Source organism: Lolium perenne, chromosome 3 (assembly GCF_019359855.2).
Source record: "Lolium perenne isolate Kyuss_39 chromosome 3, Kyuss_2.0, whole genome shotgun sequence".
Taxonomy (NCBI): Eukaryota; Viridiplantae; Streptophyta; class Magnoliopsida; order Poales; family Poaceae; genus Lolium; species Lolium perenne.
The window spans coordinates 275,969,725-276,041,250 of NC_067246.2; the positions used below are offsets into that span (position 1 = coordinate 275,969,725).

General features: G+C 44.8%; 4 protein-coding genes across 5 annotated transcripts; 1 reads left to right on the plus strand and 3 right to left on the minus strand.

The window, feature by feature from the left end:
• Positions 1 to 10,661: 10,661 nt before the first annotated feature.
• On the minus strand, positions 10,662 to 13,065 carry LOC127344455 (ras-related protein Rab2BV). Its single transcript, XM_051370736.2, has 2 exons — positions 12,750 to 13,065; positions 10,662 to 11,447 (listed from the first exon to the last, which is right to left on the minus strand). The coding sequence occupies exons 1-2, from the start codon at positions 12,912 to 12,914 to the stop codon at positions 10,965 to 10,967; spliced, it is 648 nt and encodes a 215-aa protein (XP_051226696.1). The 5' UTR covers positions 12,915 to 13,065; the 3' UTR covers positions 10,662 to 10,964.
• A 27,893-nt stretch (positions 13,066 to 40,958) lies between these two features.
• Positions 40,959 to 44,445, plus strand: LOC127344453 (uncharacterized). Of its 2 annotated transcripts, none has more exons than XM_051370733.2 (6): positions 40,959 to 41,260; positions 41,626 to 41,704; positions 42,471 to 42,646; positions 42,761 to 42,815; positions 42,898 to 42,947; positions 44,030 to 44,445. In XM_051370733.2, the coding sequence occupies exons 1-5, from the start codon at positions 41,114 to 41,116 to the stop codon at positions 42,912 to 42,914; spliced, it is 474 nt and encodes a 157-aa protein (XP_051226693.1). In that variant the 5' UTR covers positions 40,959 to 41,113; the 3' UTR covers positions 42,915 to 42,947; positions 44,030 to 44,445. The 2 variants fall into 2 exon arrangements, with proteins under 2 accessions (XP_051226693.1, XP_051226694.1); XM_051370734.2 differs by having other exon boundaries at positions 40,960 to 41,260; positions 41,626 to 41,701.
• Positions 44,446 to 44,453: 8 nt separating this feature from the next.
• Positions 44,454 to 45,141, minus strand: LOC127344454 (uncharacterized). Its single transcript, XM_051370735.2, has 2 exons — positions 44,740 to 45,141; positions 44,454 to 44,637 (listed from the first exon to the last, which is right to left on the minus strand). Exons 1-2 carry the CDS (start codon positions 45,071 to 45,073, stop codon positions 44,621 to 44,623), a joined length of 351 nt encoding a protein of 116 aa, XP_051226695.1. The 5' UTR covers positions 45,074 to 45,141; the 3' UTR covers positions 44,454 to 44,620.
• A 542-nt stretch (positions 45,142 to 45,683) lies between these two features.
• Positions 45,684 to 49,737, minus strand: LOC127344452 (rop guanine nucleotide exchange factor 7). The gene is made up of 7 exons (XM_051370731.2): positions 49,202 to 49,737; positions 48,982 to 49,098; positions 48,742 to 48,896; positions 47,249 to 47,323; positions 46,878 to 47,168; positions 46,437 to 46,796; positions 45,684 to 46,351 (listed from the first exon to the last, which is right to left on the minus strand). Exons 1-7 carry the CDS (start codon positions 49,413 to 49,415, stop codon positions 45,923 to 45,925), a joined length of 1,641 nt encoding a protein of 546 aa, XP_051226691.1. The 5' UTR covers positions 49,416 to 49,737; the 3' UTR covers positions 45,684 to 45,922.
• Positions 49,738 to 71,526: the final 21,789 nt, after the last annotated feature.

Genomic DNA, 71,526 nt, shown 5'->3' on the forward strand with positions numbered 1-71,526 from the left:
ATATGTACGCAACTTTCATTCAATTTGAGCATTTTCATTTGAGCAAGTATGGTGCCTCAATAAAATTCGTCTTTACGGACTGTTCTGTTTTGACAGATTCTGCCTTTTATTTCGCATTGCTTATTTTGCTATGTGGGATGAATTTCTTTGTTCCATTAACTTCCAGTAGCTTTAGGCAATGTCCAGAAGTGTTAAGAATGATTGTGTCACCTCTGAACATGTGAGTTTTTGATTAAGCACTAACCCTCTAATGAGTTTGTTTCGAGTTTGGTGTGAAGGAAGTTTTCAAGGGTCAAGAGAGGAGGATGATATACTATGATCAAGAAGAGTGAAAGGTCTAAGCTTGGGGATGCCTCGGTGGTTCATCCCTGCATATTTCAAGAAGACTCAAGCATCTAAGCTTGGGGATGCCCAAGGCATCCCCTTCTTCATCGACAAGATTATCAGGTTCCTCCCCTGAAACTATATTTTTATTCGGTCACATCTTATGTACTTTGCTTGGAGCGTCTGTATGTTTTTGTTTTTGTTTTTGTTTGAATAAATGCTTGTGTGGGAGAGAGACACGCTCCGCTGGTTCATATGAACACATGTGTTCTTAGCTTTTAATGTTCACGGCGAAGGTTGAAACTGCTTCGTTAATTGTTATATGGTTGGAAACGGAAAATGCTACATGTAGTAATTGGTAAAATGTCTTGGATAATGTGATACTTGGCAATTGTTGTGCTCATGTTTAAGCTCTTGCATCATATACTTTGCACCTATTAATGAAGAAATACATAGAGCTTGCTAAAATTTGGTTTGCATAATTGGTCTCTCTAAGGTCTAGATAATTTCTAGTATTGAGTTTGAACAACAAGGAAGAAGGTGTAGAGTCTTATAATGTTTACAATATGTATTTTAGGTGAGTTTTGCTGCACCAGTTCATCCTTGTGTTTGTTTCAAATGGCCTTGCTAGCCTAAGCCTTGTATCGAGAGGGAATACTTCTCATGCATCCAAAATCCTTGAGCCAACCACTATGCCACTTGTGTCCACCATACCAACCTACTACATGGTATTTCTCCGCCATTCCAAAGTAAATTGCTTGAGTGCTACCTTTAAATTTCTATCCTCTACCTTTGCAATATATAGCTCATGCGACAAATAGCCTAAAAACTATTGTGGTATTGAATATGTACTTATGCACTTTATCTCTTATTAAGTTGCTTGTTGTGCGATAACCATGTTCCTGGGGACGCCATCAACTACTCTTTGTTGAATATCATGTGAGTTGCTATGCATGTCCGTCTTGTCTGAAGTAAGGGAGATTTACCACTAAAATGGTTAGAGCATGCATAATGTTAGAGAAGAACATTGGGCCGCTAACTAAAGCCATGATCCATGGTGGAAGTTTCAGTTTTGGACAAATATCCTCAATCTCATATGAGAAAATTAATTGTTGCTACATGCTTATGCATAAAAGAGGAGTCCATTATCTGTTGTCTATGTTGTCCCGGTATGGATGTCTAAGTTGAGAATAATCAATAGCGAGAAATCCGATGCGAGCTTTCTCCTTAGACCTTTGTACAGGCGGCATAGAGGTACCCCTTTGTGACACTTGGTTAAAACATGTGCATTGCGATGATAATCCAGGTAATCCGAGCTAATTAGGACAAGGTGCGGGCACTATTAGTATACTATGCATGAGGCTTGCAACTTGTAGGATATAATTTACATAACACATATGCTTTATTACTACCGTTGACAAAATTGTTTCTTGTTTTCAAAATCAAAGCTCTAGCACAAATATAGCAATCAATGCTTCCCTCTGTGAAGGGCCTTTCTTTTACTTTTATGTTGAGTCAGTTCACCTATCTCTCTCCACCTCAAGAAGCAGACACTTGTGTGAACTGTGCATTGATTCCTACATACTTGCATATTGCACTTGTTATATTACTCTATGTTGACAATATCCATGAGATATACATGTTACAAGTTGAAAGCAACCGCTGAAACTTAATCTTCCTTTGTGTTGTTTCAATGCCTCTACTTTGATTTATTGCTTTATGAGCTAACTCTTATGCAAGACTTATTGATGCTTGTCTTGAAGTACTATTCATGAAAAGTCTTTGCTTTATGATTCATTTGTTTACTCATGTCATTTACCATTGTTTTGATCGCTGCATTCATTACATATGCTTACAATAGTATGATCAAGGTTATGATGGCATGTCACTCCAGAAATTATCTTTGTTATCGTTTACCTGCTCGGGACGAGCAGGAACTAAGCTTGGGGATGCTGATACGTCTCCGACGTATCGATAATTTCTTATGTTCCATGCCACATTATTGATGATATCTACATGTTTTATGCACACTTTATGTCATTTTTATGCGTTTTCCGGAACTAACCTATTGACGAGATGCCGAAGGGCCAGTTGCTGTTTTCTGCTGTTTTTGGTTTGAGAAATCCTAGTAAGGAAATATTCTCGGAATCGGACGAAATCAACGCCCAACATCTTAGAATCCCCGGAAGCATCCAGAACACCCGAGAGTCGCCAGAGTGGACCCACAGGGGGCCCAGGAGGTAGGCCGGCGCGGCCCAGGCCCTGGCCGCGCCGCCTTATGGTGTCGTCGCCTCGTTGACCTTCTGACGCCGCCTCTTCGCCTATTTAAGCCCCCTCGACCTAAAACCTCGACACGGAAAAGCCACGGTACGAGAAACCTTCCAGAGCCGCCGCCATCGCGAAGCCAAGATCTGGGGGACAGGAGTCTCTGTTCCGGCACGCCGCCGGGACGGGGAAGTGCCCCCGGAAGGCTTCTCCATCGACACCACCGCCATCTTCATCAACGCTGTTGTCTCCCATGAGGAGGGAGTAGTTCTCCATCGAGGCTAGGGGCTGTACCGGTAGCTATGTGGTTAATCTCTCTCCTATGTACTTCAATACAATGATCTCATGAGCTGCCTTACATGATTGAGATTCATATGAGTTTTGTATCACAATTCATCTATGTGCTACTCTAGTGATGTTATTAAAGTAGTTTATTCCTCCTGCACGGTGTAATGGTGACAGTGTGTGCATCGTGTTAGTACTTGGCGTAGGCTATGATTGTGATCTCTTGTAGATTATGAAGTTAACTATTGCTATGATGGTATTGATGTGATCTATGCCTCCTTTCGTAGTGTGAAGGTGACAGTGTGCATGCTATGTTAGTACTTGGTTTGGTTATGTTGATCTGTCATGCACTCTAAGGTTATTTAAATATGAATATCGAATATTGTGGAGCTTGTTAAATCCGGCATTGAGGGTTCTTGTAATCCTACACAGTTAGTGGTGTTCATCATCCAACAAGAGAGTGTAGAGTCTAGCATCTATCTATTTATTCTGTTATGTGATCAATGTTGAGAGTGTCCACTAGTGAAAGTATAATCCCTAGGCCTTGTTTCCAATACTGCTATCGCTGCTTGTTTACTGTTCTACTGCATCTGTACTGTCCGTAATATTACCACCATCAACCACACGCCAGTCCTGGATAGCAAAGCACTTTTCTGGTGCCGTTGCTACTGCTCATACTTATTCATACCACCTGTATTTCACTATCTCTTCGCCGAACTAGTGCACCTATTAGGTGTGTTGGGGACACAAGAGACTTCTTGCTTTGTGGTTGCAGGGTTGCATGAGAGGGATATCTTTGACCTCTTCCTCCCTGAGTTCGATAAACCTTGGGTGATCCACTTGAGGGAAACTTGCTGCTGTTCTACAAACCTCTGCTCTTGGAGGCCCAACACTGTCTACAAGAATAGAAGCACCCGTAGACATCAGAGCCCAACTTGCCAAGCTTTGGTGAGGCTCTTGGTTATCCTCGCTCTCCATGGGAGAACTCCAACGATTGGCGGTCGCATGATAGTTCCTTTGCCACGACTAAGGATGTGTTGTCTCCTCTGTACATCAAGGGATGGGGCGTACCGGGCAAGAGTGCGGATCTTCTTCCCACTTGGGTTATCATGCTTCACGTTTACCGTGAGACTGTTGGACCCAAGGGTGGAAACTTTGATGAGCTTCACACCTATGAAGTAGATCTCATGTACAACTCTCTCCTCAAGCAAGGCACCGGTGAGAAGCTCTATGTGATGGACTACATTTATAATGAGATGTGGTCATGTGTGATGGAGAAGAAGCTTCCCATCTTTGCCCCCTACATCATGAAGCTCATTGAAGACACATGGCGTACTATTCGTGGTACACCTCTCATGCACTCCATTCCACTCAATCTCACATCACATGAAGTGAAGACGCTCAGGATCAAGACTCACTCCGTTCCCATTGAGGATGCCTCTCCCGTCGTGGAAAAGAACCCAAGTTGGGTCTCAAAATTTGCCCGGTGCATTCAAAAAGTATTTTCCGTCAATGCCGCCATCAACAAGCGCCAATATCAATAGTATTGCGAAGCGAAGAAGTCTCGTGTGTGTGAGAAGAGCATCATAAGGGCGCTCAACTTCGCGGTTCCCCCTCCCGGCACCGAGGAGAACATCACTACGGAGGAAGAATGGCTATCTCGCCATGGCATTCCTCTTCCGGATGATGGTCTTGAGATCCAATCCCCTCCTCGTACTCCCGTCTTTCCTGGTGCCTCCTCAGGATTTCTTCCCGATTGGGCGAACGCTGACCCTTGGGACGCGTAGTTGCTCATGTCCCTTGTTTGGTGCCTTGATGCCAAAGGGGGAGAGTGGGGTCTATTAGGGTGATCACCGTTGGGTATTTGCATGGGGGCAGCCAGACACACCGGTTTCCCCACCTCCCACCCACGCCCGAGCCGATTGCCACCCCTCTAGATTGCCATCGCCACCATCATCGTCGCGCCCCTACTTGCAATAGACACCGCCGCCTCTGCAGAACCTCCGTCCATCGACACGGCCGCCACCCCCTTGACCAGCAGCTGCTGTTTGGACCGAAACAGAGTTTGCCGCCACCGCCGCACAACCGCCCCGCCCGCAAGGCGTTCATCGAATTGCCGCAATGAACATGGACGACGAGATGATGGTGCAACTGTTCACGGAGGAGCAGAACGTTGAGGCTGTCCGGCGGCAACAACGGCAGCTAATTCCGACGACCTTCCTCCATGTTCGCCAGCATTTGTTCGCCGTGCCTCGACGCAGCGGCTCAAATCCAGGCAAGAGGAGGAACATCAATCGGCATCGTTAAGCCAACACAATGCTGCTTGACACCGACTACTTCGCCGATGATGCGACTCATTTGCCGAAGGAATTTCGGCGCCGGTTTAGGATTGTTCATGAAGATTGTCAACGGCGTCAGGGAGTACAACGACTACTTCATGATCAAGCAAGATTGCACAGGTTTGTTGGCTCAGAAGTGCACAGCTGCAATGCGTTGTCTTGCATACGGAGCTCTCCAGATACAGCCAATTACTACCTATGGATGATGGAGTCAACATGTTCGCAGACTCTCGACAGGTTTTGCCGAGCCGTCATAGCGGTGTTTGGTAAATACTACTTGAGAGCACCCAGGGCAGATGATACATCTCGGATCCTGGAAAATAATGCAGCGCGAGGGTTTCCTCGGATGCTCGGAAGCATTGACTGTATGCATTGGGGCTGGAAGAATTGTCGTTTATCTTGGCATAGAATGTACAAGGGGCATACTGGTGAGTGTAGTGTCATTGTAGAGGCGTTGGCAGACCATGACCTATGGATTTGGCATGATTTTTTTTGGCATGGCAAGAACAAACAATGATATCAACGTGCTGCAGCGCTCTCCGGTGTTTTCCAGGCTAACTGAGGGACAAGCTCCTGCCGTGAACTTCGAGGTAAACGGACACGCATACAACAAGGGGTACTATCTAGCTCATGGTATCTACCCGACATATGCTACATTTGTGAAGACAGTCTCGTCTCTAGCTTCGGAGATGGACGCTTATTTTTTAACATGCCAGGAAGCAGCCCGCAAGGATGTTGGGGGTGTTTCAGCAGTGTTTCGCCGTTGTCAGGTACCCTGCTCTCACTTGGTCCACGTCTCAGATGTGGGAGGTGATGAACGCCTGTGTGATCTTGCACAACATGATCATTGAGAGCGAGCGCGACGAACCTTTGCATGATGATCAACCATTTGGTTATCAAGGGCCTTGATAAGGGGTTGCCCGATCTTCTCAGTAAGCACGGTGGTGGTGATGAACACACGATGAATACAGCGGAGATAACACGATGAGGAGGTGGAGATAACTTGTATGACGCCGACGAAGTCTCTCGATTGATTCCTGTCGCCAATGCAACAACTCTCAACCCTGCAAGATATTCGCAACCCCACACACTGCACACGTAGCCGCCGACCACGAAGCGGTAAATTGCAACCTTCTAATTCTCAATGGAACAACAGATCACACAAAACTTTCAGTAGCAAAACACCAGATCGATGCGAATTGGTGTATATATTCGATAGAGTTGCAAAGCAATCAAAGATGAACTAGGGTTTATCTTAAATGTTGTCTAAAGCTATTATGGGGGCGTCCTGGGCACTTACATAGGGGTTCAGGACGACCAGAAGTCGATAAAATACAATAGTAACCGACCCAGATCAGGATCTGGTCGAGACTGACTTGGACACGGCCGGCCTGGGGGCCGGTCGACCTGGCCAGGGACCGGGCTGTGACCAGGCCAAGGGGCGGGGCTCTCAGTATACCCGTCCGGATGGCACCGGTCCAGGAGCCGGCGGGCACCGGGCTCACCCGGCGTGGGAGCCGGTGTGACCGGGCCGGCCTGCGTGGCGGCCCGTCACGCCGGGCGTAGCGCTGGCCTGGACTTCGTCTTCCTCCTTCGTGCATGCCTCCCTCTCCTCCCTCGCGCGTCTATGAGGTGTGTTCATGTCCAGCACCATGTCCAGTTGTTCTTCTCCTCCTCGTGCGATGCTTCCTTTATCCTCGTACCTGATCATACACAAGTCAAAGGATTAAGGTAGTATAAAATTCTCATCAATCAAAGCATCGTTTAAGAACAAGTTCACCCGTTGTTTTAGTAGCTTCGCACGAGCTCTTGTCATAGGTCCAAGTCTGACTTTATTGGACTTGAGCTTCACAACAACATCTTCTTCATCTTGCAATGACGGAGGTAGTGGTTCGGTAGGGATGTCCTCATCAGGCCTCTTGCTGAGGTAGAGCATGTACCCCAAGAATTTGGCGCTTTCATTCACATGCATCTGGAAATCCGAGATGTAGGTGTTCATGCACAACTTCAGGTGGATCTAGCTGCGCATTTGTGGGCGAGGAGAGGAGCTGCCAACAATGCATGATTTAATTTCTATTTATTTGATTGTATGAATAATTTAATTTCCATTTATTTGATTGTATGAATAATTTAATTTCCATTTATTTGATTGTATGAATAATTTAATTTCTATTGATTGTATGAATAATTAAAATACAGTATGAATAAAATGTGATTGATATATTGTTTCAAAATATTGTAAAAAGGAAAAAAAATTGGAATCACCGTATCGGTGTTACCGATGTGGGAACAACATCCCTAAATAGAGGATATAGTGCTAGAGTTAGTACAGACGTCGTGCCGGCGTCTATTTTGGAGAGCGCCCGTTGAGATGCTCTGAGGCCACTCATTTCCGAACATGGAGTATGTAGCAAACCACTGTGTGTGACGTTACACCGGCGACCGGCCATGCGTGCGTGCATGCACATTACACGCTGTCGGCGGACTGATGCGCATTTAAACTTTGGCTTCTGCCTGTGCCAACGCCATGCATGATGCACGCATGAACGGAGCCAAGCTGCTGCATGCATAGTATGCGTATGCCGCGACACGGCGCCCGAGAACTGGAGTCTCGTTTCAGTGAAGGCACGACAGCATCCATCCATCTGCATGCATGGGTGATAGATGCATCCACTGGTCGTCTCTTGACCTCGTCCAACATACAGAGGGCGACGCTGTAGCGGCATCAGCGGATGGCATGGCCCTGACTGGGCTGACTCGGCGCATTTCGGTCGTCTCACTAGCGCACCGTCATGGGCTCACATACCGCGCGCCACTACGTGCATGCATGTGACGGACGATTCACACGTTGCACACAAACGAACAGTGCGCGTGGGAACCATACGTCCATACCGGCGTGAGCACACGACAACTACCACAGCTAGCTACTACTCACTCCCTTTCAAAACATATCTCAAGAATCATCAAATTTCGCATACGTTGTAGTGTAGTGTGTAGATACATTTAAATGTACACAAATTCGTGACACAATTTAGATAGGTATTGACATTAATTTTAAAACCGAGGAAGTATATAATAGTGTTCGATGTTTCAGTGTAGTCCCTCCGTTCCGATCTACTTGCCTTCAGTTGGAACCATTGCTTGTCCATTTGTTTGTCTCCCTCGCGGTCAGTTAGAACGAACAATGCTTAGAACTTTTTCTCCGTTTCTCTCAGTTTCTAATACTACAATACAACACAGTAGCATTTTTCTCATCCATTAATTAATAAGAAAGTATCCAGTAGCCTTTTTTCCATTTATCATCCCAGCGGTATATATGACATGTCCGGACCGAAAATGCATTTTGTCTACCTATCAAGAATCAACAGTTCATGACCCCTTGTTATTCGCGCTAGGCCTCTCGTCATATTGTCTTGCTTTGTATTTAGCGTACGGCGTACGCTATGTTGTTGATGTACTTGTGCAAGAACTATAACAAAATCTTGTACTCGCTCGGAGTAGAACTTTTTATGGAAAATTTTGAATTTATGGACAATGTTTCTGAAATAAATACTATTACTATTTCATTTAAATCGGAATAGATTCCAAAGATATCGCCATATCAACATGGAACAAGCAAAATATGCAATGAGAGCAAAGCACAAATCACCAGGGCTGCTAAAAACGAGCTAGAAAAATCAAGTTGATGTGTGGATAATTACCGGCTAGTGTGGCCATTATTGGGCGCCGGGCCGGCATGGGCGCTGCGTCCCTTTTCTCTCGCAATTTGGTCGCTGACAGGATGGATCAGGCCGTGTGCTACGACGATGCATGCTATTATGCTCTCAGGTAGGGTTTGGTGTGTGATAAAACTGGACATGCGTGCTACCTTTTAACCTGTACCAAGCTAAGCATTTTTTGACGCTCTGGCATTTGGTGCAAAGGATATAGTGACTGACGTGGCATCTGGATCATGAAGGGCCGCCCAATAATAGGCGAGCGTCCTGCTGCTTCCTAGTGTCGGAGCGACGCAGCTATGATGCGACTGTTGCAGAAATGAGAGTACCCACGCTACTTGTAAAACGTGAAGCTGTTTCAGACCCAAATAAAAGAAACGGTTTTGTTAATTCTGAGTAAACTGAGATTCAGTTTAGAACTCAGTAAATCTGCATCCGTTGAATCGCGCTAAGATTCACACAACTTGTCTTCTACCTTGCACATCGAGCGGGAGGAGGGAGGGGCAGGGGAGCATCCGCCGAGCCGGAACCGGTGACAGCGCGTCTGGCCACGACGAAGACGGCGAGGATGGGTCTTAGGGTTCAGGGTGCAAGTGCAGGGTGTCGACGCCGGAGAAGAAGGGGGCGGGGTTTAGAGGGATGGCTGGAGTGGCAGTGGACCGGTGAAGGAGGAGCTTTGACGTTGCGGCGCAACATCGCTCTTGCTGCAGACAAACGGGTTGGCGGTTCAGCTAGCGGTGGTGGCGAGGGCATACACCGGAGACGAGGAAGACGATGGCGTCAGTCTACTCGGCTCTAAGATAATGTCCCTAGACACACCTAAAAGAAATGTAAGAAAGTGAACTGGACATATTGATAGCATTTGTATGTTTAGGGTGATCCTGTCAACAAATGATGAGAAGTGCTAAATGAGAGAAGTGTAGAAATGGCCCAATCCACTCTTCTAGCCCTAGTTTTTTTTAAGGGGAACTAGGGATTTAATTCATCAGTAATGTTCATAGGAAGTAATATATGGCCGATCTAAAAGCCACACATGGTGGCCTATAGGAAGAGTACTAGCTGCTTTTACCAGTTTATGCGGATCCCATACATCATGGTTGAATACAACCGACTGCAGTGCTAAACTTCTCTGCTCTATTTTCCGAAGAACCATCACATACCGGCCTGGCACCCTATTCTTCAAGTTTTGGATAACCTCCAAGCAATCAAAGGAAATCTGAATTTTCTGAACGTGGAGGTCAAGCGCTAGAGAGATGGCCTCATTGCATGCGAAAGCTTCCAGACTTGCAGCAACTGTGAGCCCCTCATAAACAACAGCAGATGCTCCCATGTATATTCCTCTACCATCTTCTAGCCCTAGTTACTACGTGGTGCTGGCGTGCTGCTCCTCTTAGCAAACAAACAAGTAATTAACTGAGGTTGGGCCACTAACGGAAGGCAACTCCAAAACCAACAATGCCCGGCCCGTCAGCCTATCCGGTCCAAAGGCCCATTGTGAAACAAATAATGAACTATTCCTTGTTTTGATCGATGATAAGTCGAGAATTTCTCAAGCACCCAGCCAAAAGTGGGCTGTGCGTTCGCCATAGCTTCTAATCCCAACTTGCATGGAAATCGTTTGATCATCAGCTAAATTTTGCACCCTTTCAAGGCAAAAAAAAAGTAATAAGGCGTAGAAAATTCCCAGACACGTCATCAGTGCGTGCCATTGTAACGAAATTCAACATCATACTAATATCATGAACAATTATTATTGTCGTTAAGAGGAAATAATCATTGTTACAACATGTTCGATTTCTGAGTGTACAAGTGAAATCGATGATAGTTAAAAGTAAGATACAGAATGAGAATGATTTGATGGAGGCAGGTTATAGAGTATGGTAAAAGGTTTTCTTCCGATAGGAATTACCAGTCATGGGCATCAGGATGAGAAAGAAGAATATCTGAAACCAAGCTACAGCCTAATATGTCATGGTCCAGGTGGTCTCTGCAGAAACAAACGTTTCCAAAGATCACTTCCAGCCGAACGAACTCTTCAACTGGAACAGCAAGAACCTTTCGTGTTGGCGGATGGTTCAGCAACGTTAATAGTAGTTCCTTGCATCGAACGCCCATTCGCAGCCGACTCCTGAGCAGCAAGTGCTTTTTTGCTGACAATCTGGTGAATTTCACTCAATACAGTGTGGAATGCCTTCTCAACATTGATTGCCTCCATCGCAGATGTCTCAAGGAATGAAAGGCCTTCTTTCTCAGAAAATTCTTTGCTGTCTTCCTCAGGGACTGATCTTAAGTGGTTCAAGTCTGACTTATTCCCGACCATCATGACAACTATGTTGGCATCTGCATGATCCCGGAGTTCGCGGAGCCACCTTTGAACATTATCAAAGGTCTGCCTCTTTGTTATGTCAAAGACTAGGAGAGCTCCAACAGCACCCCTGTAATAAGCACTAGTAATTGCACGGTATCTCTCCTGACCCGCTGTGTCCCATATCTGCGCCTTCACAGTTTTCCCTTCTATCTGTATCAAAACAAATTAAACTTTTGCTGAGCTGCACTAGATACATATGGCTTTTATCGCAGTATAGGGCACCAACAGGAAATGAGTACTATTCTAATACTAAGATCTACATTAACCCTTCTGAATGTTTGTTTACATTGCAATAATGTCAGTATGCAAACAAGTGTTCCCAGGATATCATCAGAGCACATATCAAGGGAAGGATACAAATGTACTAAATCTCCAGTTATTACTATATCCTGATTGAAAAGTTACAGGAAGCAAGTGAATTCTCTTACTACTTTTTTTTCTTTTTTGCTAAAGTTCATTTATTAAAACAGATGACAATATGTACTACTGCTTATAAAAACATGGGGATGTACTTGACAAGTACTTATGATATTTGCTCAAATAGAAGTATAGGGATAACACCTTAGATCACCTGAGATAATGAGCTACACACAGTTATTCAGTAAATCAACCAAGGAGAAGAGACAGAGAAATGTCATTTCCACCGTCGTGGCAAATTGCACATGATTTGTAATGCTGGTCAAATGGTGGTGCTCAGTACCGTAATACTATTCAAAAGAAGGTACCTGTTCTACCAATGAATGTTAGTTTACCCAGCACTACTTCTTGATGCAAGGCTTGTGAATCAAACAGCTCCCGGGCCAAGACTCTGCTCTAGCGTACGGTGAAACGTCAATCGATGTTTCGTCTACCGATGTTATTACATATTATTCCCTTCAAGCGCAATGCAAACATGATAATGATAAGGCAATAAGCAAGTACTAATGGTACAGTTACCTTTAATTTCTGAACAATAACGCAATGACAAGATTATCTACTAGTATCTTCTTAAAGAGAAAACTGAAATCATGCCACCCCAACGGGTAAATTTCATTTTTATCAAAACGCAAAAAAGGCGTTAAGAAAGCATATATTTGGAATTTCACGGCATCATCATGTCGCGTCAGTGTCATGCAACAAAAAAAAATGCACCGCATAGATTGTCCATGCCACCGGAAAAGCATTGACCTATGCTAGGTGTCCTGCGGCCTTTACCACACAATCATTTACTCATTCACCTAGATCTCCCGTGCTACCCACAAGAGTAGAAGACCGTGACAACATTGTACTGCAAATTCAACCAAATGCCCTGTTCAGCAGGCCAACCCGCAAATCCTCCCGTGCTAGGTTGAACGACGCCACGGACGGCATTTTCAATTCGGATTGTAGCCGTGCCTCGTACGTGGGCGGAACCAACTACGAAACAGCGACGATATATGGAGGTGAGATCGCGGGGTGGGGGAGGGGTCTGACCTGCAGGGTCCGTGTGGCGAACTCGACGCCGATGGTGGACTTGGACTCGAGGCAGAACTCGTTGCGGGTGAAGCGGGAGAGGATGTTGGACTTGCCGACGCCGGAGTCGCCGATGAGCACGATCTTGAAGAGGTAGTCGTACTCGTTGTCCACCCGGTGCGCCATCGCCGCCTCCCCTTCCCCCTCACCCGATCACCGGGCCAATGAGCCGATCAGCAGGACCGGGAGAAATCTGTCCTCCTCCTCCTCCTGACGAGGATGCGACGCGGACGAACGGGAGGGAGGGAGATCGCCTGGCGGTGGGAGGTGGGGGCAGAGATCCGAGAAAGGAACCGCCAGGAAACTGGTGGAAGGAAAGGAAAGGAATGGGGGGATCTCGCGCTGAGCTGGCCCCGGCTTTGGCGAGCGGATTGTCATTGCTATCTCGAGGCCAGCCGATCGACGGCTGGCGTTTCTTTTCTTTTTCGTTGCCGCCCGTGCTGTCAGATCCGACGAGATCTTGGGAATGGGAATGTGTGCCGTACTGCCGTGTGCGTGGTCGGTGGACACGCGAGGCTTCGGCTTGGAGGCTCGTGGGCTTGGATGCGCGAGCGGAGCTCAATCAGCCGTGTGGCCTGCTCTCTCATCCGGGCTTCAGTCGGCCTGTCCAGGTCGGCCCGGTAGAGATCATAATGTGTTGCATTTGGACCGGCCAAGCCGGAACTAGTATGAAAAAATGGGCTAAACATCCCTAGTTTTGATTTTTTTTTTGCAAAATTAACATCCACCATGGTTTAGTATATAGTAGTAAAAAATGGTAACAATTGCTGAGAGCTAGGTTGTTGAACCATTGTATTTTTTTTTTGCATGGTATAGAAATAGAGCTATAGATGAAACATGAAATATTACTTACTGAGAAAACAATGAGGTTTGAGAAAGAAAAGATCAAAATACTTGTGTTTCTTGATGAAAGATAAATATCTCGATCTGTAGCAACATACTGGATATTTAGCCAAAAGACAACCAAAAAAGTCCTTGAGCCACACCCTAGGCAAACCGGGCCATGGCCTTGGGCGTGTAGATACTTTTTTGCCCAAGTGTTAGAGAATGAGTTGTGTTTAGTATGTGATTTAGTCTAATTAAAAATATTAATACCTACTTTGCCTGGGGGTTGATTGGATCATGTGGCGGAGCCTAGGCCGGCTACCCCGATCGAGCAACTCCTCGCATTACGGTTTGGATTCTCCTCTGAAGTGGTAGCATATATGGAAGATCTATTTTCTATGGCCAAATAACACAGAGGTTGGAGTAAGCAAGACACGTGAATTGGATGCGTAGCGCATGATACAAAATAACTACCAAGATGGATATATGGAGCAAAGAGAGTAGTGTGGTTGTTGACTTCACAGAAGAAAATGAGAGGAAGATATCGAGACATAGTTGATAACTGCATGTGTCTTTCACCTCACATATTTATGATGTAGAATCTTGATTGTTATTCCATAATAGCACACTAGTATTAAGCCAGTGATAATCAAAAAATCACTAGCGAGTTGAGGACAGAGCACTTGACACCAAATATACACTAGAATTTTCTATTTACTTTCACCTAAAATAATCAACCGTATATATGTATTGAAACTTTCCACACAAAAGTACTCTCACCCTACTATGATATTTAATGATATTATATTATATATATCAACTTTTTTACAAATGTAAAATAGTAAATCCATATGAGTTACACAAAAATTCTATGGGTGAGCAATGTTGACGTTCTGATTTTCTTAGATGTAGGGGGTCCGACTCAAAGGATTTTCTTTAGTGTTCCAGATCCAATGATAAAAAAATAATTCAAAGATAAAACACGCTACTCAGTGTGTGTATTTGCATCCCATAATATTATAATTTCCCGACATGAGTCTATTTTTTTGATGGAATGAAACAAATGTGTGTATTAAAATCAAAACAAAACCCTATTAATAATACTATAACAAAAAATATAATAATGAAAAAATAAACAACTATTGGTGTAAGATGGAACATCAAAAAAGAATTAGAAAGTATAATGGTATATCGATGAAAAAATATGTATAAATAATATTTGATATTCACCTATTTAAGTACTAGAAAAAATAGTTACAATTGATGATTGTTTACTAATACTATCGATCAAAAAAAGAAAACAACACATAATCATTAGATCAAAGAAACCAGAACTAATGGAGTCACACGTCAAACTACGTCTAGATGAATGAAGCGATAATTCACACATCTAGAGTACCCAAATCTTGGAGAGGGGTGATAAACTGATTTACTTTTATATAGGGTATAATATTTGGGCAACATAGTGAATGACTAGTGTAGTCTTAGCCCTAGGTGTGTGTGGCTCATATCCGCTACTCAAAAAAAATTCTACATTAGGAAATAGTTATTTCTAGTTTTTGCTACTTATTAACTAAAGAGCTAACCATATTTTTACAAGTAGGAGATTTTTTCCTAAACATTTTTTTAAGTGAAGAAAGTAACTGTTTTATCTAAAAAAATTGTGAGGTTTTTATCTTCAGTGTGGCAAAGGTTCCATGTCAGAAAAAAAGTCATGACGATCCTACTACTCGATATTTTTAAAAAGATTTGTTTTGAGGAATTTTTTGTTTTTTTACTATGGTAGACTTTGTTTCAAAATTGCAATGTTTAGAAGACTAATTGAATGCCCATACATTGTTACGGTCTTTTCAAATTTAGTGGACATGTAAACATAATACTTATAAAAATAAGTATAATAATTTAATTGTAAACATAATTCATATGAAAAATCATATAATAACAAATTCAGTGGGCATTACATGTGCCAGGGAAGTTGCCTGTGACTGCAAGCCACAGCTGCTTCCTGCGGTTGGAATAGGTGAAGAAATAGTGTCAAGCATGTTAAAATAGCCAGAACTGGTGCCGAGAAAATGAAAATTGATTAATTGCCTCCTTATCAAAGGCCTACTGTCATCCACCTAAGAAGCAGTGACTACTCTAGTTGGTGTAGTCCTATGCTATCCTCCACCTGAGAAACAGTGACTACTCTAGTTGGTGTAGTCCTTCAACCAGAAAAGCTGCCTCTTCTTGGTCCTCCAGCCCACGCGCTCGCCTCGTGCTAGAACTCAGCACCGCTGACACATGGTTGTCACTGCCTGACAAGGAGCCCATCAGAGCACGCCGGGGAAGGAAACCTTGCAGCCTCCACTCCCTTGCTGGATTGCAAACACACCAATGTACCATTCAATTGAAGAGGTAGGATCTAACCCCAAATACTTATTAACAGATAGCAAACCGAAGATATTCAACACCAATCTAAACATGTACCTGATACTGAGCTCCTGAAGGTTGTTAAGGCATTGGAGTAATGACCAAGGATCCCTGCAAACAACATATTTGAGAGGAGCATGCAGTAATACATACATTTAAATTCTTCTATTTGTACAGCGAATGAATCCAAAACATCTTATCAGGATTATGCAATTAAAATCAAGGAAACAAAGAAAAGAAAAGGAGACGTAACAGAAGTCCAGAGCTTAATGCAGCTAAACTTCCGATACTGCCATGTCTCAACTGCACACATCAGTGATCATTTCCACAATACCCTCACCCTGAGTCAGTTCTGAATATTCGAGTCTATCTTTAGCCCCATGTGTTATCTTTTGTGCCACTGCTAGGCACCAGCCCACTCCTTGTACTGCCCACACAGCTGAGAATTCCCAAGAGCAAGAATTCCCTGCTATCATCCGAACCTATCAAAGCAATTTAGCAATATTGGCAGAAAAGAGGTTTAGCTCCAACGGATTTCAGGAAATACAATGACAAATTTTCATGATAAAGTGCCTTAGAAACTATGATGTGGAGGTGGAGAAGAGGAAAAAAAACAGCAATGCACGAAACCCTGAGAATAGTTCAAAATTAACATCAGTCTTGTACAACTTAATGCCACCATGGATGGATGGCATTAGATACCCCACAATTAAGACAAAAAGCTAAAGTTCGCACAATCCCTGCGTTAAATATCAACTGAAAACCAAGACTACTTCCAACAACGGAATCCAAGTGAGGAAGTTGACATGGACATAAGACAAGTAGACGCTACAAACTGAATACACAATACATTGTCCGCATTTACGATATTAGAGACTTCTTTCTGAATATGGTCACCATGTTTAGAGATGACTTGTGATTCAATGATACATATAAATATCATTCAGAAGTCGTTTAACACCACATACCTGCTCTAGAATGATGCTTCTGGATTCAACATCATCAAATTTATCGATGGAACCCAGAATTTACCTTCTATATATGTCATGTAAACTAAAAGAGGAATTCAGGGAAGATAACAATTGCAAGAGGCTTGCATTCAGGTTCTTGATCACCTCTCTCTTACTTAATATGTAGGTTCTTCAGGAAAGATAACAACGCACGAAATTTGGACAAAATTGAGCTCTCAACAGACGGTTACGTCGTGTTTTCCTGTATCCCCGTCACTCCTCCCCAAAGATCAGCTCCTCTCTTCCCAAAATCTTCTAGTACATAGAATGGACACTGTCTATCTCTATTCTTTTATATGGCCTTGCACCAGAGTCTTGTAGTACTATTCATCTTGACCATGGAATCTAGGGGATAGCAGCTGATATTTTTTGATTTTACGCTAGCCTGTTGCTGCTTTACTACTTACTATATGCTTGACATTTTCATAGCAATGGCACCTCTCTATGAAATTCGGTTCTAGTCTGCAAGCAAACATGCTAGTAATTTGTGGTTCCCTGATTCTGTACTTCCCATCCAGAACGCCAACCAACAACGACACAACCACAGATTCATAAGTCCTAAATTCCAATCACAGCACAAAGCAGAGCAGTTCAGATAGGGCCACGCCGCATAGCTGCAGTATGTACTTGCGGTAGTAACGCAACAAGCAGAACGACGGTAGTATAGAAGGAGCTCGTAGAGGCATACCTGGTGCTCCACCGCCTCCATACCTGCTCCGGCTTCGGGATGTGGGATCGCCAGTTTGGCCGGTCATGCTCGGATGGCGGACACGGAAGATCTAGTTCTCCTCCCTTGTTCATTGTTTCAGCGGCAGGGTGCAAAATCCAGGAAGCGACGATGAAGATAGGACGGTCGATGCTCGGAGGGGTAGAAGCATCGGCAGGCAGGCTGCACGAAGAAGATGACTGTAAGGATTGTTCATGTGTGAGGGCGAAAAATCAGGAAGGCGGGGAATTAGCGGCATAGTCCGAGCACTCGGCCTCGTCTCCTCGTTCGCAACTGCAGCAGCACAGAGATATGCTCGGAAGGGGATGCAAGGAGTTCGCGGAGGCACCGTGAGGTGGATCGTCGGTAGCTCGGGGGCGGCGGTGGGTATGCGGCGGCGGGTCATTTCAAGGCAGGAAACCCTAAGCGTAAGGTGAGAGAGGGGAAAAGAAAGAAAACGTTTCGCTAATCCGGTGTGGTGGCAATTTCGTTGTTATAGCTCTTGCAATTTCGATGTTGATATTTGACCGTGGATACTTGGACGTAAGGTGTGGATGTCTTGAATATTTAATGTTAAAGTGACACACCATCCTCAACTGCGATATAATAGTAAAGAATAGTGATATCATTAGAAAATCAGACGTTTCATTTCCGCTTAGAAGAATGTAAAGAAGTTACCACTAATAGATATGTGAGAGAGTTAAACTATGATATCCAGGATATGTTATGCATACATTATTTTATACTCAAAGCCTATTATTTCACCTTGCGTGAAAAGTTGACAATCAAATAAATATATGTGTACAAGATACAAAATTAAAATAAAGTACGTGGTGTAGGGTCTGCATCTAATATTGGTTGGGTTGCTTAATTTTGAACATTTTCCTCGCATTATTTTTCCTTTGGTTATTTTTTCTCGATGTTCTTTCCCTTTGGTCCCTCTTTCACAGGTTTTCCCTTTTAGTTCCTTTTTCTTTGCCTCCTTGGTCATTTTTACTTGTGGTTTTTTTTATTATGTATTTGTTTTTGCGGTCTCATTTAAACTTTGTGCAGTCCAAATACATTATGGTGTTTTCTACGTTATTTCTAGTGGTGTGCTTTCGTACATCTAAGGCAACACACTGTTGAGACACTTAGAAAGCTCAACCCTTGTTGGTTGTTCTCTCTGTAATTCCTTCATACAATGCTTTCAAATATATTTATGCAACGCAATATGGTAATTGTTAAGTGGTCACACCTCACCGTCGTGTCATCTATGTAAGGTTTTCCTAAATCTCAGTTTAATGATATTTTTTATGTCCGAGTCACCCAAAAAAAGTGTAACCACGGTTTAGATAGTTGCACTCTTCTGAAACGAGTTGCACTTTTCACTTTTCTGAAATGAGTCAATCGAAATATGGTTGATTTTTAACATCATATATTATATTGTACTAGTATCTATGACATAATTTGTGCCAGGATTTTCGTGCAACTGTAGATTTGATCATGTAAAACTTGTCAACAATCGAGAAATAAATTCAAGCAACCGCCAGCGAAGGCATGTCGAACAGAGAGCTCGCTCGCTGCTTCCCGAACCCGATTTAAGCACATGCATCAGTCCTGAGAGCCACTAGCACCTTTCCACGAAATCACTCCAGCCGCCCGTGCGCCTGGCCGGAGCAAGACGAGACGTCTCCTACAATCTTCATTCCCACCTCGTTCGCCAACAAGCTCGGCGTTGAATTCGTTTCTTATCTGCAACAAAGCGGCAGCAAGTTGTTGTGTCGACCATGGACGCGACGTCACTTCCCGATCCACAACTAATTCCCCAGCTAGCTCGCTCTTGATCCTCTCTTCCGGGTGCGCTCGGCGCTTTCCCGGAGCATGCTAATCTGATCTCCGCCCTTTTCGCCGCGCGACCCCCCACCGGAGAGCGACGGGCTCAGGTTCCGCCCTCCCGCCCGCAGGCCGCAGCGGCATCCGCACTCGGCGTCGTCACCGGCGCCCGCCCGCCCGTGCCGTCGCCGTCCGTGGCGAACAGGATAGAAAGCGCGCGGGCGGCGGCGGCCCTACCAGGAGTATCTTGCCGCATCGCTGACACGTCGGCGTGCACCCGCCCGCCACCGCGGCCGATACTTGTTCACCCGTAAAGATGCGAGGCCGAAATTATTGGCTGCTAAAAGCGCGACGGTGTGGTAAGGGGAAATGATCACGATCGGGAGCGAATCGGTCGTGTGGATAGACGCGCGGTGGCTGCCGGTTTCACGTCGATCCTTCGTCCATGGCCCCGCTGCCCCAAGCGCGCGCCATTGCGAGCTTGAGGCACTGCCTACGTCTGACGACCGTTCTTGGTTTTGGTTGGAGCTTTGACCTTGACAGGCTGAAATCAGCGCGCCGGAATCATGGGCTAAACGGGATAAGGATGAACCTCGGGGCGGGTGCGTGCGTGCATCATGCTCTGAAGAATTTTCGCTGATGTTCTCTGCGCTCTTCGAAAGCGGCATCTTCTTCCTTTCAGGATCACACAACTGATCCACTTCAGATAATAATAATATCGTAATCCAGTCTCCGGTCGCCGCCGCTGCTAGGGCGGCGCCGACGTGTCATGCTCATGTGGCGCCGGGATTAGACAAGACGCCTGTCACTCCTTGGAAGCACTCATAGTTGGTTGGCTCAGTAGTCAGTAGCTTGGTTAGCTCGGTCTGGGTAGAGTCGAGCTGGTGATAATCACCGCTCTGAACTCTGAAGCCGCCAATAGGGGCACGACAGGCAACAAGCAAGAACAGTTCGGCCAACTTCTCTGAACATCCCAAAATCCAATTCAGTCCAGCCGCGTGCCGTATAGGCGAATTTAGGCCGGCCTCCACACGACACGGACCACACGTACACAGTCATACTCCAGTCATTGCAGATAAAATGCTACTCCTCCTAGAACCATAGATGCGCCATGCCGTGCGTGCGCTGGCTTGCCGTGCGTAGACCGTGCGACGTATGCCACGCTGACGGCCTTGTGTTTGTGTCGTCGCAGACTCCAACTCTTGGGTTGATGAAACATGGCAAGTTGCCTGCAGTATCCTCCTAGCTTCCTCCTATATCTTTTCTGAAGAAGAACTGGATCCTTCTACCTACATCATCGCTTAGCTCGAACAGCTAGCTCCGGCGACACTTGTTGACTTGTCCAGAGGAAAGCTGTTGGAATCACGGAAAGATGGAGGTTGAGTCACTGGATATTCGGTCGGTATGGCAATGGCGAGCTGGGGGGCCTGGGTTGGAGAACGGGGGAAAGAAGAGGCGCCGATAAGGCCGGGCATCGACGTCGCTGGAGCAGGGAATGGAATCGTCCTCGTCGGAGCTGAGGTCAAAGGGCGCAATGGACAAGGGCTTTGGTATATGCTCTGCCCCCATCCATGGATTCTGCTCCAATTGTAAAGTCAAAGTGGTGTGAGCACATGGGCGTGATGCATCATGCAAATGAGAATCTCCCTATCTGGTAGTTCCCGCACTGAGACATGATCCTCTTTGCGATGAAGTTGAGGAATGTTGTCTACCGCTCGACGGGGCGAAACATTAGGATACATTTCTAAACAAAATGTACACGGTCAAAGTGTCAAACTATAGTAAAACCCTACCATGCACTCTTCCTTCCCGGCGTCTTTAGACTTTGCATGTACTAGGTTTGGCCATCAATTTTATCCATAATACTAGTTCTATCTATAAAAAGCTGTCACCAGTTTGTCTAAATTTAAATGTATCTAGACATTCTTCAATGTATAGATACATCTTAATTTAAATAAATCTCCGATATTTTTATGGACGGTGGATGTACTATATAAGAATTATATGTCATAAAAATAGACCATTACAAATGTTATCTGGTAGTGCATAACCCACATGTTATTAGTCAAATCAATGGTCAAAATTAAATCTCATAATACTTGTGTGCCGTGTAAATGTGGACGCAGGTAGTACACACACTGGGAAGCCAGAAGAAACCCAACAAAACATTATGTAACACCTAGGAAACCTGGCACGTATCTTTAGTTAACAAAGGATGGTGGACACATGCACTAGCATACATGGTAGAAAAACTAATCTCCAATGAACTTGTGTTGCTTCCATGTATAGATGTTCTAGAATCTATTTAAAGATGTTGCATCTCTAAATCGAATAGGGTCTCGTGGATTGGAAATGCAAACATTAAAAATAAGTGCGATCAAAATGGGATCGAATCTCGTTCTTTCGAAAGAGAATGTGTACAACCAGGTTTTAGATTATATGATTGCTTTGCTAATTTGCACCGGTTCAATGCCCCTTTCTCTCACGATAGAACATGCCACCTAGGAAAAATGCTAACATGGAAGCTAAGTTAATTAACAAAGACGGTCCTGACCTTTGAAGATCGAGTGGGGCCTTCTCTTTACCAATACAAAAATTGATAATGACTTGTTTGATTTAAAGTAAAATGTAGGAAAACTAAAACATTGTGATTCATATAATTGGTCCTTGAAGCATTGTCTCATTCGTAGGATGAGGAAAAAGAAAAGCACCAACAAAATCCTTTGAATGTCATTTGAAGGGGAAAACATATAGCAATTAATTAACATATATTAAGACTTTCTTTGTTTACTAAGCGTAGGATCGAGGCAAAGCATGATGCATGTATCATTGATGGGACCCATCTAATTAGCTATGGAGCATTGTTACTCGAACCCATGTGTTTTTACCATATTGATGTGATTCAAAAACCTCATATGATTTTTCCATGTGTTTTAAAATCTGCTATTTTGAATGCGCATCACTATTTAAAATCTGCTATTTTGAATGTGCCTCACTATGGAGGTTGTAATTTGTAAAGGAGTTCTTCAAGTCTGGGATTATGCCGGAGGGCATAAATGATACTATCATAGTTCTTATTCCAAATAAATAAAAATCATATGTGCTTAAAAGATTGCAGACCCATTAGTCTGTGTAGTGTTATATATAAAATTGTTTCTAAATGCTTGGTAAATAGACTTAGACCTATTCTACAAGACATCATAGCTCCGAACTAGAGTGCCTTCATCCCTGGTCACTTAATTACTGACAATGCGTTATTAGCTTTTGAATGCATTCATGCTCTACAGAAAAGCAATGATGGGAAAAGTAAATTCTGCGGGTACAAATTAGATCTGACCAAGGCCTACGACATGGTAGACTTGAATTACTTGGAAGAAATTCTAAAAAAAACTGGGTTTTGTAGAGTGGATTTCTTAGGTTATGCCTTGTGTGAGAACTGTCACTTACTATGTCAGGTTCAATGGAAATGTCTTGGAGAAGTTTATGCTGACGCGAGGTCTTCGGCAAGGTAATCCATCATCACCATACCTCTCCTTCTTGTGGGCGATGATTTATCAAGGTTGTTACAAGATGAAATCGACAAGGGGCAAATTAAAGATCTGAAGGTGTGCAGACGTAGTCCAGGTATATCACATCTTTTATTTGCAGATGGTAATCTTTTGTTCTTTGAGGCAAGTGCAGATCAAGCAAATAAAGCAACTAGCCAGCGCCTTAGCCCTGGTAAGTGATCTCTGCTACTAGGGAACAAGTGTACATAAAATCAAGGTCAAGTAGTGGCATCCATTTTGGACATCCAAATAGTAGGATTTGAAGAGAAATATCTTGGTCTACCCGTCCTTGAAAGACGTATGAAAGATGTCATATTTCAGCCAGTAAAGGAGAAGATCAAAAAGAGTGTCTCTGACAGATGTCTTGATCAAATCTGTAATACAAGCCATTACTACCTATGCTATGAGTGTGTTTAACTTCTCAGACGGATTGTATGAAGATCTGATGAAGTTAACCAGAGACTTCTGGTGGGATGAAGAGAAGGATGGAAGAAGAATGCATTGGATAAGCTAGGATAAAGTAACAAGAAGAAAAGGACAGGGGGGGAATGGGATTTAGAGACTTACACCTTGAAAGTATAGAGATGGTAAACCTAGAGGGGGGGGGGTGAATAGGTTTCTACAGATTTTAATTCTTTCTTTGCAATATTAGGCTTTGCGGAATATAAAGATGAGCCTAATGCAAACTAGGTGAAGCAACCTATATGAGGATACAACTAACTCGAGCACGAAGGCTCTCACAGCGATTAAATCACAAGTAAGGAGTTCGGTTAGAGATAACCGATAGCACGCGGAGACGAGGATGTATTCCCGTGTTCCCTTGCTTTGCAACAAGGTACGTCACGTTTGGAGGAGTGGAGGTCCCACGAAGGATTCCCCGCGCCACGAAGGCTCACCCTATTCTCCGGAGCCTATCCCACGAAGGAATAGCTCACTCACTTGTGGTAGACTTTGAGGTAGCCTCCAAACCTTCACAATCTTGCCCGGAGCAAATCCACAGCCCGGATGCTTCCGGACTCCTTTTGCCTACCTAGGGTTTCCAAGGAACCCTAGGAAGCAAGCTTCTCAATGAATACAAGGGGGAATGAGATTTGGCTTGGTAGAACGGTAGATCGGGTCCTCCTCTAATGATTCCCCGGAAGGATTTGAGTTTGAGTGGAGGAGGAGGGAGATCTGAGGCTTTTGGTGTTTCTAGCAATGGAGTATGAGAGAGAGAGCTCAAGAACAGTTTGTAGTGTAGTGCCTAACTGTTCAGAGGTAGGAGAAGACCTATTTATAGTGTTCTTCTAAATACGGCCGTTGGTCACTTGCCACATCAGCAGATTCTTCGAGGAACCCGGTCAACCGGATGTTGCGCCGGACAGGCGGTCCACAGCTCGGCCGACCGGCCACGTATCGGCCGGCCGGTTTCCAACCGAGCTGGGACCGGGACTTGACCGGGCAGGCTTCGGCTTACCGGATGTGGCCCGGATGTCACAAAAGAAACCGGTTGCTGACCGGCCGCTCGGTCAGCGCCTGGCCGACCGGGCCGTGGACCGGAGCAGCCGGTCCGAAACCGGGCTGGTGACCGGACGCGTGCCGGATGGCTTCATTTCTTTACTGGATGTCGCCCGGATGGCACCGGTCCAGGGTCCGGTTGGCGACCGGGCTGCCCGGTGCCAGGGCCGGTCCGACCGGATCCGTGGACCGGCCTCGGCTCGTAAAAACTAGCTGATTTTTCGTCGAATTGGGGGTCTCACGTTGCCTTTTGTTCCATTGCTACACCATCATACCTCTTTGGCTAATACCTGAAAGTCATCTTGTAGGCATGTATTAGTCCAAATACTCTAGCACGGTGTCATAGATACCAAAATAATGGATAAGGGTGAAATACCCTTACAATCTCCCCCTTTTTGGTATACGATGACAAACCGAGCTAGAGTAACACATAGATATTATGATAAGCTCTAAACCTTGATTCCATAGAAGATATTACGACAGCTCCCCCATAATGTGTGCACTTGGAGAGTTTGCGTTTGAATGCAAAGTGCACCATTTGTGGAATATGAGAAGCTCCCCCAATATCTTTAGGAAACAAGCATGGTATGGACAAGTATATCAACATATATAAGCATAAAGCATGATTATCCTAACATAGAGTAGCACACATAATAGTCGTCCATACATATTACATGAATCATTCAAAGTAGCAAATGGTTCTTGAGAAATCAAAGCAAATACGCACAAGCCATATAAAATCCAAATAAAGCAACTCCCATGGCTTGTGACAACGAAAGAACCCCGTAATTCTAGACTCTACTCTCTTCTCCCCCTTTGGCATCGGAACACCAAAAAGGCGAAGAAAAGAGGAGAGATGCTAGCGTCCCATCAATAGAAGTGGGGCACCGCGGATGGAGAGTCGCCATCACCATCCCCATCGTCATCCTCGTCATCATCATCCTCATCATCATCCTCTTCATCATCATCCTCATTACCGTCATCATCCTCTTCATCATCATCATCAGCAGGAGGTGCATGAGCAAATCTACCACCAAAGTACAGAGAAGGATCAAAGTTCTGGAACATCTCATCAGTGAGAGGAGGCATCTCCCAGTCTTGTGCATGGACAGGCTCCAACTCAGGGCCAGGAGGAGGGATAGGCACATTCCTAGCAGCCATGAACTCATTTTGGCGCCTCCTTGTCTCTTGGTTCAAAGCGAGACTTTGATGTGCAACATCATGTGTAGTTTTGCACATCTCGCCATAAGCGAGAGAAGAACCGTGCGACACCCCGCGGGGGGCGACGAGAGGAGCTGGAGCTAGCATGGTCATGGCGTGCCTTGGACCGGCGCTCAGAAGGCATCATTTCCGGAACATCCGGGTTATCACCTTGGGCAGGGATTTTGAAGGCTTCCATCCTGACCCGCTCACCTAAAACATTGAGAGGTGCGGGCACAACCTTGTTGATGAGCAGCTGAACGTACTGGGCAAGGTTAGGAGTCAACCTCTCGCGAACACAGCGCCGTAACTCGCAGTAGATGAGATCACAGCCATCAATAGGTTGCCGGTGCTCCGGGAGACAATAGTACATCAAGTTCAGATGGTATGCACGGCATTCACTTGTATCGCCGGACTTGCTGATGAGAGTCTCACGGAAGAGCTTGGCAAGCAAGAGGTAGGAGTAGTACATCCCGGATATGGTGGGAGGTCCAGGTGTGGGCTCCGGCGGATAGCAACCAGCAATGTCCCCACGGTTGAACTTCTGCTGAGAATATATCTTGAAGCCAGAAGTACGCCCGCCACCAAACCCCAAGGCTTCACAGAAATCAAGATAGTTGCAAGTGTATTGCTGTTTGCCCGTCATCCAAGTCATAGTCCGAGCTGCATCATCATGGAAAAAGACTGTGCAGTGGAACTGTCTCACCAAGGTTGGACAATAGCACCCATCAGTAGGTGTCAAGCACATAAGATCATACAACCCCATCCGCCTCAAGGTCGCAACCACAAAGCGGAACTTGGTGGCTTCATACATTCCAATGACATCCTTGATGGCCTTGGGCATAACAATGGTGCCTTCTTCATGTACTCGCGGGAGTCATAGAATTCTTCCCACATGACTTGCTGTGTGTTGGTCCAGAAGAATTGATCTCCACCTGTGTAAGTGGGTTCCGCAAAGCGATAGGGGTTGGACTCTCTGAGTCTTCTCCATGCCCCAATATGCACACTGCCAACATGGAAATCTGGCAGTACCTCATCACCATCCTGTGCTGCCTCTTTATCTTTCCTCTTATTGGCAGATTTCTTGATTCGGCCTCCAGTTGAGCTGCCACCCCTAGTCAGAGGATCACGACTAGTAGAGCGCCGGGGTGGAACCCCGGAGCTCCTCCCTCTCTTGGCAACATGGCCAGGGTTCGCTTCAGTCCATTCATCACCTGTGAATCAGCATAATAGGGAGAGGATAGCAAGGAGGTAAGTGTACATGTCATCAGCATATGTGAGGAAGCCAAAAGCATAGCCTAGGTTCAAGTGTCTCGACGAGATCATGCGAAAAAGCTGAGCGAGCCGGCGCAGGAGCCGGTCCGACCGGACGACAGACCGGACGAGCCGGTTGGCCATCCGGTTTGACCGGGCTGTGCGCCGGACCAGCCGGTCGAGAGGCCGGTCGACCGGGCTGTGGACCGGGTCATGCTGAGTTGTAACGTTTGCCCAGAAATTCGACATAAAATCATGCAAAACTCACAAACTTGAACATAGATTATACCAGGAGAGTGAACAATGTGCATAGGAGGGGTGTGACACACTAGGTGGCATGAGGACTTACTAACCCTAACCCTAACCCTAATTTTTCTCAACTTTCCTCAAAAATGAGCAATGTGGGAGGGAAAGCAAGAGGGAGAGGGATAGGGAGAAAGATTTACCCGAAGACATTGTCCTCTTGGCCCAAGTGAGCAAGAGGAACTCGTGAAGAAGGCTTGAGGACCAAATCCTCACGATCTCCCAAACTAGCTTGAGAGGGACCAAATGCTTTGGTGAAGATGCTTGCGAGATCCCGATCTATGTTTGTGTGAAGTTTGGGGAGAATCTAGTGGTGGGAAGTGCCTAGGATGTGGTGGAGATGGTGGAGGCGGCGGCCATGGAGGTTGGAGAGGTGGGGGATAATGAGGAAGAAGATCCCCAAGGGGTATCCTCTTCAAATCATAACAGCCCGCACGGCCGGTCGGGCACCCGGTCAACCGGGCTGCTGGATCGGACGACCCGGCGCACAAAGCCGGTCCGACCGGGCCGTTGACCGGCCGTAGATGCTTTTCCCAAAAATGTGTCATTTTGCCTCGTTTTGCCCCTATTCTTTGTGTAAATGTGTGTGAGTGCTCATATGATGACATGTACATATAGATAGATAGATAATGATGAGATGAGCATAGACATGGGATTGGAAAACACAAAGTTCTCTAGGCATACCCATTGGAGTGAAAATGCAAACAAGATACAAATAGCTACAATGGGCATGATTCGAAGTATATCAAGAATCATAAGAGCATTTTGAAATAGTTTTTGCAATAAGATCATTTGGCCTTATATAGTCAAATTAAGTTGTAATGAAGGCTCAATGAGGGGCGGGGGATTACTCCCCCTATGTGAAAGCGCAAATGTCATGAGACCTCGAAGAGACATGCTTGGGTCCATATAATGACATTGGGTCTATTTATGTTGCACACATAGGTATGCATCATACCAAGACATGGTAAGATGACTATCCCCATATGTGCTATGCCTCTAAGCTAGATAGCAAGATAAATGCAAGAATATAGTGCAAGAAGTTAATCAATCCAAGTTTTTAGGATCAAGAATACCAAGTTCTCCTCTTAAGTTAACAAAGCGGGCTTCATCCAAAGGCTTAGTGAAAATATCCGCCAATTGGTAGGTTGTTCCCACATGAGTGAGATCAATATCCTTATTGGCAACATGATCACGTAGGAAGTGATGGCGAATGTCAATATGTTTGGTGCGACAATGTTGAACCGGGTTGTTGGCGATCTTTATTGCACTTTCATTGTCACAAAGAAGAGGCACCGTACCAAGAGACACACCATAGTCTTTCAAGGTTTGCTTCATCCATAACAATTGAGTGCAACAAGATGCCGCGGATATGTATTCGGCTTCGGCGGTGGATAGGGCGGTGGAGTTTTGTTTCTTGGATGACCAACTCACCAATGACCGGCCAATAAATTGGCAAGCCCGGAGGTAGACTTCCGATCAACCTTATCACCGGCCCAATCGGAATCCGAATAGCCAATGAGTTCAAAGGTTGACCCCTTTGGATACCATAGCCCGAGAGTAGGAGTGAGAACAAGGTATCTTAGTATCCGTTTGACCGCCACTAAATGGCTCTCCTTGGGAGCGGATTGAAAACGAGCACACATCCCTACACTTAGCATGATATCCGGCCTAGAGGCACAAAGGTAGAGCAAGGATCCTATCATGGAGCGGTATACCTTTATGTCCACATCCTTCTCACCGTCACATGAACCAAGTTGCCCCTTTACGGGCATGGGTGTCTTCATTGGACTTGCATTGGTCATGTTGAATTTCTTGAGCATGTCCTTCACATACTTTTCTTGAGAGATGAAGGTGCCTTTTGCAAGTTGCCTCACTTGGAAGCCTAGAAAGAACTTCAACTCTCCCATCATGGACATCTCAAATTTCCTAGTCATCAATAGCTCAAAAGCTTTGTTATGATTGGGGTTAGTTCCACCAAAAATAATATCATCAACATATATTTGACATATAAAGAGGCCACCCCCTTTAACCCGCTTGGTGAAAAGGGTGGAATCGACCGTACCCATGCAAAACCCATCATGTAGTAAGAAATCCCTAAGGAACTCATACCAAGCACGTGGAGCTTGCTTGAGACCGTAGAGTGCCTTATGGAGTAAATACACGTGGTTGGGTCGGCATGGGTCTTCGAAACCCGGGGGTTGAGCCACATATGCGGTTTCTTTTAGGGGACCATTCAAAAATGCACTTTTCACATCCATTTGATATAATTTGAAATTGTGGAAAGATGCAAATGCAAGCAAAAGACGAATAGCTTCAAGACGGGCTACCGGCGCAAAGGTATCCTCAAAATCCATACCTTCTATTTGGGCAAACCCTTGCGCCACTAACCTTGCTTTGTTTCGTATAACAATGCCATTCTCATCTTGCTTGTTCTTGAATACCCATTTGGTCCCAATGACATTGATGCGATGATCCTTGGGTCTCTCAACTAGAGACCATACTTCATTACGAGTGAAACACTCCAATTCTTCTTGCATGGCAATTACCCAATCCGGATCAACCAAGGCTTCATGTACCTTAAGTGGTTCAAAACTAGACACAAAAGCATGATGTTGACAATAAGTGATAAGTAATGCATGGTGTCTACGAGTTACCACTCCTCTTGAGATGCTACCAAGGACTTGATCCACTTTCATGTCACTTGCCCTTGTAGCGGCCTTGATCTTCCGAATGGTTCCTTCATGATCAATGAATTCATCTCTTGCAAGTACTTGATCATGAGGGACCACTTGAGCTTGATCATGAGTAGAGGATGTTTCTTGATCGTCATCATGATCTTGCTCCATGGAATGAGGATCTTCTTCTTGTTCTTCGGATTGAGACTCATCTTGAGTGGAGGATGGTTCTTGAGTTGCACTTGATGGTTCGGCTTGAGTTGAGCTAGGCTCTACTTGTGGCGTGCTTGAGACATCTACTCCATCATCTTGATCATCGTTATGAACCTCCATGGGCCGGATGTGTCCAATGCCCATATGCTTGATGGCACTAGATGGATCAACATCATTACCCGCAACACATGGAACAACTTGCTCCACTTGGGAGCCATTATCCTCCAAGAACACCACGTCACAAGATACTTCAATAGTCCCGAGGACCGGTTGTAGTATCTATAGGCGTGAGAGTTCTCCGCATATCCAACAAATATACCCTCTATGGTTCTAGTTTCAAATTTACCGAGCTTTCCTTTGTTGTTCTTAACAAGGCATTTGCATCCAAAGACACGAATATACATGACATTAGGCTTGTTACCGGTAAGGAGCTCGTATGGGGTTTTGTTGTGGAGGGGACGGAGGAAGAGCCGGTTGGAGTAGTGGACGGCCGTAGAGATGGCTTCTCCCCAAAAGTTGTGGGGTGAGTTGAATTCACTCAACATGGTTCTTGCCATCTCAATGATAGTCCGGTTCTTCCTTTCAACAACACCATTTTGTTGAGGGGTGTATGGCGCCGAAAACTCATGCTTGATGCCCTCATCATCCACAAACTCTTGCATAGTGTAGTTCTTGAACTCGGTGCCATTGTCGGTCCTAATTGCCTTGATCTCGGATTCATACATACGTTGAGCTTTCTTGGCGAAGGTGATGAACTCTCTATGGGTCTCGTCCTTAGACTTAAGGAGAAAGACCCAAGAGTATCTTGAGTAATCATCAACAATGACAAGTCCATACTTGCTTCCACCAAGAGTATCATAGTGTGATGGCCCAAAAAGGTCCAAATGAAGGAGCTCCAAAGGCCTAGATGTGGTAACAATACTCTTGATGGGATGCTTCTTCTTGAGTTGCTTTCCGGCTACACATGCACTACAAACACGATCTTTCTCAAAAGAAACACCGGTTAGTCCCACAATATGTTCACCCTTTAGGAGTTGTTTAAGATTCCTCATGTTAACATGACCAAGGCGGCGATGCCACAACCATCCTTCGTCATGCTTGGCCGCCATTAGACATGTGGAGAAGGAGGGGCTCTCTTTCGAGAGGTCAACCACATAAAGGTTGTTCTCCACAAATCCAACAAGGACCAATTTGAGATTGTCACTCCTAAAGACTTGCACATAATATTTAGTGAAATATGAATTGTAACCGGCATCGGCAAGATGATATATAGAAAGTAAGTTATAGCCAAGGTGTTCAACAAGCATAACCGTCTCAAGGCACAAGTCCTTAGAGATTGCTACCTTGCCATATCCAAGTACCTTTCCCTTTGAGTTGTCACCAAAGGTAATGCTTGACTTCTTGTGGATATCTTCAATGAATTGATCAAGCACACCTTTTCCTCCGGTCATATGATTGGTGCATCCACTATCAAACACCCATTTTGGACCACCGGAGGAATACCCCTACAAGATCAAGTAGAGGATTTAGGAACCCATCGATTAATGGGTTCCTTTGCAATGGCAACAATATCTTTTGGTACCCAAATTGAGTACTCTCTATAAGCATAGCCATTAGGAGGGCCAACATAGTTAGCATAGACATCACCATAATAATCAACAAATAATGCATAGTGATCGTTTGGCCCCGTGGGCACCACTAGTGGCTTTGCCCTTTGAGGCTTTGCCATTGTTAGTGACCTTCTTGTTCTTATCTTGAGCGGGTTTCTCCTTCTTGTAGTTGTTCTTCTTGTGAGACTTGGGAGTATATCCAAGTCCATACTTTTGATTGTTTGACCTTTGCTTACTCAAGAGGTCATCCAATCCCATCTTGTTCTTGGCGGTGGTGAACTTTGCAAGTTCCTTTGTTAGCCTAACATTTTCCTCAAGAATAGATGCTTGCTCACAAGAAGATTCATTAGGATGATAGTCAAGACCATATTTGGTCACCAAGGATTCAAGATATGCATTGGTCTCAACATGCAAAGAAAGTTCCTCTTGTAAACGAACATGTTCCTCAACAAGTTTAGCATGCTCACTAGTAAAGGAAATGGAGGAACAAGCAAGCTTTTCAACATCAATGGGATCCTTCATTGATCCAAGAGCCTTTTTGTAGGATTCTTGAAGTAGATCATGATTCTCTCCAAGTTTCTTGAGCTCATCCTTGACAAGCTTGTTAGCTCTTTCAAGGTGGTCAAGATCCCTAGTGAGAGAAGCATGAGCAACTTCAAGTTCCTCCTTTGAAGCATTGAGCTCTTGGGTCAATAATTGAGCCCTATCAATAGTTTCTAGGTCCTTAACTTTATCAAGTTCATAAGTTTCAATTTGTTGCTTAAGGCCTTGAGATATGCACCTTTCGGTTTTTAGCTCTTGTCTTAGGAGATTGAATCTCCGTTCCTTCTCATTCAATTGATATTCTAATTCCTCAATGGACTCATCCTTTTCTTTGAGTGAGTCCATCAAGAAATCAAACTTGACAAGAGCTTCACCACGAAGGGTGCATCTAACATCATAGAGTTCCTTAAGCATAGTTAATTCTTCTTGATCTTCGTTTTCATCGTCAAGAACACTAGATAGGGAAGGTGGAGGTTCCATTACCTTGGTTTCCCTTGCCATAAGACAAGAGCCAATGATTGGAGAGGAGGGAGAGTCATCGGAGTCATCATCTTGAGTTGTTCTTGCCATGAAGGAAGAGCCAACATCATTCTCCGTGGAGTAATCTTTGGAGTAGTCATATGTGAAGAGTGACCCGGGCTTAGAGTATGCTAAACCGGCCACTCCGCCTCCTTCTCCTCATCTTCCTCTTCTTCATCGGACAAGTACTCGGCCCCAACAAAAGCTCTTCCCTTGTTCTTCTTGTACCGATCGTTGATTGGGTTCGGCTTCAATCTTGGTTTGACCCCTTTGATGAACTTTGGCTTGTCTACCCTTTTCTCATAAGGGCACTCATTTGCAAAGTGGTTATCTTCATCACAATTGTAGCAAGTTCTCTTCTTCTTCTTGTCATTGAGGAGCATTGGGAACTTTGCCTTGTACTTCTTGGCAAAGAAAGCAAAGTCGGTAGCAATGTCACTAGTTGAAGTCATCTCTTCATCTTCTTCAATCTCATAGTCTTCTTTGCTTTCATGGTCGGCTCTAGCTTTGAGAGCAAGGTTGTGTGACGCTTCATGGTTGTGTGAGGCTTCATCAACACGGTTCATTGCCTTGAGCCTCTTCCCGGCTTTGGCCATGCTTTCATTGGCGGCCACATAGGAGACAAGATCATCGGAGTTGAGATCGGCACTCTTGGTCATGATTTGCAAGTTGAGTCCAAGGTTGGTGTCTTCTTGTTTGACGGCAATCATAGCAATGACCTTGGATTTTATGAAGGCTTCGTTCATCTCAAATCCGTCATTGTACTTCTCAACACCAAGTCCCTTGACCCTTACTTTCAGAGCACCAAGCCTAGCATAGGCATCAAATATGGATTCTCCATCTCGAATCATGAATTGGTAGGCCTCTTGCTTTGCGGTCTCATAGAGAGCTGATTGGATCAAATCGGTTCCCTCTTGTAGTACTACGATCCGATCCCACAACTCTTTAGCGGAGACAATGTCATCGACTTGATCAAGAAGCTTGCGGTTGATGCCACTTCTAATCTTGTCACGTGCGGATGCATTGAGTTGACGGTTGTAGAACTCGGTGGAGGTCAACCGAGTGGGATCTTGTGGCTCCGGATATCCATGAACAATGAGCTCCCATAGCTCCACACCTGCACTGCGAATATGAGATTCCATAGCAGATTTCCAATGTGGAAAGTGAGTTCCATCGTAATGGGGAACGGTCCCACTATGGTTTATATGAGGCATGGGTGAAGTGTTTCTAGGATAGTTATAGTTAACATCATGGTAGGACTCCTTAGAGACCGAAGCCCCACTAGAAGTTCCACCCGCAGCTAGGTTCTTAAGCATGGCAGTCATTTACGCCATTTGGTTTTGTAGCTCATCCTCCTTTTTCTTCTTCTCGGCCTCATATGCCAAGAATCTAGATTTCATCTCTTTAACCGAAAGGTTAGAGTCTTCATCTAGACCCTCGAAGAGTTTATCCATCTCACTCTTAAGGCGGTGAAGCCCTTAATAAGAGTCCGTGCTACGATACCAATTGAAAGTATAGAGATGGTAAACCTAGAGGGGGTGAATAGGTTTCTCTGATTTTAATTCTTTCTTTGCAATATTAGGCTTTGCGGAATATAAAGATGAGCCTAATGCAAACTAGGTGAAGCAACCTATATGAGGATACAACTAACTCGAGCACGAAGGCTCTCACAGTGATTAAATCACAAGTAAGGAGTTCGGTTAGAGATAACCGATAGCACGCGGAGACGAGGATGTATTCCCGTGTTCCCTTGCTTTGCAACAAGGTACGTCACGTTTGGAGGAGTGGAGGTCCCACGAAGGATTCCCCGCGCCACGAAGGCTCACCCTATTCTCCGGAGCCTATCCCACGAAGGAATAGCTCACTCACTTGTGGTAGACTTTGAGGTAGCCTCCAAACCTTCACAATCTTGCCCGGAGCAAATCCACAGCCCGGATGCTTCCGGACTCCTTTTGCCTACCTAGGGTTTCCAAGGAACCCTAGGAAGCAAGCTTCTCAATGAATACAAGGGGGAATGAGATTTGGCTTGGTAGAACGGTAGATCGGGTCCTCCTCTAATGATTCCCCGGAAGGATTTGAGTTTGAGTGGAGGAGGAGGGAGATCTGAGGCTTTTGGTGTTTCTAGCAATGGAGTATGAGAGAGAGAGCTCAAGAACAGTTTGTAGTGTAGTGCCTAACTGTTCAGAGGTAGGAGAAGACCTATTTATAGTGTTCTTCTAAATACGGCCGTTGGTCACTTGCCACATCAGCAGATTCTTCGAGGAACCCGGTCAACCGGATTTTGCGCCGGACAGGCCGGTCCACAGCCCGGTCAGACCGGGCCACAGACCGGGCCGGCCGGTTTCCAACCGGAGCTGGGACCGGGACTTGACCGGGCAGGCTTCTGGGCTTACTGGATGTGGCCCGGATGTCACAGGCGCAGAAACCGGTTGCTGACCGGGCCGCTGGTCAGCGCCCGGTCGAGCCGGCCGTGGACCGGAGCAGCCGGTCCGAAACCGGGCTGGTGACCGGACGCGTGCCGGATGGCTTCATTTCTTTACTGGATGTCGCCCGGATGGCACCGGTCCAGGGTCCGGTTGGCGACCGGGCTGCCCGGTGCCAGGGCCGGTCCGACCGGATCTGTGACCGGCCTGGCTCAGAAAAACTAGCTGATTTTTCGTCGAATTGGGGGGGTCTCCCGTTGCCTTTTGTTCCATTGCTACACCATCATACCTCTTTGGCTAATACCTGAAAGTCATCTTGTAGGCATGTATTAGTCCAAATACTCTAGCACGGTGTCATAGATACCAAAATAATGGATAAGGGTGAAATACCCTTACACACCTCTTTAACCAGGCTGTCCTAGCTAGGCAGGCTTGGCGCCTAATTGCTTACCCAGATAGCCTTTGCGCTAGGGTATTAAAAGCGAAATATTATCCAAATGGAGAATTAACTGATACCACCTTCATTAGGAATGCTTCTCCATGTTGGCAAGGAATTACTCACGGCTTGGACCTGTTGAAGAAGGGCATGGTCTGGCGTATAGAAAATGAAAAGAAAGTAAGAATCTGGAGAGATAATTAGATTCCGAGGGGAGATATGAAAGTTAGTGCAAATTTATCAAACTCCAAACTCAGAAAAGTGGATAAAATAATCAACCATGAGGATAGAACATGGAAGGAGAATTTGATCAGGGATATCTTTATGGACCATGATGCTGAAGAAATTTTGAAGATCCGACTGCCAAGGAATGATGAGGAGGATTTCATTGCATGGACTGCTGAAAAACATGGAATGTTTAGTGTGAAGAGTGCGTACAATCTGGCACTTGATCTCAAGTTATATAATCCTCCAAATTCTAGTGGAAACAATAGTGGAGATAGGGAACTTTGGAATACTATTTGGAAGGCAAATGTTTCCCCAAAGGTGAAGATTTTCACGTGGAAGCTTGCAACAAATAGTTTAGCAGTGCAAGTTAATAGAAGTAAAAGAATCCCAAATATGCTCCCTATTTGTACCATTTGCGGTATGGAAGAGGAAACATTGTACCATGCAACTATGAAGTGCGCCCACGCAATGGAAATTAGACAAGGTCTAGCCAATAGCTGGAAGTTACCTTGTGAGAATGATCTTTGGTGTACATGAGATGATTGGGTTCTGGTCCTTCATGACAAACTGAATAAAGACATGAGGGACAAACTCATGTTTATCTGGTGGAGGGCTTGGCATCATAGAAATAATATGATCTTCAGTGATGGTAAGATTTCTATATATTACAATTCGATTAGTTTCTTACAGAACTATCTAGCTACATTGCAGAATTTGAAGAAGGGGGATATAGTGGTGGATAGAAAGGGTAAAATAAAAATAGATATTCCACCAAGCTTGAATGTGATTTCTCCAAATTAAACGTGGAGAAACAGAAAGGTAAAACCTGGGAGAAGCCTCCTGATGGGTGGAAAAGTGTAATGTTGATGCCAGTTTCCTGGTGGACAATAAGAAGGGCAGCTGGGGGCGATCATTCAAAATCATCTTGGAGATACTATTCTGTCCGCTTGGGGAGTTATACAAAATTGCCAAAGTGCTGGAATGGAAGAAGCTATTGCGTGCCTGGAAGGTTTTAAACTGGGTGCTGCTAATAGCGCTTTGAACCTAGTTATTGAAACTGATTGTGTTGTTGTTATTGAGGCTTTCGAGGATGACATCAGGGTCAGGTATGAGCTATGTTTCATTTCAAAGGACTTCAAAAGGATGAAACCTACATATCTACAATTTATCCTATCCAAAGTTAGCAGATCTTGTAATAATGTAGCTCATGGTTTATGTCAATTTAGCCATAGTGTGTTGTGTGATGGGGTTTTACAAGGTGTGGTGCGGACTTGCGTGTCGAAAGCGACCTTGAAAGTTTGTAACCAAACCTTTGTTATCTGATTAATACACAACACATTTTCAAAAAAAAAAATCCAGGTGTTTTTCCTATTCTTATATTTTTAAGTGATGTGAATCAAATAAGCCCTGAGGTTTTTACATAAAATTATAAGACACATATGCATTTTCAGAATTTGAACGAACCACAATGCCCTCACTTAGTCGACTAACAAATAAAGATGAAGATAGCATATGTTAATCTTGATATGTATATTATCACGAGGCATGAGCTATATTTAGTTCTTTACCTCACAAGCTATATTATCACGAGGCATGAGCTATAATCATGTCCATTTATCTATCTATTAATCCAAATGATAATCTATTGAAGCTTGTTTTAGAGGAGCCTAAAACACACAAGGATCATACAATCTTTCTTTGTTTATTTATATATAATTATATATGCTTCAAGCCTTCAATTCATGTGTCTATTCATATTATGTTTTCGAGTAATTAGACCGAGTATGTGCATCTCATAGGCTGTGGTGGAAGCTAGATATGCAAATACATCTACAATTCACATAGTATTTTACCTAGTTTAATAGTCGGGACTAATCATCCACTCCCAGGGCATGTTTACGTGGGTGCATTAGTGCTATCCAAGAAAAAAGTATACATACCAATCTATTACCGATTCAGTATACTTTATTGTCTTGATGTGCATCAACAAACCCTATTATATGGAAGCCTGCCAAACCTAGGTGATTTCTTTGAGTTTGGTAGTTGAAGCTCGTGGTAAAATAATTAAATAAACATATGCAATATTTTTACTTGAAAATGCATTATGGAATAATATGGTATGACAAAAAGAAAAACGGATTTTGCCTTTCAAGGACATTCTGAAGACCAAATAGGCTTGATGTATAATATGATAAATGTCAAAATTGTAGGTAGATGAAATTGATCATCAATTTATTTGTACAGTTTTTTATGACTTACAAGAAACATGTTAAAATGAATTCATAAAAATCTGGTAAGACCACTATTTGTTTCCAGTATGGTATAGATCACACACCTTTCATGTGCATGCTCAAGGTTAGACTAGAAGTAAAAAAAAACTTGAAAAAAAATCAACATACATCTCAAATCTTAAGTGCGTAGAATCTCTTATGTTCCCTCGTGTTTGGTTGCATGTATAAGCTTCGGACCATGAGTTATATGAAGAAGCCAAAAATGGTGTTGGGAAACACTCAAAATAGTTTTTTTTTTCTAGGGCGAGGCCTCAATCAACACAAACAAGCAAGATTTCGGTCTTACATGTGTCATTGGATGCATCTCCATCTTCGCACTAATGCACACAATGTCCAAACCTGATTATATCTCTCCTAGGACTCAGTTAGTTAATTTTTTTCTTATGCAAGCAATTAAGAAGTAGGACCTTTATGAAGATCGCATGTAGTTCGCATATCTCGAGAGTAGCACGCTCGCTTGGGGCTGGTTGCCGAACTGATGCATACAACCAATAATGTCCTAAAGGTACTCCTTATGCACATTTATCACTGTTGTCGTTATCTATGCATCAAATGCAAGTGCTATGTATTTCAACATTTCTCTTACCAACCAAATGGAATCCAAAGAAGACCCTCCTTAGCCTCTGCTACACATAAAGCCCCAAAAGTCTTCCCCTCACACTACAATCGATACCAATTTTATTGGTGTGGCGTCTTTGTCATTTGACTTATTACACCCATCGCCACAAACAGTGGTTCCTCATTATTCTTTACATGCTTTAACCTCCGCATTTTCATCGTTTGCGCATTTACACTTTATTATGTTGGTTCAGAGCGTCAGAGGTAAAATTGCAAATAGCAAGGCATATATTTTCTTACAAGTTATAAGTGACCTCATGCATGGAAAGTACAACATGCGTCTTTGATTCAAGGTCTCACGGAAAACTGAAGGATGGGATCATCATGGGTCGTTCGGGTTCAGATGACATACCTATAAGTTTTAGTGGATTATATTCGTAGAAAAATTTGCCATGCAGCTTCTTGGGTTTATACAATTGTATACCATTGGAACTTCCCCCATTATATATATCCATGCAATTCTAAGGAATAAATTGTATTTGGCTCTACCTTGTTTTAATTTTTTCTTAATTTCAATGATGAGGTGGCATACACTTAACCTTTTAGAGCACAACAGATTCTGGTATGACCCAACTGGCAATATATATTGGAAAACAGTTTATCGTCAATTACTATAAAACATCGATATTGGCATTCAACATATCAATGAAAATTTTGAGCTTTGGGCCATGCTTTAAAAGGTGCAGCTTGATGACGACAAGCCGGATTGCATCACCTAGAACGGTTTGGCATCTGAGGAGTACTCAGTTTGCTCACTTAGAAAGTTTGTTTCCCACAGTCTTGAAGCCGAGGGTTTTGTACCAACTGGGCCCTTCCCAAAAGTTTTTTGCATGGCCCATTTTCCAGGACAGTGTTTGTACAGTGGATAGCCCGCAATAGAGAAGTTGACCAAATTATGGTCTTCGCCAATTTTTTGAAAGGGTCGGAAACTATGGCACACATCATGTCCAAGTGTCGATATTCTTTGAGAGTCTGGAACAACATTTTGGCTTGGCTCGGGCTTGGGCTTGGGCTTGGGATTGATCCCTCCCATAGATCCGCCTGAACAAACTTCGACAAGGCCAAAAAAGCAGTGGCTCTCTATTGGGACGTCGTTGGCGTGCGGAGGAAAGACACGTCATCGCTCCTCATGCTTATCTCTTGGGAACTTTGGAACGAGCTAAACACAAAGGCTTCTCGAAAATACCCACTCCATTGCGTCCCGCATAATTAGCAAGATCAAATCTGAAGCAATTAACTAGGGCTTGTCCGACGCTAAACACTTGCCGTGAGAGTAAAACCTTACGTGTTTTATGTTTATCCTCTTTGGCTTCCTTGTCGTGAGCTCTTCTTAATTCATGAGACAAGGCACAAAATTTGTTTCCGTTCCAGAAAAAAATAAATATGGGCATGACAACCAACTATTGAGTTTCGCTATTCCTTTTGTACGAAGCAAAATGCCTTTAAAATTTCTTCATATGTGAGTGTTTTTTTGTGCGTGTTGAATCATGCATATGGGTCTGTTTTTCCTAATTTAAATCCCTCCATTGCATTTCATATGAACCATCCATTATTTACCCAAAACCTATAGAAAGATCCGTTCGTTCTTCGTGGGATGCAATAGGGGGTCTTAAAAAAAATGGATCCATCAAAAACCACGAAAGCCGTCCTGTTCATTTGTTTTGAACTAGACTAGATGTTGGTCCTTGTAGGATCGTACTGCGTGTCAGTGACACGCATCCTCCTGTCAGCAGCTCCCCATTCTCCCGAGCCCGGTGGGCAACGTGACCGACTGACCGCCGACGTGGGATCCGTGGTGTAGCCGTGGATCAGCATCACATCCTTCACTATCAAGTCTCGTCGCCGTTCTCCCGCCAGCCGCACCTACCCATCTTCGCTACCGCTACTGCCCGACGTCAACAGTTCCGCCTGGACGGCGAGTCGGCGACGGCGCGACGCGTTCACTGCGAGGGCATCCACCGTTTTTCCACATAAGCCCCTGGAGATCTACGTAATAGCCGCACCCGGTCCCCGGCCCCGACGCCTTTAAATGCGGGCACGCATGGAGGGCCGGAGCAGAGCGCCACGAGTCGAGTAGTTGAGCAGTAGCCTGCGCTTCCCTAGGCTCCCCGTCTCTCCTCTCCGCCGCCTGCAACCGCTTCCCGTGCCCTAGCCCGCAGCAGCTCTCCTCCTCCTTTCCATCCGTCCATCCCCAAAATGGAGCCCAAGAAGTCCTCCGCGCAGAGCCTCCCCCAGCCCCGCGCGGCCACCAAGAAGTCGCCTCCCCGCGCCGCCGCCGATGCCGCCGCCGGAGCCGGAGTCGAGTCCCCGTTGAGCAGCCTGTTCCAGCCGACGTCCCACGGGGTACACGTTTTCCCCATGCCCTTTTCCCTGTTCGTCGTTATGCATCTGCAGTTCGACGTGATCCTTTTTTTTGCTTAGCGTTGGGGTCAATTTCGAGGCTGTAGTTGACAGTTCTGAACAGGCTAGATCAGATTCTCCCTTTTATTCACGCGATAATTTAGTTCCTTATTATGCGCCTTCCTTTTTATTAAGTGAATATGCGAGAATTTGCTAGATTTCAGTCTACACATACGCCTTCCTTTCCCAGAATTTTCAAGTAGATTTCGATTATTTTATTTAGGAGATTCTTATTATTGTCACGTTGGTATATCTATTAATAATTCGGAACTAATTTATTCGTGTTCCATTTTTTTTTGTCTATCAAGGTAAACGGCAAAGAGCAGGACCTGTACGCCATCCTTTTCAAAGGCCAGAACGGGAGTGCTCAGGCTAGCATCACAGGTAGTTGTACAACTTCCACGTCTCGTCTTTCCTTTATGCCGCTCTGACGCTATACTGTGAAACTGAAAGGGAATACTACGTCACGCCTCTTTATGGCCGAAATATTGTTTTGACGAAACAATATGCTATTAATTATTGCCGAGGAGGATCTAAAAAAATATATCCAGTAACAGCTACCAACATAGAAACATTTAATCAGCTTTAATTAATCAGCAGATTACCTACCTTTTTTACTTTTCAGAAATAAAAGAGAATTAATTATGATTTTAGATATTTTTTCATAGTATGGACCCTTCATCTTTGGCTGCCATTTGCATAGACTGGCCATCTTCATCCAACCTGAAATTTCCGTTTCCACTAATCATTGGTTGCTTTTTCATTAAGTAATACTCTATCATATTGGTGATTATCTTACTTCGCTTGGATCACTTGGGAATGCCACAACAGCAAAATAACTAACAGGTTGATTTTTTTACCACCAACATAGAAATATTTAATCAGCTTTAATTAATCAGCAGATTACCTACCTTTTTTACTTTTCAGAAATAAAAGAGAAATAATTCCAGGTCTAGAAAAAAAATTGAAGTTTTGGAGCCTTCATATTTGGCTGCCATTTGCATAGACTGGCTATCTTCATCCAACCTGAAATTTCCGTTTCCACTAATAATTCATTGATTTTTTCAATTTAGTAAATATCATATGTTGATTATCTTACTTGGCTTGGATCACTTCGAGAGAAAAATAACTGACAGATTGATTTGCATACCAGATGGTAAACCCCAGTGGAGTCCTGCTAAAAGTCGAATGCCATACACCAAGGAAAACAAACAATCGCACACATATGACTCGGTTGGTACGTCATCTTGCTTTGGTTCTTCTGTGCACTATGGTGGCCGGGACTATTATGGCAGCTTTGCACCTAAGCAATCCTCGGAATACAATGATGTAAGAAATTGCTAAACCAAAAGCATAATTCATAAGTACTTTAAATTTCCTTTTTTAATCGACACTTACTGCTATGCGCTACCAGTATTTTGAACACTTCTTTATTCATTTCAGTACAAGTCAGCTAACAAGGATCCAGTCACAGATTCTCACGGCGACTGGTGGCAAGGTACTATAGTGATATCCTATATTTCGATATATGCATGACCTAAATTTTATGGTTAAATGATATCTATTTGTTTTTGTTTCAGGATCATTTAACTACTAAGCAAGCTTGGTGTCCTCTCCCTTCTCGAACAAGGTAAACGGGAGGATCTTACTATTGGTTACAGTCCTGTTATTTACTTACATGTAATATATTACATTTTGTTGCCTTTGATTTGCTTTCTGGACTCCCAAATAAATATAAACAACTGATAGTTCATAGATACCCACTTGTGCTCACTTGGCCTCTGTAGGCTACCAGTTATCTTGTTCACTTAGCGGACATATTCTCCCATCATTTTTTGTTTCACTAGTCAGAATAGTTCTAGTAAATCACAAATTACTCTAAATATGGGATGAGAAGTAGTTACTACTAATATCTGAAATTATGAGCCTAACTATCCTTTTCCTATAAAAGTCTATTTCCTACCTCTTCCTTTTCTACTTACAATATAATTTTACTGAAAACTAAGTCTAATTATTCATCGCTGTGTCAGTGTCAACTGTCAAGGCTTTGACGTTGATGCCTAATTTGGTTTCTAAGTAACTAGCTGTGAGATTGATGTACGAGGATGTAATTGTGGTGGACATAACAAAAATCAGTGGGCGAAAACTTTAGTTAACTACCTACTTTTTACGTCCCCATCCCTATGTTAAGGATGAACAGTAAGTTACTCGTTTTAAATGCACTCCGACGGCCTAGAATCTTACCCAGTGAATTCACTTTAGATGAGAAAGTAACAGCAAAAGTGTGCTCACCTATTGTGCAGATGTCCCATTAAGTTGAATCACTTGCTATGCTATTACTTTGTCTTTGAGAAACATAATTACTCCAGAAGAGGATAAGGCTCAGGCTCCACTTATGCTGCTGTGTTAGTATCAATTAAATTATTCTACTCCGTATAAAATTGTTTTATTGTAAAGGGAGTTACATATCGAATTTCTATTTTCAATAAAGAAGCCTGTCAGTCCTAAGTTTTAACTACTTCCTAAGAGTACCAATCATGATAACTTATCCGGAACCAAGTTATCAGATGGTTCGATCTTCTTCTTTTTTTATCTAGAAAGTTATCAGATGTATCCTGTAGCTAAAGCTGCCGTATGTCTTCTGTCTCCTGGTAATTATTACCTGTGATTTTCTCATGGTACTTAATTATTTTATTCGTTTACTGTTGGCAGGAAATCGAATGGGAGATGTTGAAGCTGTTTTCCTTGATAGTATCGCTTACCTTACATAGTGGCGTCACATTCGCTCAACCTGTGGTGGCAGTATTTGGATGCATCATCACTCCTGGGCAGATGCAGTGTGTGCCTTTACCTTTTTTCTTCCATAGTATGTTGTGCTTTAGCTTTGGAAAAAAATGTAATGAACTTACAAATACCTCAAGAGTTAGGTCTCAGCCTGCATAAAGAGTCCCTACTCCATTCTGCCAAATATAGGCAGTCTGGTCTCTGACTCTACATATGAATCATGTTTGTCTTGTACTGTAGGATCCTCTCTCCAGACCAAAAGTGCTGGAGAAGCAGAGATCATTTACAATGTACCAGAACTGTACTCCTGGAATTTCATAGAAGTTTGGAAAGTGTTCTTCTCATGCATGAATTTCAGAAAGCTGCTTTATTCCAACAGAGGAAGTAGTAGTACAAAACGTATTGTTATTCAGAAAAGATAAAAGAAAAGGTTTGACGTGACAAAGATCACAGCAGCTTCATATATGTTGGAAAGTTCCAAGAGTTTGACAGCCCTTCCTGTTCCAAAATATCTGCTCCTCATGGCAGGGTGTATGCTGCACAGGAAAAACAGAGGAAATGTTGATATGTTGGACAGTTCTAACTTCTAAGTAGAAACATTGGACACTGAACAGAGAGAGAGAGAGAGAGAGACTTACGGCCGCATTTGTATCCCTTAGGGCGGTTGGCGATGGCGCAGCGCTTGGGGATGGTCATGGCGATGGCGGGCTTAACGCCGGCCTGGCGCGCGGTGTTGGACAGCATGACGGCGCAGAGGCACTTGGGGTTGCGGCCGATGGCGCGTATCTGGGTGCAGCAGCTGGGCGGCACCGCGGCGCGCGGGTTCTGCGTGGCCGCCGCGCAGGGGGCGAGCTTGAGCGCCATCTTGTCCACGGCCACGCGGCCGCACTCCCCGGCGCCGCTCGCCGTCCCCAGCCCGGCCACCAGAAGCATCGCGAGGAAGAAGAGGCACCTCACCGCCTTGGGTTCCATTTCGTTGCCGCTAGCTTCTCTCTGCAACGCACAGCACCACACACTCTAGCTTCTGTCTGCAATGCACTTCACTCTGATGATGATCGTCTCGGCGTCTCGTAAGGGGTTTATATACAGCTCTCCGGCGTGGAGTGTGGATGGAGGCCATTGATGGCTGTTTGAAAGATTTCGCCCGGTACATGGTGTGGAAGGACGCGAGTGGAGGATGCACTGCCGTTCCGTTCCCTTCTCTTTCGGCCGCGCGCATGGCGCACACTGAGCTCTCCGTAATTCCATTTAGAGCATTACCTACTGCACTCCACTAAGCTGATGATATGCTTCTTGCAGTGTCTTGAGATGAGCCACGTATGGCATTGCGATGGAAAGATCCGGCTCCTTTGTCGGCTCACAATCATTACCGGTATGTCGGTGGTAGAAAGTAGAAACCCTCTGCCTGGCCGCAGTTCTTGAAAACGCGAGAACAGAGCCACACTGCCTTTTCTGATATTCAGGTACTTGAAACATTTCGATACGAAAAAAGGTATATTCGAAACAGCAGTAGAAAGTGCAGGTTTTTTTAATACTTTTAACAGGAAACCGTACTGACCCAACTGATGCAACTAACTCCTGATTTAGCAAGCTAACCGAACTCTCAGCTGTAATTTATTTGATCACCAGGTCTGCAAAGTGCAAACAGCAACACACATACTTCTTTTTTTCTCACTTTTCTCGCAAAAAGAAGAAGCGGTACATAGCTTAGCACTAATAGTTCAAAATACAGTGAGAACGTGAGCACACACATACACGACATAGCTATTCACAGGGTACAGTAGTCATGGGCAACTTTACGGGCAGCCTACAAACCTAGCTTTACAGATCAGTAGTCGTTGAGACATCGATCATCGTACTACGGTTCACGATTATCATCCCCTTGACCTCTGGGCCAAGATGATCTGTCAAGGCTCTCTTTGCTGCAGCAGGCCTGTTGCTGCCGTGAGATCGTCTGCCGGCAGCAAGCGAGGTCCTGTCCTTCTTAGACGGGCTCGATAGTTGCCCTGGCGAGAAGCTAGGAGTGGCGTACGCTGTCACGAATGGTGTGCCCGAGGCAGGCACTTGTTGGTAGGGTGGAACCACGGCCTTGCTGCAAGCAATCTTGAGATCTGCATCACCTGTTGACAAATGCTCCGAGTGTCTGTTCAGCTCATCGATGTTAAGCAGATCATCAATGCGCGCAACAATGTTGGAAGCCAGACTCTCCAGAACCCTTGAGTAGCTCTCCAGGATTGATTTGCCCACATCCTGAAAATTGTTCAGAAAGGAATAAAGTCGAGTTACAGTTAAAAACCTGTAAATGTGTAGAGAGTAAAGGGCGGGTTGCACAAACCTTGTTGTACTGAATTTTGCTCATGTCCAGGCTTGTCTGCGTCAGAGCAGGAAACCTCTGCTTCAGACATATCAGCAGGCCCTCTGCTCGCTCGGCGAGCAGCTCCCTTTTCTCCGTGTCTATCATCATGTCCTTCACCATGCCCCAAGATGATCTCGCGCTGACGGTACGGCCTAAGCTATTCACCGGTTTTGCAGTAACCCTCCGGCGCCACACGTAGACTGATGCCTCGACGCGGCTGGCAATTTCCAGTGCTTGGTACTCCGTCGAAAGGTCCAGGCTGTCGAGAAGGCACTCCGGGGAGAAGTGATCGGATGTTATGTAGCGGTATATGACGTCGCCCAAAGTTGCTCTTCCATTCTACCATCCAAAATTATAGAAGCAAGCTGAGATCAAGAGACATTGCTGAATGTTACACACTGAGGCTAGATTGTGGTATACCTTTGGCAGGGTATCGAGGTACGATTCAGGGACATCCATCTCGGCTAAAGCATTGCTGTTGATCGCCATGGCAGCCTTCAGGATTTGACTTGCGCAGTCGCGCTTGTGCTGCAATTGCGTCCTCGTCTTGACACGGAGGCCCCCGGGTGGCACACGAGGCACCGGTAGCCACCATTTGTCATCACGGCGGTGGAAAGCTGCTCGAAACGAGGCGGAGCCATCGCAGTCCGGCGCGCAAATCCCTTGGTCGACATACCAGAATTCAGGGTCTCTGAAGCTGTCCAGGATTTCCTGTCAAACTTACTGTTATGAGAAGTTGCTGATTTTTTTTAGACTACCTGTGCAGTGAATTTAGAGTTGCGAAAACTCACAAGGAGCATATGGTCTAGCTTCCGAAGTGCTGGCAAATTGATGTACAGATCGGACCGTGGCCTGCTTGTCATGATCTGAAATGTAGCATCCAGAAACTTGCAAGTCAGTTACTGAGAGGTGAAGACTGGACTTTCTCAGTGAGTCGAACAAATTATGCCAGTTGTTAATACGTAGTATGTTTCATGATAATTGAGTAAAGCACAGCTCGACTTCGATGTAATGTGCATCAAGCCAGCAGGCAATTACTGTTTCATGGGTCTTCCTAATATACTGATCCACTCTGTCAAAGAGCAAATGCATAGGTACTACTCCTAGTAGGATATCGGGCTAGTTTTTTCAATCAGCTCATTACATGGGCTCACGTACTGTACTAACTAGAACGATGCAATCATTCAGCAGACACACAATATGTACTGGCTAGCGATTTGGTTTGGTTTCAGTAACTAGTACTAGCATCATTCATCAGGATTTATTTCTTCAAAATATTCACACATGTTAATAGTATGTGATTATCTGTTGTTTATTTGCCTAACTACCGCTACAGAGTTGCAGGCAGCTCTGTATGTGTACTACTTGCAAGGATTTGGGTTTCGATGAGAAAAAGATCTTGAAGGGGGCCGGGATTACCCGTAACCCTGGTTACCGGTGATTACCAGTCAAATACCAAACAAAATTTTGAATTTCAAACTCAATAATGTCTATTTTAATATAATATTTGAAGGAGGAATCAAAAGTTTTGACAAATGAGTTGGGGCATGGGTTACATCGGAGGGACAAGGCACATGATTTAGGTTGGACCAACCAAATAGTCGAAATCCAAACAAATTTAAATAGGATGGGATATCTTGGACCATAAACTCATTTACCGGAGCGGCTGGGAACTCCGGTTACTAGCCTGTAACCATGGTATTTCACTCCGTAAGCAAATCCCCGAGTACTTGTACTCCTCCTGCATACCTCGTATTGCACATTACTGCATTTCTCTTGTATTTGCAGAGTACGACATTTCTGTCAAGCTTAGCAAAAATAGAGAATTACCGCCTTTAGTTACTCCATCCGTCCATAAAAATATGTCGGAGAAGATTACATCTGAATTTAGACAAATCTTCGATTTTTTTTTATGGGCAGAGCCCGTATATTGCGACCATCTGTTGTCTTGGAGTAATTAAGACAGCACGTGCAACTGTTTTGAACAAATTTTCGCGAACCAGAAAATCATCAACCACCTAACATTTCTCTCCTTTTATATAGGCCTCATGGTTGCTAAATCCGTGCGTAAATGGCGATTTCTAGTGGCCCATGTGCAACTAAAGTCCACGTTATAAACTGTTCCGGTGCTGTGGGCGGTGTTGAATAATGAGATGTACATCCGCCGGACAGGCGAAGACATTTGATCCACCGTTTGAACTTTCGGCCCGTGAACCGAGCGCTACGGTTGGAAATGTAGGTAGGTTTCAAGTCAAAAAAAAAATGTAGGTAGGTTTGGTGGTACCTCGAGCCTGGCTCCGTCGGGGAACGACTGCCAGGAGGGGACGAGCTCGACGATGTGGTCGCTGACGCAGAGCAGCCACTCCATCTCCCGCCGCCACATGGCCTTCTTCTCCGGCGCGAGCGGCTCCAGCCTCCACAGCTGGCCGAAGATCGTAGCTGCCCCGCAGAAGAGCAGCGTGTCACTAACAGGGAGCTCCTTGTGTCAAAATCAGGTCGGGTTAAGAGGGAAGGTAATTCTGACCGCAGAGGTTGGTGATGGCGTTAGAGACGGCGAGCGCCGTGCAGACGCCGTTGCCGCTCCCTGACATGTCCTCGCCGAGCAGCAGCTTCGCGAACCGCTCCTTCATCATCTCCATCTCTGCTCACACGCACATTCACTGTCAAGTGTCAACACACTTGGCCAGTCGCCACTGACAAGTGATGAGAAGATGGCAGAAACTAGCTCGTCGTTAGTTAATTACCTGGGGCAGCTCTGCGCCTCTGCTGCTTGGCTGCCAGCTCGGAGTCGGGGACGCAGAAGGCCGGCGTCTTCTTGGGCGCGAGCGCGACGGCGGGGGCGGGCCAGTAGTCGTCGGTGGAGGCGGCGTCGGAGCTGGAGCTGCTCCCGTCGGCCGAGTCCGTGAAGGCCTCGCTCCCGGCGCCAGCGGCCCCTCTCTCCTCCTCTGCTCTCCCCATCCCACCGAGCACACCAGCAGCGGCCGCGCGTGTCAGATCTAACGAGCGCGCCCTTGTTGTACCGTGTCGATGTTGCCGCACCCTTCCTCGGCCGGCGGCCGGGTTCAGCTCCGCACCCGACGATCGAGACGGGAAATGGCGCGCGTGCGCGTGGTGATTTGAGCGTTGCTGTGCGGGTCCTTTTTGGCGTTTTGGGAAGAAGAAGTGGCAATGGAAGGTCTAGGAAAGTGTGGCTGGTTGGTTGGTCGATGGGGAAGAGTGACCGTTGTTGGGTTTTGAGCTGGAGGAGGAGGGGTTTTACTTTGTAGACAGGGCCGGCATAGTCGTTGAGATATGGAATGGAAGGGGCGGGAGCAGCAACGGTGGGTTGAGGGGGAAAGCGTGGGAACAATGAAGAGGCCGGATCGGCGTGAGGGGTGCACGCTCCTCGTCCTGCCCCGCGCGCTCTTCACACTTTTGCTGTTGCGTGCACTAGATGTGTAGTTGAGTACTCCAGCTTAAACTTTATATACAGAAATTATACAGAGGACATACATCACTAGTAGTATATTTGAAGCCACCACAAACCCGACAATAGCTGAAAAATTATGATGTCAGGGTCTTATGCCTTAAACGCATAAACAACGCCCCACTAGCTAAGTACTAGAGACATCGCCCAGTCACCATGTAGTGAAAAAGAAGCTCACATCCGATCAAGCAAAGAACAGGTGAGCATGCACTCGCTTCAAAAGCCGTCATCGTCATTAATCGATGATATATCATCAGGGAAGAGATCCACATAGCTATTGCCAAGCATGTCGTCGACGCTGCCAGACAATGCCCCCACCCTGCGTGTGTCCATCACACCACGTCCGTCACCAAGGCCTCGCTGCGCCACATCGTGGAGACTTGCCGCTGTCGACGTGGTAGATGCACACCACCGCGCCATAAGTCACCTCCATCTAGTTGTTGTTCTAAAAACGATTCCCCAAGAGGTAGAACGGTGTAAAAAAAACGTTGGCATCGTCTAATCCGGGATACCCAACACTGGTGGAAAAAGGGTCTTCCATCCAGCCCCATTAATCCCCAAATATTTCGAACCGTGACTAATGGGACCTTTAGTCGCGATTCGGGAGGCGAACCGCGACCAAAGGCCTGGGCCCAGGGCGCTCGCTGGCCAGCTGGTGCACGTGAGGGGCTTTAGTCGCGGTTGGCCAGGCCAACCGCGACTAAAGGCCTTCGGGCACCTTTAGTCACGGTTTGCCAGGCCAACCGCGACTAAAGCCCCTCCCCTATATATACCCATCCAGCAGCCAACACTTAGCCATTTGGAGCCATTCTCTTCACAAACTTCACAAGGGGGTGTTAGGGTTTGCTTTTGGTTCCTCTTATGCACACAAGGTGTTTGATAAAATGCCCCAAGAGCATGAAACAAACATGATATGAAGTGTCGGAGCCACACTTGAGCTTCCTCATTTATTTTTTCCTCCTCGATCGCGGTTAGCAACTTAAACCTTTCATGTGTCATTGATAAAATATGCATATGTGTGTAGTTCATTGTTTGATTTCTATTGTTTGTAGTTAGTTAATTAGTTTAACAAATGCATGATGGTTAATTATATATTTTATATTATAATAATGCAGATGAATCGGCAATGGATGTACGGTAACCGACTCTCCGGCGAGTTCACTACGGGTTTGAAAGATTTCCTCGTAGTGGCTAATGCGAACAAGCAGGGGGATTTTGTTATCTGTCCATGTGTTGCCTGTAAGAATCAGAAGGGTTACTCTTCCTCAAGAGATGTTCACATGCACCTGTTTCGGCAGGGTTTCATACCAAGCTATAATTGTTGGACCAAGCATGGAGAAAGAGGGGTTATAATGGAAGAAGATGGAGAAGGGGATGATTTCATCGATGACAACTATCTTGATCATTTCGGTGATACTTTCATGGAGGATGCTGAAGGTGGGGAAGGTGAAGGGGAAGGTGAAGAAGAGGCACGTGATGAGCCCGTTGATGATCTTGGTCGGACCATTGCTGATGCATGGAGAAGCTGCAAAACTGAAAAGGAGAGGAAGAATTTGGATCGCATGTTAGAGGATCACCAAAAGTCGCTGTACCCCGGATGCGATAATGGTCTGAAAAAGCTGGGCTGCACACTGGATTTTCTGAAATGGAAGGCACATGAAGGTGTAGCTGACTCAGGATTTGAAAACTTGCTGAAAATGTTGAAGAATATGTTTCCAAAGAATAACGAGTTGCCCGCTAGTACGTACGAAGCAAAAAAGGTTGTCTGCCCTCTAGGTTTAGAGGTTCTGAAGATACATGCATGCATCAACGACTGCATCCTCTACCGCGGTGAATACGAGAATTTGAATGAATGCCCGGTATGCACTGCATTGCGTTATAAGATCAGAGGCGATGACCCTGGTGACGATGTTGAGGGCGAGAAACCCAGGAAGAGGGTTCCCGCCAAGGTGATGTGGTATGCTCCTATAATACCACGGTTGAAACGTCTGTTCAGGAACAAAGAGCATGCCAAGTTGTTGCGATGGCACAAAGAGGACCGTAAGTCGGACGGGCAGTTGAGACACCACGCATATGGAACGCAATGGAGAAAGATCGACAGAGAGTTCAAAGATTTTGCAGCTGACGCAAGGAACATAAGATTTGGTGTAAGTACAGATAGCATGAATCCTTTTGGCGAGCAGAGCTCCAGCCATAGCACCTGGCCCGTGACTCTATGCATCTACAACCTTCCTCCTTGGTTGTGCATGAAGCGGAAGTTCATTATGATGCCAGTGCTCATCCAAGGTCCGAAGCAACCCGGCAACGATATCGATGTGTACCTAAGGCCATTAGTTGATGAATTTTTACAGTTGTGGGGCAGACCTGGTGTACGTGTGTGGGATGAGCACAAAGAAGAGGAATTTGACCTACGAGCGTTGCTTTTGGTAACCATCAACGATTGGCCTGCTCTTAGTAACCTTTCCGGACTGTCAAATAAGGGATACAATGCATGCACGCACTGTTTACATGAGACTGAAAGTGTATACTTGCCAAATTGTAAGAAGAACGTGTACCTTGGGCATCGTCGATTTCTTCCGAAAATTCATCCAGTAAGAAAGAAAGGCAAGCATTACAACGGCAAGGCCGATCACCGGCCAAAACCTGCAGAACGTACTGGTGCTGAGGTATTTGATATGGTCAAGGATTTGAAAGCCATCTTTAGAAAGGGTCCTGGCGGACAATCAGTTCCGCAGGGAGCTGACGGGCGCGCACCCATGTGGAAGAAGAAATCTATATTTTGGGAGCTAGAATATTGGAAAGTCCTAGATGTCCGCTCTGCAATCGACGTGATGCATGTTACGAAGAATGTTTGCGTGAACCTCCTAAGCTTCTTGGGCGTGTATGGAAAGACAAATGATACAAAGGAAGCACGGCAGGACCAGCAACGTTTGAAAGATCCTAATGACCGGCATCCGGAATGGTTTCAAGGTCGTGCCAGCTACGCTCTGACCAAAGAAGAGAAGGTCATCTTTTTTGAATGCCTGAGCAGTACGAAGGTCCCGTCTGGATTCTCGTCGAATATAAAGGGAATAATAAACATGACGGACAAAAAGTTCCAAAACCTGAAGTCTCACGACTGCCACGTGATTATGACACAATTGCTTCCGATTGCTTTTTTGAATGCCTGAGCAGTACGAAGGTCCCGTCTGAATATATTATTTGTATTTTTAAGATTTTGAAATGAATTAGTTCTATTTTTCTGAATTTTTGATATATTATTTGTATTTTTAACATTTTGAATTGAATTAGTTTTATTTTTCTTAATTTTTTGATATATTATTTGTATTTTTAACATTTTGAATTGAATTATTTTTATTTTTCTTAATTTTTTGATATATTATTTGTATTTTTAAGATTTTGAAATGAATTAGTTCTATTTTTCTGAATTTTTTGATATATTATTTGTACTTTTAACATTTTGAATTGAATTAGTTTTATTTTTCTTACTTTTTTGATATATTATTTGTATTTTTAAGATTTTGAAATGTATTTGTTCTATTTTTCTGAATTTTTTGATATATTATTTGTATTTTTAACATTTTGAATTGAATTAGTTTTATTTTTCTTAATTTTTTGATATATTATTTGTATTTTTAACATATTGAAATGAATTAGTTTTATTTTTCTGTTTTTTTAATATATAATTTGTATTTTTAAGATTTTGAAATGAATTAGTTTTATATTTCTGAATTTTTTGATATATTATTTGTATTTTTCACATTTAGAAATGAATTAGTTCTATTTTTCACATTTAGAAAATGAAAGAATTTTGAAAAAGGCCTTTAGTCGTGGTTGGCCTGGCCAACCGCGACTAAAGGTCATTTCCGCGGGACCGCAAAAACGGGCGAAAAAAGGGCTTTAGTCGCGGTTGGTGTGGCCAACCGCGACTAAAGGCAGTTTTAGTCGCGGTTGGCCACACCAACCGCGACTAAAGGTCGTGACCTATATATAGCGTGGCCGTTCGCGGGCGCGCCACTCTCTTCTTCTCCGCCGCGCCGATCGACCTTCTCGAACGTACGTCGCCGCCCGAGACGCTGTCGCCGCTCGACGACGCCGTCCGCCTCGCCGTAGGTCCCCGCGCGCCGCTGTTCGCCGTTTTCCCCACGCGCCGCTACCGGCCAGCCCCCTCGCTTCGCGTCGCGGCCCGCGCTGCCGTCGGTCGTCGCCGTGTGTACGCCGCCGCCATCGCCGCCGCGTGTCCCCGCGCGCGCCGCTCGCACGTTTCGTGGCGCCGCCGGCCCTATCACCACGCAGCCCGCGCGCGCCGCGCCGCGCGGCCCTCGCTGCACGCGTGTCTGAGAGAGAGGAGCGCCCCCGCGCCGGCGCTTCTCTCTCTATTTTTTAAATTTTTTTAACTTGAAAATTGTTGTATGCATGTAACTTAAAAATATAGTTCTACACTAATTAAACTTAAATAAAAAATAGTTTTAAGTAATTTAATTAAACTTAAATGAAAAATAGTTCTCAATAACTCTAATTAAAATATAATAGTTCTAAATAGTAATTAAATTAAATTTTAACTTGAATTAAAAATAGTTCTAAATAACTCTAACTATTCTATGTGCATACGCAAGGTTTCGCAGAAATTTGATATTTTTTATGCCTTTGACGACCACCGACGCCCGCCTTTGACAACGACCGCCGACGTCGACGTACGTCGCCTTCCTCGTGCGCGCCGTCGTGCTCGCACGCACCGCCGCCCCGCAAGCGCCGCCCGGCCAACACACGTACTGCCCCGTGGCCGCGCGCTCGCCGTGGCCGCCCCGACCGTTTTTTTTCTTTCTTTTTTTAGTTTTTGTTCTTATTAATTTTAAAACAAATTTTTTGACTTAACCACCGCGCGTATACGGAGGGGGCAGCGAGCCCCTCGTCGCCCCCTCCGTATACGCGCGGTGTTTTTTTTGGATCGAGAGGGGGCGGCGAGGGTTATGTGTGTTGTCCTCAGCACCGCCACTGCCCTTTCGCCACCGCTGCCCTTTCGCCACCGCCACCGGTCGCTCGGTCACGCGGTCACTGCGAGGCGAGGTCGATCGTCCGCATATACACCTCTAATACGCATCCCCCCTCTCGCCTCCCTCGTCGCCCTCTCTCTTTATATGTAGAAGAGATGTGATAATGCTGGCATATACACAATTAATTAGTTTTTACTACATTTTTTCAGGAGTGACACATATGGCGGACGATAGAGCCGACCCGATTAGGGATAACTATAATCCGGAAGCCGAGGCACATCTTTTCGGCATCATAAACGGCGACATTCTTTATGTGCCGCCCCAAGAAGATGAAGAAGACGATATCTCTTCTTATCTGAACCTTGGCGGTGAAGATGAAGGTCGTCAGCGAGGTGATGACGAAGGAACGGGCACTGTTGATGGAGGTGAACCGTCGACAAACACCTCCGGCGATGTTGATAAGAAATTAGCAATCACCACCTCCAGCGAGGTATATATATACATTGAGCCTCAGCTGGTGATACAAATTTACCGATTTCAATAAATATGTGTATTAACTCGACTCTCTTTCTTATTTTAGCCCTCGGCCAGCGGATCGTCGAAAAAATCGGTGAAGACAAAGCGTGGCAAAACCAAGACGCTGAAACAAGGAGTAATATATACCATTGATGTTATCAGTCCAAAAGGCAAGCCGCTGGAGCCCGAAGAGGCGTACACCAAGTTCATCAACCAATGCGGAGTCGTTGTTAGAGACAGCGTCCCGATCACCGTCCAGGAATGGCATGAGCCAGTGAAGGCACGTGTTGGTTCCAGTTTCGTCAGCAAGAGAAATAAAAAGGAATGCTGGAGAACGCTTATGGAGCATTTCGTTCTACCTCCGGAATACCGCAAAAAAGATGAATTCGGTAACGACGATCCGGAGGGACGTAAGAGGAGGAGGCTGGTCAAAGAGTTCGCTCTTCAGAAGATGGCCACAGCATTCCGGACATACAAGAAAAATTTAGCGGCTCAATATGTCGAGAAGGGGAAGACTCCGAATTTCACCGGACAGTATGAGAAGCTGAAAGATGATTGGCCCGAATTTGTGAGGCAAAAGAAATCAGAGGAATTCAAGGCCATATCGGATAAAAATAAGGCAAATGCGGCTAAGAAGCAGTACAATCATATTATGGGGCCAGGAGGATACCACCTTTCGGAGCCTAAGTGGCAGAAGATGGAGGATGACCTGAGGGCGCGAGGAATCCCTCTAGGTACCGAGGGATGGGACCCTAGGGCCAAAAGCTGGTGGTACGGGCATGGGGGAACGCTAGACCCGGTGACAGGAGAGTGTACCCACCGAGACACAAAGTTTAAACCCACCCAAGCCCTTATTGACGCAATGAGGGATGCTCAAGAGGGGAAGATCAAGTTCAACAGAGAGAATGACCAGCTGACAAAAGCCCTCGGGAATCCTGAACACGGAGGACGTGTACGAGGCAAAGGCGTCATTTGGTGGGAAGAAGGGTTTTCCGAGGAAAATGACCCCTACAGTTACAGAAGCCGTAAGAGAAAGGCGGATCGGAAAAAAGATGAGCTGGCGCGGTTGGCATCGGAATTCAATGAGATGAAGAAAACCGTGGATGTACTAGTACAAGAAAGAGAGGCAGCTCGGACGCATGAAGATCATCCACCGGATGTCGGAAGCCAGCAGCGGAGAAGCAGCGTGGCTTCCACGGAGGCCCCACCGGCTGGTGCACATGCACCGACAATCGAAATTACTGCACCGGAGCCTCCGGCGATCGAAATTACTGCACCGGAGCCTCCTCGCTACCCCGTGGACGATGTAAAGGAGATGAAAGAATGTCATCTGCATTATCCAATTGGGAACATGTCCATGAAGGTAGCCATCGGCAGTGCTTTACCATGTTTACCTGGAGCACTCCACCACAACAACCCCATTCAAGATGGCTATGCTCGTGTCACGGTGGAGGACATAGTCCAAGGGTTTGAGGACCTGGAGATTGACATTGCTACACCTGAAGGGGAGAAAATACTTGGAAATGTCAAGCGCCAGTTCATTCTATGGCAAAAGAAGTTTATCAAGTTTCCAGGGGAGGCACCAAGGCAAACAAGTCCACCCCCCTATGGTGGTGGTGGCGGTGGCAGTGGTGGTGGTGGTGCTTCACCTACACCTCCTTCACGTCAGCCGACGCCGCCCCCCAATTCACCTCCGGCGGGTAAGCAGCCGCCGCCCCCCAGTCCGCCTCGGGCGGGTAAGTAGACGCCGCCCCCCAATCCAACTCCGGCGAAGAAGCAGAAGCAGTCCTGGACTATTAACCCGGACCCTTATGTACCTAAGACCACAAAGGTACCGGAGCCATCACTGAAGCCTCTCCCCACAAGGCCTTGGGAACGTAGTGCCGAGGAAGTCGACGCGGCCGTGACTGTTGATTATGAGAAATGGAAGGCGGACTGCAAGAAGAAAAGAGAGCCCGAGCCCAAGCCAGTATTTTCTAATGAGCAAAAGAAGTGGGCTAAGTCATTTTTGAGCACACCGTCCCAAGCCGCGAAGAATCTGCCTGAGGACTATGCACGTGAACTTTGTAGGCAAGCACTCATGTTGAAGGAGAAGAAAGAGTTGGCGGAGAAGCAGGAGAAGAAAGCCTTGGAGGAGGCCGAGAAAGAATTAGAAAGTAAAATAAGCGGGAAACGAGTTGCCCAGCTCGGGGAACAAAGTAAACAATCGATCCCCCTGCTCATAGTGAAAGCCGCCGGTCCGGATGCTGAACTAATGGAACCCACAATCATAGCAGCTGCGGCAGCAAAGGGATTGTCTGTAACGGGTGCCAGAGAACAAGCGGCCCAAATGGGTATGACTCTTCGTGCAGTGTTAGGCCTTGAGGAGGCGCCAGTGAGTGAGGTAGTAATTACATATGTGCCGAATGGGCCTCTCGTCGAGCCTGCGCAGGAAGAGGATCTACCTCCACAAATAAAAAATATGCTAATTTGGTACAAGGGTTACATAAAAAAATAAAAACGCCAAAGAATATATTTATGCGGAAGTTAGACATGAGCATCACTTCAAACATTACTATGTAACAGTTCATCGGAGTGAATTGTTCCAGCTGTTCAATCTGCGCGAGCTCGACAAATCTATCATCAGTTGCTACGTTCTGTAAGTGATTTATTTCTACCTCATCTCGTTCATTGCCTGCACTATATATATATATATATTGTCCTAACTATCTTGTTGTGTACGCTATTATGCAGAATGAAGCTTAGGGAATGCAGAATAAGGAACATCCATGATGTTGGGTTCATTGACCCACAAATCGTTAATGGATATGTGTTAAAAAATCACCCCGCCGACGTGGAGGAAGACCTGTGGCGGTTTCTTTCAAAGCAGGAACTCAAAAGTGATATTCTATTTCCTTACCATTTTGGGTGAGTGTTTCTGTCTTGAGCACATTCTCTTTTGTTTACTCCATGCATGGTATGTGGCTAATCGATGAGTTATGCATGACTGTGCATGTATCGTGTCCGCAGGTTCCACTGGATTCTGCTAGTAATTCAATTTCACGAATCCACAGTTCTCGTCCACGACTCTCTGAATCTGGATGCAAAGCTTTGGGCCGACATGAGAAGAATGATGCAGAAGTAATTATTTTCATTCATTTGCGCTCTATATCGATCAGCCTATTTCGTTCATTTCCTAATATCAAGTAACTAATAACTCTCTTGTTCATTTAATTTTCTTTGCCTCGTAGGGTTTGGAGACGGTTCGTAGATGAAAAGGTCGGTGAATTCGAAAAAAGAGCTACAATTTAAAAGGTCAGTGGCTGGGACTGGGGATATTCAGCCACAGGGGACCAATCTATGTGGATACTATGTTTGTGAGATGATCCGGGATACACCTCTGAGCGGGTTCCGTGTGAAAACAATGTCAAGAGGAATAACCTCCGGAAGATGCTTAGTCCAGAAGCTCGCTTCCGACCACTTCAAGAGGAACTAGCTGGATGGTTCGTGAGGGAAATCATCGATCCTAAAGGAGAACACTATGTAGAGGACGTAGAACTTCTGATGCAGTAAATTATGTATGGAAACTTGTTCAAAATTGTATATGCTGGTCATCCGATATTGAATATATATTGTATATTCCTCTTGAATTATTTTTGGTTCTAATTTCAAATTTGTTTGAAACTGTACATTCATATGCATGTATGTAGTACCGTAGAATATGTGAAACTCCTTCAAAATTAAAATAAAACACAAAAGAAATAAAACAATACAAATTAAAAAGAAACCAGGTTTGGGGGGGGGGGGGGGGGGGCTAAAACCCTAAACCTGCGGCGGCCTTTAGTCGCGGTTGGCCAGAAGAACCGCGACTAAAGGTCCTCCGCCCCGACCGTCGCCTGGCGCCCACGTGGACGGGCCTTTAGTCGCAGTTCGTAACCAACCGCGACTAAAGGGGGGGCTTTAGTCCCGCATGTTTAATACCGGTTGCACAACCGGTATTAATGGCTGTTGCCAACCGGGATTAAAGGCCCTTTTTCCACCAGTGCAAGTTTGGGATTTCCCCCGGAGCCGCACAAGCGATTAATGGCTGTTGCCTTCATCAAGGCAACGATGCAACACGTCGCCATCGCCCGCCATGATAGGAGTCGAGGCTCGGTTTTGACCGACAGCTATGCCTCCCCAACTCGTTGGAAACAGGACGACTGCCTCCGGCGAAGGAGGAGACCATCACTGCCATTTCTGGAGTTGCTGCCCGAGGCACCCTCATGAAGTAGAAGTATCCTACAGGTGCCTCTTGTAACACCCCAAAAATTCAAAACAAAGAAGAAAATGAATTTCTCTTTTCCCAAAATTTAGAGCCAACAAAAACTTGAATTGCCTTACCTTATGTGCATAGTGTTCAAGCATGTATGATTGGATTTTTGCCATGATGGTTTGTTTGAAGTGTTGAACATTTCCTAAACCCTAAACCCTACCCCTTTTCAAAATCAAATAGGAACAAAGAAAAGAAAAAGAAAATAAAAAGAGAGGCATATGTGAGCAAATGGCTATATTTGCAAATATGAGCCTATGCCATATTTACTTTACCTCAATGGTTTGAAACCCTCAATAAACTCAACCTAGCACTCAATCAACCCAAAAGAATACATTTTGGTCAAAGAAAATCAAAACAAAACAAAAGAAATTGAAAAACCCTAGCACATGTGATAATGGTCACTTGAGACAATTTTAACATGATGCCCACTTTGAGCCCCTGTGGTTAATCTTTTCTAAACTAAACTTTCTCATCTCTTTGCTCCTCATCCAAGAACACACCAAGGTGATCATCTTGTAGTTTGCCAACCTTGCTGATTCAATTTCAATTGCTTATAATAAGCATCCAAAGTAGCAACATTGAAACAGAATTAAGATCACCCCAAATTTGAACTTCACCAAATCAACTTCTTTTTGCAAACCAATGCCACCAAGGTATGCCAAACATGATTTGGCTCACACCCATAAAAGATTTTGACAAAATTCAAATTTGAATCTCTTTCGGCCATTTTGTCAAACACCTTGTGTGCACAAATTTGGAATGTGCATACACTCTAAAATCCTTTGGGTTTAAGCCTAAACAAGAGCTCATTTGTGATCATCATTGTCCTCTTGCATCCTCTGGACCAAGCCATGCTTTTGCACCACTGTTCAAAGGAGAAAAAGGACCAAACCTTGCTCATGCCAATCACCATGTCACCCACCATGCCAACTCCCTCTCCTCTCTTCCCTGACTCACATCAGCATGTCCTGGAGGTTGACCTCACTCCCCTGAACCTGCTGGTACACGTCATCGACCAAGGAGAGCACGGCACAGCCCTGGCCAGGACGTGCCCACGATGATCTGTGACGCCAGCGCGCGCACGGACACGCCACGGGCACGCCAGAGCACGAGCTCGCCTCGTCACTACTGACCTCCCCTCGCTCTCTCCTCTTGCACAAGCACTCACCAGGACACCAGCTCCCTCCCAGACACGCTCATTTGGACCGGGGCGTCCTGTGGCCATCGCCATCATCGACGACCTCCGCCGGACCCGTGACAGACATGGACGTCGCCCGAGCCATCCCGTCCACCTCCTGCTGCGCAATGACGTCCACAAGGACCGCCAGGCCACGCTGAACCGTCCTAGCACCTCGCCCACGCCTCTCCGCCGATGTAGCACCATCGACGCCGACGACCTGCCCGTGCCGCACTGCCCCTCTAGCTCGCTATAAAAGGAGGCCGCCCCCTTGCAATTTCTTCGCACCACCTTGCTCCCCTCCTCCCTCTCGCTCTCCTCGACCACTTACTCGTCCACATTGTCGCCGGAGCCGCCCCAATTTCACCGGAGCCCGCCGCGGCAGTAGCCAGAAGGAGGCGATGACTCCGACCACCTCTGCCTCTCCCACGACCCTCGTTCGCCTCGCCATCATCTTCCACGCCGATTGCTCGCCTCGCCGAGCCTCGCCGGAGCGCCGGTAAGCCCCCAGCCAACCTACCTCGCCGCCAGTAGGGTTTGCACCCGTCGACGATGATGACGAGCCTCAGCCGTCGATCTTCATTCTAATCATGCGTCCCTCTTTAAATCATACCGATTCGGTGTTTACAATGCGCTGACATGCGGGACCCGCTGTCAGTCCGCCCGCGCGTGCGAGATGCGCTGCTGGGCCGGCCCTTCTCTTTTTTCCTCTCCTGGCCCGAAGCTTTCCCGCCTAGCCCACGAATTCAAATTCGGTTTAATTTATTTAACCTAAATTCCAATACTGCTGTTTGATTCAAAATTCAATAAAAACAAATCTACAAATCCAATTGATTTGATTCCAATTTTGTGAAAGTAGATGAAATTATCTAGCCAACCCCACTGGTATCAAACCTTTGTTCATTACAGAGAAATTGCAACAAAAATAATAAGGCAATACCTTTTCAAAATTCAAACATTTATTAAAAATCAACCCTAATGAATTTTGAGGTGATTCCAATCCTCATAATTCACATTTCAAAAACTCTATTTGATTATGCAAAAATATGACATGGTTGTTGCCTATGATCATGGGCTAGATTCAAATAATGGCTATGTGGCTATTTCTAGCTCATTTAAATTATTTCAAAAATGGTATTTAAAACCTATGAGGTATAGCCTCCCATGTAAATCACCTTTCCAAGTAATTCAATGTGAGGTGATGACATTAGTCTTCATGACCCCATATGTTATTACTTGAGAATATTAAATCTTTTCCAAAGTAGTATTTAAATTGTATGAGATGTAGTATCTCATTTAAATCATTTTCCCAAATGGATAAATATGAAGTGGTGACTTTGGTCCCCATGATTTCATATTCTATTGTTTGAGGATATTAAATCTTAGTAAATTTCAATGAGAGGAAATTATTTTCCCAACACTAAATAAAGAAAACCCTAGTATGATGTTGAGTGATGATTGTGATGATGATAGATCATCATGTGTGAGCCATTAGGGCTAGATAGTCTCCTTAAGTATTGTTTGGTGATTGTTACCTCGTATCCGTTTATAGACGCTAGTACCAAAGGCGACGAGGAGGAGGAGGTCTTCTACGAAGAAGAGGAGGAACACTTTGATCATTGTACCAACCAAGGCAAGCTATTACCAATACAAGCTCCCATAATACAAGCTACACCTTTGCAAGATACTCTTGTAATATTATTGTGTTTAAAGATTTGTCCAAGTCCAAGTTTTTATCTTGCAATCTTTTACTTTGTTTACCAAGGCTTTTTCTTATAGTTGATTTTGGTCTAGAGATAGAATACTACAAGAGTTTCAAACTTAGCCTAGAGAGCTGAAATTTAGTTAGCACCCCTCATGACTAGTTGCTAGTGCTAAAACTAAAATTTACTACTCTAGGTGGGAACTTGTGAAACAAATGACTTTGAAAACCTTAGGATGATGAGTCATTCTATTGAAAGTTTTGAAGGTGAATGTGACTTTTGAATGACAAGGTGAACTTGACAAAAACTGATGGTTGGGTTCGGATGCGATACCATTCCAATTTTAGAGTACCCCCATAATACCTGATAATGGGTAAGGTTAGCTGGAAATTTATGTGCTTTAGTATGGGTTCCCTCTGAACAAGCGTCATAGGGGTTATGCCGAGGCTGCTGTCAACACCCGGATTTTTAAGTCCAGATGCCTATTATGCCATTCCTCGCAATCCCAGGAATATTGTTTTTGCGAGACATAATAGATTGATATCACAACACATCATTCATTACATACCATAATCGTCTTACAAATAAAGGATCACATGATCCAGTCTCATTACAATAATCGAAGTTCTATTTATTCATTACATAACACATAGCGGAAGCGAAAGTAGCGTAGTAGTAGTCCATCTATTCCACAGGCAACTGTTGACGTCGGGAGTGATCCTAGTTGTCGTAGACGTCCTGCTGTCCTTCTTCCGGGTTCTGGTACTCCTCTTCATAGTCTGGCCATTTGAATAGCCAGGGACACAGCCATGAGTACTTTAAAGTACTCGCAAACTAATACTAAGGTAAACACTATCAACTATAGTAAGGGGGTTCTAAGCTCTAGTTTCATTTGCATAAAGCCAGTTTTATTTCGTAAACACTTAATAATCAAAAACCTTCATTTGCTCAACTAACTCAAGTGGGAACATTAGTGTCATTCCCACAACTCAGTTGTGATTCAAGGTCAAAGTCACCTTTCAATTCAAATCACAAGTCACCATTCATATTTTTAGAAAAGTTCTGATGATGGAACAGTATGACCTTTCCAACTGTCCATAACCGCGGACGCGGCTATTCGAATAGGTTTAACTCTGCAGAGGGTGTACACTTGTGCCACAACAATTGCAATAGTTCGTCAGGGGTAACTGGCCCTGATTTATCGTACGCAGTACGCGAACTACCAATCCTAACCTTTCATTTACATATTCTAGTATAGGCACCTCTCCCCATGAGCTTGGCCTCCCGGTGAAAACCGCAGTCAACCCGGGAACTGCACAGGACTTGGGCCGGACATTCACCTCATTTCACGTCATTTCACATTACTTCACCAGTACGGAGGCAGCCTCAAGCATAACCCCTATGACGCTTGTTCAGAGGGAACCCATACTAAAATACATAAGTTTCCAGCTAAGCCTTACCCAGATTCAGGTATTGTGGGGGTACTTGTAAAATTGGAATGGTATCGCATCCGAACCCAACCATCAGTGTTTTTGTAAAATTCACCAAGTCATTCACCAGTCACATTCACCTTCAAAATCTCTCAATAGAATGACTCATCATTCCAAGGTTTTCAAAGTCATTTCAAATCACAAGTTCCCAACTAGAGTAGTCACTTTTAATATTGAGCACTAGCAACTAGTCATGAGGGGTGCTAAGTATCTTGGAGCTTGCTAGGCTAAGTGTGATTCTCTTGTACTACTCTATAATTCAACCAAGTAAATCATAAACCAAAAAGTAACTTTGATAAATAAAATCAAGTAAAGCTTGTAAAGTAAAAACTTGGGATAGGTTCATAAAGTAAAATGTAATGGTGCCTTGCTCTTGTAGAGCTTTGCACAAGGGAACCTTGCAAGAGTGTTAGCTTGCCTTGATTGGTGATGTGATCAAAGTGTTCTTGCTCTTCCTCTGGGTAGAAGACCTCTTCCTCTTGATAGTCTCCGGTACTAGCGTCTATAAACGAATACGAGGATACAATCACCAAACAACACTTAAGTAATCTTAATTTGCCTTAATGGCTCACACAATTGATCTAGCATCACTACTTAACATCTATTTACACATTTAAGCTAGGGTTTCCTTATTTAATAATAGGAAAATAATTTCCTCTCATTGGAAGTTGAAATTAGGGTTTCTCTTGGTTTGGAGAAATAATTTCCTCTCCTTGAATTCTTCTTAAGATTTAATTTCTCTTATGAATAATATATGACCTAGGTTGACCAAAGTCAACCTCTTCATACTTATCATTTGAGAAAAAATGATTTAAATGAGGTTCCATACCTCATGCAATTTAATACTAACAAGGTAGTGATTTAATGCCACCAAATAATTCATTATGAGATTATTAGACCATGGTCACTATCTCATGTTGAATTACTTGAGAACAAGATTTAAATGAGAGGAATACCTCTCATATGATTTAACACATAAATGTAACTAATTTAGTAAAAACTACTATTGAGGTGATTCAATATTCTCAAATAACCAGGGATGATCCCAGGTTGACCATGGTCAACACTTCACACTTAGTATTTGAGAATAGGGATTTAATTGAGATTCATCATCTCATGTGAATTAAATAACCATGGCACATGTAAATACTATTTAGGTTTAAAAATCTACAAGTGAGCAAGTATGAGCCTAAGCATTTAGAGGTCAACACATTACTTCACCACTTGTGAGAATGATTTAAATGAGGTGCTACACCTCATTGGTTTAAAATCTAAAATTTGGATATATTTTAAATGGGCTAGTATTGACTACATAGCCAATATTTTGATTCTAGCCCATGATCATGTACAGAACACCTATCATCTTTTTACATAGTAAATTAGGGTTTGTTAAAAGTGAATTATTGCAATTGGATTCACTTCAAAATTCAAAGTGGTTGATTTTTAAGATTTATTTGAATACTGAAAAGTCTCTGTTTTGTTAATTTTGCTATTCAAATTCTACACAAGGTATGAGTTTGAATCCAGTGGGGTTGGTTAGAGAAATTTATAAGCTTTCCAGAACATTTTGATTTGCTAAATTTGGATTTGTAGAATTTGAACTATTCAAATTTGAAGTGGGCAGCAGTATTGGATTTGAACCAAAAGAATTAAATTGAATTTGAATTCTGGGCTTTAGGCGGGAAAGTAAACGGGCTAAACAGACTAAACAGACTGGGCCGGCCCACTAGTGCTGACCACGCCGCGGGCCGCCTGACATGGGGTCCCACGCGCTGCTGGCCTTTAACTACCGAATCGGTACCTGCGAATGAGGGCCGTCGGATCAGGTGGACGATCGACGGTCGAGCGTTGTCGTCGTCGACGGGGGAGGAGAGCCTGCTGCGCCGGCGAGGTAGGGGGTCGGAGGGCGCGCTAGGTCGCCGGCGGTCGAGGGAGGGGGTCGAGGCGTCGTTGGCGAGGGTGAATAGGCGCCTGGTACAGTGGCGGAGCTCGGGGCGGCGTGGATCAACGGATTGATCTGCGGTGGGCTTGCGGGTCTCCGGCGAGAAATTGGAGCTCACTGTGGAGTAATCCGTGGGGAGAAGCGGTGGAGGAAGTCGAGGAGAGGTAGGGGAGCAGATGGTGTGAAGGAAGAAGGGGCGGAGGAGCGCTATTTATAGAAGGGTGAGGAGGCCGGCGGGTGCTGAGAGGGGTCGCTCATGGCGCGGCCGCTCCCGGCGTGCGAAAGGCCTGGGGCGAGGGCAGCATCTTGTAGGCGACGTCTAGGCGAGGCTCTGGGCGTAGCTGGAGCGTCCAGGGGACGACGGGATTGCTCGGGCGCTTCTGCGACGAGGACGGTACTGGGCGGCCGGGTTGTGATCATGGCGGCGTCGATAGGGCGTGCGCGAGCTAGCGAGCATGTCCAGGAGCTAGCTGTAGGCATGGTGATTGCGCGTGCAAGAGGGCAAGGCGAGGGGAGGACGAGGGCGTGCAGGCGAGTGGATGTACTGCGGCGTCCAGGGTGTCGTCTGGGCGCGCTCACCGCGTGCGCTGGCACGTCCTGGGCTTGTCTGGGCGCGCGCGTTCTGGACCGTAGCGTGGTCGAGCGTCGCTGGGGCGTGTACCGTCGATGTACTGGAGGGGTATAGATGCTCAGGGACAAAGAGAGGCGCCAAGATGGTGGCCAGAGAGAGAGTGAATGAGGGTGGCCGGCATGGGTACGGCATGGATGAATTGGTGATTATGGCCTCACTTTAACCAGAGCAAATGAGTTGGGTTCGATGCAGAGGAAGTACCAAGGTGTGATGATCATCAAACTAAAGTGGTGGAGGCTAAAAACCAGTGTGTAAAAGGGTGTATGTCCAAATCAAATTGTTGCCTGCAAGGTGTTCGATGATATGGCCGCATGAAGAAAATGTTGGAATTTTGGAATTATTTTTGGTGGAGCTCAAACATATAAATAATGTGAAAGATTGGTGGTGGTGGTGGTGGATTTGGTTAAGTTTTGTGAGATTTCAAAATTGGTATCATCTCCTCTTTAAATTAAAGTCCTCTCTTGTCAATCTTATTCTGGTCAACCTGGTCAACTTCAGCAGAGATGGTCAACATGAAAGTTGTTGACCTTGACTTGGTCTTGGATGACATGGTCATAGTTGACCAAGTTTGGTTTAGGAAGATTCAAATGCAGGGGGGTAAAGTAGGGAAGATTTTATAAATGGGTCATATGACCATTATCACATGTATGTGAGTTTTGAATTTTCCTTTGATTTGATTCTTGTTTCTTTGATGCAAATGTGTTTGTTTATCATATATAAGTATTCTACAAGTAAGGGATCAAGCAATGGTGGCCTTGGTTGAAGATTTGCAATTTTGGCTAAGTGTATGTGAGTGAAATTTGGGGATTTTCTCACTATGTGATTTCTCTTTATTTGAATTGACTTTGGTTGACTCTAATGTGATTCTTATTGGTTTAGAAACATTTTCAAACCATTGAATCCATTTCAAAAGGTCTTGGTCAAAGATTTGCAAAAATGGCCATAACACATAAGAGGTGATGTGTCAATTTTTATTATTTTTGAAAAGGGTTCACCTTGCTTTACTTGGACATGGGTTAGGGTCAATTTAGGGTTATAATAGGTTGAGAGATGGTTTCCCATCATTTGGTCAAGGTTTTAAGTCATAGGGCAAAAATTGGGTATTATGGCTATGTGTCACATATGCCTCTATGCATATGTTGCATTTCCTTTTAAATTTGACTTGGCTTGACCCATTTGGTGTTGTTGAGTGTTGAGATGGTATATGGAAGTGATCCAACCATTCACAACAAGTATTAGGGTCAAAGATCTCAAATTCACAAATTTGCTATTTTACTCATATATGCCTCTATGGCATTTTTAGTTCCTTTTCATTTTCTTTGAAAACCACTTGAATTTGGTTTGATAAGCCTTAGATAAGGTGTGTGAAGGTTTTCCAAATCTCTAAGCAAAGTAGAAAAGCTTAGGGTAAAGTTTTATAAATATAGCCATAGGCACATATGCTTTTTTCTTATTTATTTTCCTTTTATTCTATTTTAACTAGGGTGGTGAAAAGAGGGATGAGGTTTAGGGTTTAGTGTGGTTCACAATGGTTCACCACCATTTAGCATAATTAAAAAGGTAGGGTTCAAGATTTACCTATTAGGGCTATATGCCCCCATATGTCTTCTATTTTATTTTGGTTTCTCAAAAATAGATCCAAAAGAAGTTTGGAGAAGGTTAGGGTTTAAGGTTTTTCTTATTTGATTTCTTTCTCTTTTATTTTATGGGGTTGGTGATCTTCACTTGATCACTTTAGGGTTTTAGGAATTAGCATATAAGCATAATAACACTCATCATGGCAAAGCACAAGATTTAAACAAGATCTATATGTATCAATCTTATTTTAATAAAAGTTTTTGTTGGTTCCAAAATTTGGAACTAGGGAAGTGCATTGTCTTTATTTTGAAATTTTTGGGATGTTACAATCCCTTCTCCCTTAAACAAATCTCGTCCCGAGATTTTAAGAAAAGTTAGGTTCCTAAGAGAGATTGAGCATTTTATTAACAGGAAGACATACTTGGCATGGTCTGGGGTGCTTCCTGAGCTTCAGTGGCAGTTATGTGGTAGAGACGGCCGTTGTTGTTGTTCTGGTTCCTTCTTCCGGCAAAGCGGCGCTGTTGCTGAGCAGGTGCTGCGGTATTGGCGGCAATCCTGGCAAGCTTTTTGGGGCACTCATTGGAGAAGTGACCCACAACTCCACATTCATAGCAGTTGACGGTGGACTTGTCTTTGGGGATTACGGGGGTAGCGTTGCTTCCAGTCCTTGGGGCAGTATTGGTGTTGTTGTTGTTTCCATTGTTGTTACTGTTGTTGGGGTGGTTGTTGTTGTTGTGGTTGTTGTTGTTGTTGCCTCCGGTCTTCGGGGGTCCTCCGTTGTTGTTGGTGTAGTTGGGGCGATAACTCTGAGCAGGGGGCTTGTTGTATCTTGGGTTGAATCCTCCAGAGGAGTTATTGCGGTACTTCTGGGTATGGTGGGGTCCATTCTGGTTCATCATTCTGCGCTTGCGGTTCTCATTGGCTTGATGTAGCTTTCCTTCCATCTGTATGGCTGAGTCTACGAGGGCTTCTAAGTCAGTGAACGGAATGTTCACTAACACAGTTTGCATCTCGTCGTGCAGTCCGTTCAGGAATCTTTCCTTTCTCTTCTCATTGGTGTCGGTCTCATCCGGGGCGTACCTTGACAGAGTGAGAAACCTGTCGCGGTATTCCACCACCGACATCCTTCCTTGCTTGAGTTCACGAAACTCGTCTCTCATTTTCTTGATCAGTCCTTGGGGCACATGGTACTTGCTAAACTTCAGCTTGAAGTCTTCCCATGTCATCATCTGTCCCGCATTCATTGCACGGGCACTTGTCCACCAGGCTCTGGCAGGTCCTGACAGGTAGTGGGTGGCGAACAGTACTTTTTCTGCGGCTTCAACTCCCGCAACTTCAAGGTTGTTCTCCATGGTCTGGAGCCAGTCATCAGCATCAAGGGGCTCTTCAGTCTTGTTGAACATCGGAGGGTTGGTGTGCTGAAAGTTCTTCAGCTTCGATCCAGGGTGATCGTGGTTTCCATGGCCTTGATTGTTCTGAGCTATCTGTTGCAGTGCAGCAATGTTGGCTTGGCGTTCAGCTCTCTCGACTTCTCGGTCTGCCATCATCATCTGCAGCAGTTGCATCATGGCATCTTGGGTGGCGTTGCGGGTTGGTGGGGCCATCTAAACATTGATGTAGATGATAAGATAAGAGGGAAATTTCTATGGTTTGTTTTGTTAAGGTTTAAAAAGTTCACAAATTGAAATTTTGAGTAGTGTTGCAGGGGTAACACCGACAACACTTTTTCATTCATACCAAGCATCACATATTACAAATCTAACACACCGTTGGTTTGAAGAACCATTCATCGCTCTACGATACAAGGGGATCCTGATACAACTCACACCTACTTAAGTGCTGGGGTGATACTACTCTTCCGGGTGGATTCTTCTTCTTCACGGGTGATGTGCTTGGCGAGAGGCGAGGGCGTTGTCCAAATCTCTGCGGGTTTTGTACTGCCTGAAGTCCTGAGGTGCTTCATAGGGGTTCATCTTGGGTTGTGGTGGGGGCATGGTCATCGGTCTTCCCATGGAGTCATGTCTTGGGTAGTAGATGAAACGAGTGCTCTTGATCTTGTCCTCATTTTGTCCACACAGACGGAACATTGCTTCTTGCATAGCTTTGTCTAGTCCTTCCTTCCAAGTGTTTCCCGTTACAGAAAACCAGATGGTTTCCCATACCGGGGCATCAAGCTTCCTTCGTAGATCAGTAGAAACGTCCCACCGAAGTGGTTCTCCTAACTGAGCCTTGAGGGGTATTCCGAAGAACTCGGGATACGGGTGTCCCAGATAGTCCACTAGTTGCTTCAACTCTTTTTCGAACCTTAGTTCTCCTCCGTGACCAAGCTGATAGCACTCCCATTTGTACTTCATCTGTGAAGAATTATGATGAGTAAGTTAGAGAAGTGTGTCCAAATTTTAGGTAATAGTATAAGAAGAAATAGAGCATAACTTTCTTATTTCGAAAAAGATCTCAATGATAAGAGGGAGAATAAGTTTTTCATAAATAGTCACTTCATTTGTTTTTGAAACTAAAAGTTTCAGACGTCCATTCTAACTAGGGTCTCCTAAGGTCAACAATGGCTCTGATACCAACTTGTCAACACCCGGATTTTTAAGTCCAGATGCCTATTATGCCATTCCTCGCAATCCCAGGAATATTGTTTTTGCGAGACATAATAGATTGATATCACAACACATCATTCATTACATACCATAATCGTCTTACAAATAAAGGATCACATGATCCAGTCTCATTACAATAATCGAAGTTCTATTTATTCATTACATAACACATAGCGGAAGCGAAAGTAGCGTAGTAGTAGTCCATCTATTCCACAGGCAACTGTTGACGTCAGGAGTGATCCTAGTTGTCGTAGACGTCCTGCTGTCCTTCTTCCGGGTTCTGGTACTCCTCTTCATAGTCTGGCCATTTGAATAGCCAGGGACACAGCCATGAGTACTTTAAAGTACTCGCAAACTAATACTAAGGTAAACACTATCAACTATAGTAAGGGGGTTCTAAGCTCTAGTTTCATTTGCATAAAGCCAGTTTTATTTCGTAAACACTTAATAATCAAAAACCTTCATTTGCTCAACTAACTCAAGTGGGAACATTAGTGTCATTCCCACAACTCAGTTGTGATTCAAGGTCAAAGTCACCTTTCAATTCAAATCACAAGTCACCATTCATATTTTTAGAAAAGTTCTGATGACGGAACAGTATGGCCTTTCCAACTGTCCATAACCGCGGACGCGGCTATTCGAATAGGTTTAACTCTGCAGAGGGTGTACACT

Excerpts from the sequence above, each read along its gene's own strand:
- LOC127344455 (XM_051370736.2), bottom strand. The coding sequence starts at position 12,914 with ATGGCGCACCGGGTGGACAACGAGTACGACTACCTCTTCAAGATCGTG. Across the intron at positions 11,448-12,749 it reads TCGCCACACGGACCCTGCAG|ATAGAAGGGAAAACTGTGAA; the intron begins GTCAGACCCCTC and ends GTTTTGATACAG.
- LOC127344453 (XM_051370733.2), top strand. The coding sequence starts at position 41,114 with ATGGAGCCCAAGAAGTCCTCCGCGCAGAGCCTCCCCCAGCCCCGCGCG. Across the intron at positions 41,261-41,625 it reads TCCAGCCGACGTCCCACGGG|GTAAACGGCAAAGAGCAGGA; the intron begins GTACACGTTTTC and ends TTGTCTATCAAG. Across the intron at positions 41,705-42,470 it reads TCAGGCTAGCATCACAGGTA|ATGGTAAACCCCAGTGGAGT; the intron begins GTTGTACAACTT and ends TTTGCATACCAG.
- LOC127344454 (XM_051370735.2), bottom strand. The coding sequence starts at position 45,073 with ATGGAACCCAAGGCGGTGAGGTGCCTCTTCTTCCTCGCGATGCTTCTG.
- LOC127344452 (XM_051370731.2), bottom strand. The coding sequence starts at position 49,415 with ATGGGGAGAGCAGAGGAGGAGAGAGGGGCCGCTGGCGCCGGGAGCGAG. Across the intron at positions 46,797-46,877 it reads ACCTCGATACCCTGCCAAAG|AATGGAAGAGCAACTTTGGG; the intron begins GTATACCACAAT and ends TTTGGATGGTAG. Across the intron at positions 46,352-46,436 it reads GCAAAATTCAGTACAACAAG|GATGTGGGCAAATCAATCCT; the intron begins GTTTGTGCAACC and ends AACAATTTTCAG.